This window comes from Vigna unguiculata, chromosome 6, assembly GCF_037176805.1.
Source record: "Vigna unguiculata cultivar grain cowpea cultivar isolate G323 ecotype 2 chromosome 6, ASM3717680v1, whole genome shotgun sequence".
NCBI classification, from domain to species: Eukaryota; Viridiplantae; Streptophyta; class Magnoliopsida; order Fabales; family Fabaceae; genus Vigna; species Vigna unguiculata.
Genome location: NC_140797.1, coordinates 2,521,019 through 2,593,107, shown reverse-complemented (window position 1 = coordinate 2,593,107; position 72,089 = coordinate 2,521,019). Strand labels below are relative to the sequence as shown.

General features: G+C 37.3%; 3 protein-coding genes and 1 long non-coding RNA gene across 12 annotated transcripts; 1 reads left to right on the top strand and 3 right to left on the bottom strand.

The window, feature by feature from the left end:
- The first annotated feature begins 27,672 nt into the window (after positions 1–27,672).
- LOC114187782 (uncharacterized) lies at positions 27,673–32,788 on the top strand. Its single transcript, XM_085675321.1, has 2 exons — positions 27,673–32,382; positions 32,491–32,788. Exon 1 carries the CDS (start codon positions 30,029–30,031, stop codon positions 30,593–30,595), a length of 567 nt encoding a protein of 188 aa, XP_085531447.1. The 5' UTR covers positions 27,673–30,028; the 3' UTR covers positions 30,596–32,382; positions 32,491–32,788.
- Positions 32,789–34,578: 1,790 nt separating this feature from the next.
- On the bottom strand, positions 34,579–35,543 carry LOC146885383 (uncharacterized). Its single transcript, XR_014995719.1, has 2 exons — positions 35,418–35,543; positions 34,579–35,230 (listed from the first exon to the last, which is right to left on the bottom strand). It is a non-coding gene; the product is annotated as an uncharacterized LOC146885383 (long non-coding RNA).
- Positions 35,544–35,723: 180 nt separating this feature from the next.
- LOC114188814 (early nodulin-like protein 8) lies at positions 35,724–36,653 on the bottom strand. The gene is made up of 2 exons (XM_028077458.2): positions 36,362–36,653; positions 35,724–36,279 (listed from the first exon to the last, which is right to left on the bottom strand). Exons 1-2 carry the CDS (start codon positions 36,558–36,560, stop codon positions 35,891–35,893), a joined length of 588 nt encoding a protein of 195 aa, XP_027933259.1. The 5' UTR covers positions 36,561–36,653; the 3' UTR covers positions 35,724–35,890.
- Positions 36,654–38,867: 2,214 nt separating this feature from the next.
- Positions 38,868–66,631, bottom strand: LOC114187757 (serine/threonine-protein kinase BLUS1-like). 9 transcript variants are annotated; one of them, XM_085674754.1, is made up of 21 exons: positions 66,152–66,631; positions 65,689–66,068; positions 65,562–65,606; positions 64,667–64,748; positions 64,480–64,548; positions 64,127–64,297; positions 63,981–64,046; positions 62,971–63,039; positions 62,812–62,889; positions 62,394–62,722; positions 56,311–56,447; positions 56,106–56,200; positions 55,997–56,035; positions 55,845–55,904; positions 55,530–55,631; positions 55,398–55,449; positions 55,256–55,311; positions 55,005–55,069; positions 54,863–54,914; positions 39,129–39,277; positions 38,869–39,025 (listed from the first exon to the last, which is right to left on the bottom strand). In XM_085674754.1, the coding sequence occupies exons 1-20, from the start codon at positions 66,323–66,325 to the stop codon at positions 39,170–39,172; spliced, it is 2,229 nt and encodes a 742-aa protein (XP_085530880.1). In that variant the 5' UTR covers positions 66,326–66,631; the 3' UTR covers positions 38,869–39,025; positions 39,129–39,169. The 9 variants fall into 9 exon arrangements, 7 of the variants coding, with proteins under 7 accessions (XP_085530881.1, XP_085530880.1, XP_085530883.1 ...); XM_085674755.1 differs by lacking the exon at positions 65,562–65,606 and having other exon boundaries at positions 38,868–39,025; XM_085674757.1 differs by lacking the exon at positions 38,869–39,025 and having other exon boundaries at positions 39,203–39,277; positions 55,005–55,114; positions 55,258–55,311.
- Positions 66,632–72,089: the final 5,458 nt, after the last annotated feature.

Here is a 72,089-nt window from a genome sequence, read left to right as displayed (position 1 = left end):
ATCATCCTCACTAAGCCAAGTGAGTTCCTTGTCATCAAAAGATAAAAATGACCATTATCAATTGTTGCATGACTTTGAAGAGTTGCATAGTGAGGTAACAAAATTATTATCATGAACAATCAGTTAAAAGGATTAAACAGCTAGTTGGAAAATAGAGTTAGTCAACTGGAATCAGAAACAACTGATTTAAAAATTGATTTCGAACATTTAGAAATGATTTACAGTAATTCAATAAATTGTTCTGAAAAGTAGTTGGCTACAAAATCTTGTGAAAACTGCACTGTTTTGAAAAATCAATTGAAATATCTTTAGAAAACCTATGCAAAGTTCACAAGAGGAAAAACAAACCTAGAAACTATTTTTGGCTCTTAAAATTGTATTAACTAGACTTGGTTATAATCCTATCTTTGAAAAGAAATCCAAGAAGTTCTCTAGTTTCTTTTATAAAAGTGACCCAAATGCTATGTCATTCATCTCTTGCAACTATTGTATCAAGAGGGGTCATGCTAATAAGAATTCTTATGCTAGGAAATATGATGTTCTAAGAGGTCTTATGAAATGGATCCCAAAAGGATCTAGAAAGGTATAACCATGTTGAACCCAAACTATCAAAGGGTACCTTGTAATACTATTTTGTTTTGCAGGTTATAAAACATGAAAAGAAAGACCTATGGTACCTAGATAGTGGCTACTCGAGCCATATGACGGGTTACAAGTCCAAGTTTGAAAAGTTGGAGCTAAAGGATAAAGGCTTTGTGACTTATGGTGACAACAACAAAGGAAGGATACGTGGAAGTGGAGTCATAAGCAATGAAGCCTCATTTAACATCCATAATGTGCTTCTAGTTGAAGGGTTAAAGCACAACTTGGTAAGTATAAGTCAACTTTGTGACAAGGGTTATAAAGTAGATACTTGGTTATGGTATAAACATAACAAAAAGAAGCTTACCCAACCTTTCCTCTCCCTGTTCCAATGTTTTTTTTTTTTACCCACATAACATGCCTTAATTTCCACTATATTTTCCTTTTGCTCTAGCCAGGGTTCAAATGCATAACCTCTAAGTTCCAGACCAACCCTCCAACCATATGAAATATCCCATTTTTCTTGTCTACCCAACAAAAAAAGTACAATAATATCATACATTCAATGTCTTCAAGAAACAAATAAGTGACGCCCATAAGCACACATAAGCACTCCCAAAAAATTATAGAACAATATTTAAAATATAATTGCTTTAAATGCACACCATAGGAATCAAACCCTTGACCACTAACCCATGACAAAGCTCTAACCAATTGTGCTACACTTCACTTCTGTTTTCGTCATTACATTTTAATTTAATTAATATTCCTCATGTCCAATTACCACCTCAAAAATATAATTGTTTTTCCTAGGTCTTTAAACATAAAAAGCCCGAACCCCTAAAACCCAAAAACCTTGAAACCCAGCAACCTTGAAATCTAGAAGCCTTGAAACTCAGACACATTCAATATTTAGCAACCAAACTACAGCAAAAGCTACTGGATAAGAAACCTAGAAAACCCAGAAACTCTCATGTGTAAATGAAGACCTAGATATCAATGCCTAACAGTTAAAGCACATTTACACTAAGAAATCCAGACAAACATTAAGACTCAACAATCTCGATGCAACCGAAACCACAAATCTCCATAGGCACACAATAAACAACCACGGCATATTTGGGTCATTTCAAGATGCCACAAGCACAAAGTAATAACATGCGACGAAGTTAAAGGAGTAATTTTTTAACCTATAATGAAGACAATAAGGGAGAACAGGAAGGGGGACCATAGAGTAGGCCTTCCACCAAACGTCACAAGGAAGCAACAACAATAGAAGATAAAGCCTTGTAGTATTGTATATTAAAAGGTTTTTAGAAAACTCAAACAACATGATCCCTGATAGGCCACCTACACCTACCACATCACTACAAGGCTTTCTTTTCTTGTGTTGTCAAATTAGTACGTAGTATATCACATATTGGCAGTTTTTTTTCAAACAAACTTCCTAAATGCCAACTTGGGCCTAGGGGGCAAGTGATGCGTATGTCTCTTTGAGAGCGATTTATACATTTATATCTCACCAAGGTTTGAGTCAAAGATGTCTGGCGAGGTTCTCTCCTAATAGGCGTGAAATTTGACATAAAAGCTATCTTAGGCCTATGGGGCTGGTGATCCATATGTCTCTTTGAGAGCGATTTATACATTTATATATCACTAAGGTTTGAGTCAAAGATGTCTAACATGGTTCTCTCATAATATGCTTGACCCTTGGCATAAATACCAACTTAGGCCTAGGGGGCTGGTGATCTATATGTATCCTAGGGGAAATCTATACATTTGTCTATCACCAAGGTTGATTAGATATCGGAAGAGTACCCATCCTTGAAAATACATGAGATTGGACTTCGGGAGGTCGAAGATTGGCCTATAAGTAATGTCATTGTAGGGGCCATGACGCGGGCTATACTTTTGTGAAACTACCATGTCATCTTATATTTGCGCTTCCACTTAAAAGACCGAGAATTGAGGGATGGTTTTTACCATTTAGTGAACCACGTTCCAAAGTGAGGTAATGTGGGTCAAGTGAGCCAACGTGGGACAGCTAGACTAGTCAGTGTATAAGAAACATGATCAACAGGAAAAGTGAAAAAATTTCCATTATGAAAAATCAGATACAATAAATTTTCTTGAACATACCCTCTCGAGAGCTTAAGAGGGAACAATTATCATTAATAAAAAAAAGAACACTAAGACTCCTTAAAATAAACTTTTAAAGGTAAAAGGCTAAATTATAAAAGGCTTCTGTTTAATAAAGTTTAACACACACACTTAGCTATCTTTCTAGGGTTATTTCCTTTGTATTTCTCTGTTATCTCTCTAGATTATCTCACTCATACCTCATATGTTCATCGATCAGTTTCTGTCGTTAGAATCACTACTAAAAAAATGATATTTAGTATGGGTTATTTTGCAGAGGTTATAACATTATGCCCCTCTTCCCTTCCTAAATTAACATGATTTAGGATAGTTTGGTTGGTTGTCTAAAATTATAATAACAGTAGGGGTTTTAACTTTTTTTTTCTTGAATATTTATGACCTACACAAATTCTAATATATTTTTTTTAAGAAACGTGAGTGGCAGGTTAAACTTTTCACTTTCCCACTTCTATTTCATTTTCAACTTTCCCTCTCGCCTTTCCCTCTAAGCATTTTCATCTCACTTTTTGGCTTTCATCTTCAAATTAGCGAGCTCCACAAAGTTTCTTTAACATTCTCATTTGATGTTTATATTTCCTTCTTAGTTCATACCTTTTGTAAACAATAATTAGCTTGTGATTAAACACTTGACTGACTACATGGCATGAGGTACATTTGAATTGTAATTCGAACAGATAAATGCAGCAAACAATCAATTATATCATGCTCGTTCATAGCATTCAAGTATAAAAGAGGGAACAAAGCAAATGAAACACAATAACATGATCACTCGAATCAAATATGTGTAGTGCTTACCTTAGAGCTTTAACTTTCTTCGTTTGTGCTGGTGCTTGGTGATCTTGATCCTTGTTGCTTTTTTGTTCTCCTTTTCCTTTTTCTCCTCGTCCCCTCGGTAATGAAATTTTTTTTCTTATGAATCTTCCTCTTTTTATTATGTAGTTCTATTTTTTTTGTTCTCTTTTCTCTGCCTCCTCGAGACGTGGGATAAGGCTAAGAGTAGATGTTGTTTCCTACTCCTTCAACCATCATGACCATGGCTAGCTAGTTACTACACGTAATTCTCAATATAAAAAAAATCATAGCATAACTTATGCACATCTGAACATCTTTCAACTAACCAATATTAAAATGATATAGGTCTATTGTAAAAATATATAGGTCTATTGATATCAGAGACCCTCTTGTTCTCCTATTCCTCTTTTTTCTTTTTTTCGTTTTTTTTTCGTTTGTTGTTGTTTTTTTCTTTTTTTTACTAAACAAGAATGAGAGAGTCAAACAAAATGAAGTTATAATAAAAGAAAGAATAATATAATAATAATAATAATAATAAAATAATAATAAAATGAAATGAAAAAGCAAAATAAAAAGAAAATAAATAAAGATAAAATAAAAATAAAAATAAGATAAAGTAAAAAAATAAAATAAATAATGATAATAATAATAATAATAATAATAATAAAATAACATAAATATAGATATTTATTCTTTCTCAAACTAAAACATATATATTATTTTTACCTTTTTATTTTTTTATTTATTTATTTTTCTCAATTGAACTTTAATTAATTTGTTTCTATTGTTATTTTTATCAATGTTATCGGACGAAATTGTGTATTGTCAGGCTCCAAAGCGAAAAGTTGATTCATGGCATATCCATGTTATCAATGGATATAAATTCCATACTATTCATTGGATTGAAGGAATGAATTCCTCTAACTATGATATTTATGTACAAGGAAGCAATGATCAATTAGAGTCAAATTTTTATGGAGTATTGTCTAATATTATTCAAATGGAGTTTACTGACTTACCAATCATGAATTTAGTTCTCTTTCAATGTGAATGGTTTATAATACTCCTAATATAGGAACCAAAGTAGATAATAAGTATGGAATCGTTCAAGTAAAACAATCATGGAGATATAATAAAGCATATGATCCATTTACATTTGCACAACAAGTACAACAAGTTTATTACACTAAATATCCTGAGGGACACCAAGGTTGGTTAGGAGTTATTAAGACAAAAGCTCGTAGTAGAATGATTGATAATATAGTAAGGCAAATTGAGCATGAGACTGTTGGCACAAGCAAGCTTGAAGCAAAGAATTGATAAAGCCATGTGCATGAAGATCTTAAGTGTTTGATGAAGATTGATGAAGATCCATTTGAAGATTATGTTTTAGTGTGTTAAATCTCTATATAACATGTTAAATGTAATGTGTTAGTGTTATATCTAGTTGGAAGGCTATATGACATATGTTAGATGTCTTGTGTGCCATAGTGTGTCTCTTTTAATCTGTTAAAAAGGGTTTTAACAGGTTAAAAGGCTTGTTGTATATAGTTTCTGGTATGAATGCATTCAGTCAGTTGAATTAATTTTCAATCAACTGATTTCACTTAAGTCAGGTGAAATCAACTAACTGTACGGAAAATTCAATCGACTATTTTCACTTAAACCAGACTATATAAGCTATGTTTTCGCGAGCAGAGGTGCAAATCTGAGTTTTTGAGCACAAAATTTTGCCATTCATCTCTAGGAAGCGTTCTCTCTCTATAATACACAACTGGAACTCGTGTTTTGAAGATCTTGGTTGATCTTGGTTGATCTTGGTTGATCTTGGAGGCATTTTGGCTTGTGAGTAGCTTGAAGAACACATGTATGGTTGGCTAGGGTCAGCCACCATCAGGTTTGGATGTTCTTGTGCCTCTGGTTGGTTTGCCTGATGTGATTTCAGGTCTGCAACTGTGATTCTTGTAGGGTGTGTGTCTAGATTTTTGTGTGAGTCAAAAATCTTGTGAGTTTTGTTGTTCAAAAGTGTAATCTTGGTGTATGATTTGTAAAACTTTTGAATATAGTAGAAACCGGGCTCAGGTTGTCCTGGTAAACTGGATGTAGCTTTGTGATTGAGTGAACCAGTATAAAAACAGTTGTGCATTCTTCTTTCCCTCATCTCACTCTCTTTGAAACTCTTTAAAAACTCAAGAAAACCAAGCAATTTGATCTTTGGTGTGATTTAATGCGTTCTTGTGTAATCTGAGGCTTTATACTTGTTATAAATACTGATTGGAACAAGTCTTGTATGTAAAAGATTATTGTTTGACTTGAATTCGCGAATTCTGCATTCTGCATAATTCTCCAGTATTTTAGCCGATTGATTTGTCTTTTTAATCGACTGTTTCATAGCATCAAGAACAATTTAGTCTGCTGTTTTATATTTTAATTAACTGAAAGTGTACTGGTCTGTTGCATTTACATCCAAACTTTCCAGTCCATTAGATTCAATTGAAAAGAGGTTTAAGCTTTCGAAAAAGTTTTATAAAGCCAATTCAACCCCCCTCCTTCTTGGCTAAACTCACTATTTCAAAACTAAAAGAGACTCCATACCAAGATGATGAGCTTCTACAACTTCAAGTAGTGCTACATGTTGATTCAAACTTCATTCATTATTCTTTTGTTGATGTTGATGGTGAGGGCGAAGAAATAACAATAAACTTACTAAATGAAACAAACATAGATGAAGAATATGAGGGGAAATACATTTCAAGTGAGAGTGTGGGTGACATTGATAGTGATTTTGATGACACAGATACCTCTTCAGTAATTGATGCATTAAAACTGATTGTATATCTTGTGTTAATAATGATTTACATCAATATGATCATGATTTCTAATAGTTGTAATGATGAAAGGCAAGAGAACCAACACATTTGGTTATAGAAAACACAATCAAGTTTGAGTCTTTTTATCTTAATTAACTCATTTTTTTTGTTGAAAATTGATTGTTCTAATTTCATACCTCTATCAAATGTTATATACGCAATAATTTCACTTCAAAATGACACGAGGGGGTGGAGGTGGTGAATTAAAAGCTAAGAATAAGACATTTGAAGAAAATATGGCACAACTGATGCAAGATAATAAGCAACAGAAAGAACGCATACGCCAACAAGAAGAGCATATGAAACTTGTTTTACAACACCTCTAGTTGAAGAATCTTATTTTAGACCCTTCTGATCCTTCTCACAATGGAGATGTTGTAATAGATCGTTCTAGTGATGGTAGTCCAGATGAGCATTAATTAGGTTTAATTTTATGATAACTTTAAAACTTACATATGTATTTAGAATTAATTTCATTTTGGTTTTATGTTGGATAATGTATTACACTATTTTTTATTATATTATATATTGCAGTTTATTGTTATTTAGTATAATTAAATATTCAACATTTATAAGCAGGTAGAAAATTGAATATAAGCAGGTTGATTTAGGCACTAATTTATTCACTAGTTTAGCCACCGATTTAGCCTTCAATTTAGCTACTGATTTAGCCTCCGATTTAGTCACCGATTTAGCCTCCGATTTAGCCACCGATGTAGTCACTGATGGAGCCACTGATTTAGCCACCGATACTATTTTAATTAAATTAGAAAACATATCTATTTGTATATTAGCGACCGAAAACCATTTCATTAAATTATAATACACTGCTATTAGCGACCTAATTAGCGACCAAAAGTCTAGTTGCTAAATTGGTCTCCAATACTTCACGGTAACAAAATTTATAGTAACCAATTAGCGACTACAATATCGGTGGCTAACTGTTTTGCGACTAGGGTTTTCACCACTATTTATTTTCGATGGCTAATTTTGTGGCTAAGGGTGTTAGCCACCGATTTTACCCATTTAGCCACTAATTTCATCGGTGGATCAAATGCTTTTTTTTCTAGTAGTGATGAGATCTGATACGATGAAGCAATCTTGGAATTTGTTGACGATTATGAGGAAGAACACTTTAAAGAGAAAATGTGGGAATTTGTTGAATTTGATGGAGGTAGAGGTGCAAGCTCATGCTATTTCCACCCTGTCTCAGTATTATGATCCTCCGTTAAGATGTTCATGTTCCAAAACTTTCAATTGGTGCCACCATAGAAGAGTTTGAATAGATTTTAGGTTTACCAATAGAGCGTAAAAGTCCCTACCAATATTTAAAGCATCATGCCTTGTTAGCCTTATGAAGCTACATCATGAAGATTTGGAGAATAGATTTATGACAAAGAACACAGTGAGAGGGCTTCTGCAGGTGTATTTGGAACAATACTTACATCATTTGGCTGGAAAGGAAGCACAAGAAACCTTCATAGATGTGGTAGCTCTCACCTCATATGTCATTATGCTTTTTTCCAGAGTTGAGGATTTTATGGACTATGTTGCAGTAGATGTCTTTGTATTAGTCAAAACAAGATTGGAAAATCACGTGACTATAATCTTGGTCGATGTATATGGGACAATGAGTTTTTGTCATAAGAGAACAGGAAAGAAAATATTTTGTTGTCTGTCGGCGTTATATGTATGGCTTGATACTTGTGTTTTTAAAAGAATGGACAATGTCAAATGTCCGATCGAAGAACTGATACGTCGGAAATCGGAGACGAGGGGAGGAAATGACTAGGATCAACTTTTTGCCACCTTATGTGAAAAGAAAATTAGTTGACGTCCGTCTTGGCAACATAACATAAGTTTCATCCATTATTGTGGTACTCGGGGTTGCATAAATTATAACCCAATTGTGGTTTAAAAACAATTTGGTCATCCAGTGAAAGAAACACCTATGCCTAGTTTTCTCTCCCATTTGCTTGTTTACAATGAAGATGGACATTACATTGAGATATTAAGGAAAGTCAGAAACACCTTGGAAAAGGTAGTATGACTAGAAAATGATCAAAAACCAAAAGTAGTGGATGAGAGAATTAGTTATTGTATTTGGGTTATAAAAAGGGTTAAGGAGGTTAGATTACCTTTAAAACCAATTGTTGATCAGTCGATAAATGAAGGGCCATCCCAAGATGTAGAGTCTGATGAGGTAAAATAGTTGAAGGTGAAATTGGATGAGACGAAGAATAGAAATGATAAATTGATGAAAGAGCTACAAAGAACACATAATGATTTTGCGGATATGAGAAAAGAAAAAGAAGAAAAGGAACAAGCATATGAAGAAGTCCATAGAAATCGAAGAGCCGAAAGAGGCCACACGTTTCAAGTAAAACAAGTTCTTGTAGGTGTGAGTAAGAAATTAGCCATGAGGAAAAGGAAAAGAATGCAACATTGGAAGTAGAAAAACATTGGAAGCAACTCTATGAGGAAGCCAAGAGACATAAACAAAAGGCTCTAAGAGACTAATGGAGGCATAGATTCAAGTTAAAGAAATGAGGCATGAAATGAAGGAAATGGCTACATCATTCAAGGCATAATTAAATTAGGAGCGTTAGAAGTTAACAGAAGTTGAAGAATAGCACCAAACTTTGATGAAGCAAATGAAGGATTATATAGTGGAACAAGAGGAGTGATGGAAATCAACAAAAATTGAAGGAAGGAGCCAAGCTAGGTTGAAGTAGATGGAAGATTGCATTGTGGAGCAGGAGGAGGTTGTGAAGTACTTGAAGAAGAGTTTCTCCCAATTGGCACCTCTAGCTAATGGAGCCATTGAAGATATTCCTAAAATGGTGTCCAACGCTAAAATGATACCACAATTTTGTGATCCGCCTCAAGAGATTAAAATTTTTATTAATCATTGCAAATAGTTAGTGGGTGAGATGAAAGCTTTCATTGCCCGTGCAAAGAGTTCATATAAACAGGATGTTTCTATTTTGTTCCCAAAACACTTAAGGAATGTTATGAACTATGTCTGTTATATATCTAAGAAAATGTTATGATAATGAAGTTACTAAAATAGATATTGCAATTCGTTGACATTTATCCAAAATTGAGGGCTTTTTCATCTTTTCTGTCTTCTTTGGACTTTCATGCTTCTTCTTCTCCTCTTTGGTAGGTGAGATGATTGATTGATGTATTAGACATTCTTCTTCTCCTTCTTCTTCTTCTTCTTCTTCTTCTTCTTCTTCTTCTTCTTCTTCTTCTTTTGTATCACACTTTCTCCTACTTCTTCTCTTCTTCTTCTCCCCTTCTCCCGCTTATGATTGGTTTCTCTCAACTTTGTATTCGAGTTCTCCTTCTCGGTCTTCGTTAAATAGTCTTCTGCTTTTTCTACTTCTTTTATGAACTTATCCTTCTTCATCTTGATGTAAAGGTTTTTTTCTGCTTCTTAACCGATTAACATCAGATTCATTGTTAGGTATTGTTCAAAATCAGTAGCTTGGATTCTCCTTCTTCATAAAAGGTTCTTCTTCTACTTCTTTGTTTAACCGAACTTTGTTTCTGTTTCGTTTATGTAGGTCTCCTTCATCAATGGGTATTCTTCTGCTTTTTATTCGGTGAAACATATCCAGACATCATTATCGTTCTTCAGATTTTGAGTTGTGTTTCTTTTGGGTTTGCGGAGGTAAGCATTAAAGGGTATATTTGTTTTTTTTTTTGGATTTATAATGTTAGTGTTAGGTTAATAGGGTATACTTTTACATTTTTATTATGCACTTAGGGGTTTGCTAAATTTTATTGTAAAAAGCTTTAATTTGTGCTTGTTATGGATTTCGTTGATGAATTATTTGGTTGCTTTGCATGACAACCCAAAAAAAGTATTAGCTTTCAATCCTATTAATTTGAAGTTTGAGTTGCGTTTCTTCTAGAATAGTGGAAATATAAGCTGAAGACCTTGTTATGAGACAAGTTTGCTTCCTTTATTTCTTAAATATTAGATATGGTGAAACAAGAATCATACATGCTTATCAAAGTTAGATTTGTACTGTCTATGCAGGTACAAAGAATGCACAAGAGCATAGCAAGAATCAGAACAAGATCCAAAGGGTGGTCAATGCTAGAATTGTCGAGACAAGGTAAATTTGTAGAAGAAAGGCAATACAATTGGATATGGTTCTCCAAACAAAGGTAATTCCTACTGTAAGGGACAACAAACTTACCATGCTTTTGTAGGTATATATTATTCTTGTCTTTCTAATTCAATGAAATTTAGATTCATGTTCAGTTATTCAAAAGTCTTATTGATGCAATACAAGTATTTCTTTCTACTTTTCCTATAGGGCTATTGCGAGTTTACAAAAGTGAGGAGGATCTTGGAATGGTGAAATCAATGGATTTGGGCATGGATGACCCATAACCCCTTGGCCGTGAAGTTAACATTGTTTGATAAGGTAGAATTTATTATTATGTTTTATGATTTTGTTAGTTGTTGGTTGTAGTTATTTTTACCCCTTTTCATAACTTTTTTCCTGGTTTATGTTTCCACCACCATAATACTAAAATGTGATGTTTTTTTTACCCTTTATCGATAATTTATGTAGGGTGGGGAATCCCACAGAAATGACTTGGTCAAACCAAGAGGGTCTGGAGTCGACAAAGTTGAAATGAAGAAGAAAACACACAAAATTTCATGATTTAAAAGATTAGTATAATATGAGTGATAGATACATTTAAGCCTTTTAGAAAGTTCTCAAACTTAGTTGGAATTGGGTTATCGCGTTAGTTCTCAAACTTTTACTATGTTTCTTAAGATGTAATTTTCTTACTATGTTATTCTTGACCAACCTCTAACTAATATGTTGATTTATGCCGTTTACATGTTGTGTTGAATGCATGAATAGGTTCGATGCAATATTGTTCTTTACTAAGTTGGTTTCAGATATATGTTTGAAAGAACATGTATATAGTTAGCATTGAATGTATCTCAACAGTTACATCATAGATAGGAGTGTAAGGATCACTAGCTCTTTGATGTGGCTAGCAGAGGACATGTCCATCTATTATGAAGTATTTGCAATTTGAAAGGGTTACAATGCACCTTAACAAGTAAGTTTTTCAAAGATAACAAAGCCTATTTTATTATCTATAACTTGATGTTAATTACTTAACACAACATTGATGAGATTCTAATTTAGACATGTGAAAAAGTTTCAAATTTTGAGGTTATGCCTTTTTTATTCAGTTATTAATTAATTCCACTACAAGTGTACATCACGTAAGGTGATTATGAGGGAAAAGTAGTGACCATCTCTTGGATGAACCCAGATGAACCAAGACCCATCTATGTGCAGTATGGAGGTGATTATGGAGCCTTAAACCCAAATTGCAACATGTCTTAGACTTATGGGCTTTTTCTTTATTGGAATCCCAACAAAGGATCTAGTTGGTTGGTATGGAAACTAAGGAGGCTTGCTGATATTTGTGAAGATATGTTTATTGTAGCCTTATAGGGCAAATCAATTTCAATTATTTTTGTTAGCCTTTGTTGTTTCTTTCTCTTTAAGACTAAAACAAAGGAGATTTCAGGTTTCCTTCTCCCAATCATTAATTCCCTTTTTTTAAAACAATAAATAAATGTACCATTTTTTATGTCTATTTTGTGACTTTGTTTCAGGACCCTCAAGCTCGTTACACTTATATCTAAGGTTGTGGTTTCCCCTTTTTTTTATCATATCTTGTTGGTGTTGTTTAATTTGTTGTTTGTTGAATAGATGGTCATATCTAGCTATATAGATTTTTGGTTCTTAGCCTACAACAACAGATGGATGGTAAAACATTGTTATTAAATGGTGGTACTATGACAAAATTACATGTCGAATTTTTGCTAACTTTTGAAAGGAGACATGTTATTGTAGTGGTATAGCCACACCGACGTGTTTATATTGTGTAATGTTGCTCTTCCATCATATTCCACACTCCACCATTGATAAAACAGCTGAAAAATTGTACTCATCTATTTAGGTTTAGAAAAAATATGTTAGAACCAATTGTTTTAATTTTATGAAGTTTAGCCGTGGAATTAAGTTTTAGTTTAATTAGTATACTAGCATCTAGTATATTAGTATACTAGAACATGTTATTACCATTCCATTTACTTCCTAGAGAAACTGTGTTGTATTATATTACAAAAAATATGTAATAAAAGAATGAAAATTTTATTATATTTCATTTCCTCAAGTTCCATCTCATTCCATTTATCACAGGTATTCAAATAGTAATTTACTTAAGTTAGTTATGTGACATCTAGGTACTATTTTATTGCATGACTATTACTTTATGAACTCTTGCTTACTGATCATACTAATTTGTTGAGGATAACAATGCTTGTTTTTTGTGATAGGAAGCAGGTGTACAATGCAATTTTTGCATACTTCAAATAATTTATCAAAATTGCACACAGCTCACTCGTGGCGGTAACTCCTAAAAATCTCAATTTTAATCCAGGGAAGAAGAAGGAAGTAGAAGTGAATGCAACATCACCAATGCTTAGGTGGGATTGGAGGCTCAATCACACGAACCTGGGGCAGCACCTGTGGTAATTCTTCGAGGCGGGGGCCCTTTTTAAGTTCAAAACCCTCATTCTCAATCACTACCTCTACCCTCCGTTCACCAGAGGCTTCGTCGACCATTAAATCCACCATAAACAACAACACAAACATCCTTACGGTAGTAACACGACCTTCATTCACAAGCTTGGCAACAAACATGCTCAAATCGACCTATGTCTTTTTGGTCGGGGAGCTCGCAACAACAGTTGGCACCCTTGATGTGACCTTCTATTTCTTCACTACAACAGGGGTCCACATTGAGGAAGCTCGCCATTCCAATAGTCAAAGTACTTAGACCAAAAGACAATAACACACAAAGCATCACAAAATCAACTACACGCCGATGTAGGATTATATTGTTCCTTTTTAAGATTTTGGAATATGGTGTGAGTGATTTAGAAAGCTAAGTGAAATCCCTATTACACATTAAGATATCATCCTATCTAGATGTGAAGGTTCCTTTCACAAAACTAAAAAGGAGGAAGAAGATGGATTGATTCAAAATAATAAAGAAGTGGTGCACTTAAGGTGATAAAACCCAAGAACAAAGTAATGCAAAAACCGAGACAATTTGTAACATGTAAGACCCGAAAAAAATTAAACTAAAGGGAAACATATGGATAAAAGTAATGGCTTGGTTAATATTGTTAATTTATTTAATTAGGTTATTAAATTATGAAATATGAAATAATTATTATTTGAGTGATTTAAGTTATTGTTGTATTTATAATAATTATTTAAGTGATTTAAGGAATTATGGTTTGTGAAGTATAAGTGTTTTAATACTTGTAATGCATGATATGTCTTGTGACGGCATGTAGCCTAATGGTGAAAGTTGTGTGCAAGGATGCAGGTTCAAACCCAGTTGGCTTAGTTTCGTTGGTCGTTTTGTAAAATCATATGTAATAAAAGAATATTATATTTATCTTCTAGAATATTAATAGAAAAATGTTACGGATAAAAATAAATAAAACACCTTAGGGTTTTTAAAATGTGCAAATAGAGGTGAGGAGAGAAGACGACGAGGGTTTAACGGTAGAAAGAACTTTTGAGGAACGGAAGAGACTGTGAGAGAAACTGTATCGGAGAAAGTAATCGAGGTAGGGAAGCCAACCTTGTTTTCTTCTCTTGTTTCTTGTTTGATTGATGTATGAAAATTTGAAGAGTGTGCATGGTACATTGAATCGTGATGAATGTTGTTACTGTCATTGTTTTCTTTTCTTTTCTCTTTGATTTTCCACTTAAGCATAGGTGAGCCTTCACGTAGATGCATGTATATGCCATCAATCTTCTTTTATTCATGGCCGTGTGATGTTTTTAGAAAGCATATGTTTTGCAGGTTATTTTTCTTGGTGCCGGTTTCGTTTTCGTTTTGTTTATGCATGGGATTGTTCACGTTGGAAGTGGTCAGTTTCAGGGTTCTTTATTTTATGGTACAGCCACACGTTTATTTTAGGGGCTAGTCTCCCTTGAATACATATAAGGTCTTCTCTCTTTTTTTCCTGGTGTTATATTTGGGTTCCAGTTTTGTGAAGCTTTGATAGTTGGGCTGTGTGCATGATTCATGGGTTCACGATACGTTATCTTTCTTCCTTTGCTTTTCTCTTTCACGTAAAAATGTGGTTAACTTGCTCTCATTAATGGTTTCTTTTTATACATTAGTTTAGGTGTGCATGATTCTTTCTCTTGCTTTTTGATTTGACTATAGCATTGTGGTGGGGCCACTTTTGTCAATTCTTGTGTTTTATAAATCAAGATTGGGTTGATTGGAGAGAAACATGGTGCAAACCCTTTTCTTCATTTTAATACGCAGTAGTTGGTGCATGGAGGGTGGTTTCCGTGAGTTTAATGCATGTGTTAAACATTGGTGCATGAGTTTAATGCATGTGTGAGAGGTGTCAAACATTGGTTGGAGGATGGGTGTATGTTTTTTCTTTGTTTCCGTTAGCCACACACATAGTTCTCTTTCTTCTATCTTCTGTTTTATTCACGTTGCAGGATGAGGATGGGTTCATGGTTTTTGCTTTTCTTTTTCTTCCTCTTTCTTTTCTCTTTCATGTCAACACATGCATGTTAGTTTCTCTTTCTTCTTTTTCTAATTAACTTTACGTAAATGCATTTCATAGCCTTGTGGGTAGTTTAATTTTTGTCTTTAGCATGTTTTGGTTGGTGCATGGATGGGGTCCACGTGCAAAGATTTATTGCTAAAAGTTTTTGGTGCATAATTTCTCTTTCTTAAAGCTTTTTGGTGTCTATCACACGTAACATTACATGGTTTGTTTATGATTGGTGCATGCTTTATTTTAGACGCGGGTTCCACTTCTTTTAAGTGGTAGTTTTGTTTTCATTGGACAAAACATATAAACTTATTTTTGTTTCTTCCCAAAAGGCACGCGGTTGTTTCCTTTTCATATGGATTCACGGTTTCCATTAGAAAGAATGTGTTTTTGTTCTTTTCTTTATCCATATAAAATGCATGCAAACATATCCTTGTTCACGGTTCTCTTCATGTATGTATAGTATTTTCAATGCTTGGATTCTTTACTTTTGGTTTTTAAAAACATACTCAACGCACATGAGTTGCATATCAAGGTATTTTAAATGATGGCCATGTTGACTTGCTTCATTCTAGTTAGGAACTTCTAGGTGTAGTTTCACATGCATTTTTCCATATGTTTTCATGGGTTGCATGGTTATGAAGTTTAAGAGGTGGTTTACGGATAGTTACTAGCATGTGATGTTATGTTAGTGTTTAATGAATGTCGCCTGTAGAGTTCGTTGTAAGAATGTATTGTTTGATAAGTTCTTGGGTTTATGTTATGGGACTTTATTTTTCAAGCATGATGTGATGGTGTGTATTTGGTTGGCAATATGAAATTCTCATGTGTTGAGTGTTGGGAGTGTTTTTCCTTGCTTGAAGAATCTTGGTGAAATTAAGTGTTGTTTGAGGTTTTCCGTACCTAAGAACCTAGTAAAGACTCTTTCGCCTGTGTGAAGCAGTGGAAATGGGTCCTCTTCGCCTGTGTGAAGTTGTTGTAGAGGATTGGTTCGAGTGCTGTACCCTTTCGCCTGTGTGAAGCAGTGGGGAGGGAAAAGATGTTTCACCTTATTTCGGCTCATTACAAGTATAGTGCCCGATGTGCGATGCATCGACGTTTTTACTCATAATTCCTTGAGGAATAAGGGAGACAGTCTAGCTGCGATAATGGGACACATCGAACCATCTGTTCTAGGAAACTAGATATTGTTGTGGGGTGAAAGGCCGTAGAAAACCAAAGATTTATTATGATCATTATGTTTGAAGATTTTAGATGAATGTGATGTTATGTTTGGTTTGGTATGATTCTTTGGATTTTGGGGTTTGCGTGTTCAAACCAAGGATTGATTGTGATCATAATGCTTAAGTGTTACTTGAATGCGACATTGAGTATTATTGGACATGTTTTATTTATGAATTTCTTTTATAAATATCATTATTTATGGTTAGCTTACCCCTCTTTGTTTGTTTGTGTGTTTGTTGTATGTGCGATTATCGTATAATGTGTGTGTTATATGGGAGCAGATGATATTCCAGATAATCTTTGTATGGAGTAGATTGATGAGAGGTTGGGGTGGACTCGGGAGTTTTTATAATATATATTTAGTTGTTTTAAATCAGATACTAAAAATTATGAAATTTTCTTTTATCCGCAAATGTTATTAGAAGTTTTTGACAAAATAACGTTTGGAATTATGTAATTTAATTAAATTAAAAGTTTTTTTATTAATATATTTTCAATGATAATCCTTTTTCATCAAATGCGTTCATTTTCTAACTATCTGTGACATCCCAAAATTGGGGTGTTACATAACATCCTAGTCGAATATTACTATTTTAAATAAAATAAATGAAGCTAAAATAAAACGTATTTAATAACCAAAGCTCTTTCTCAAAACACGGGAAAATTTCAAACTTTATTAAAGGGAAAAATATGTTTTTGGTCCCTCAAGTTTGACCCAATTGGAAATGGTCCCTGGTCGAAACTTGGTTACTGTTTGATCCCTGTACTTTCGAAATCATTGTTTTTAATCCCTATTTTTGGACAGCGTTAAAAATAACAAACGACGTGCCACGTGTTATTTAATTTTTTATATATATAAAAAAAAGCTAGTGTCGGCTAGGTTGACGCTTTTCACAAAAACTAGAAAAAAATATGTTTTTGATCCCTGAAGTTTGAACTTAATTTGGAAATGATCCTTGTTGAAACTTGGTCATTGTTTGGTCCCTGCATATACAAAATCATAGTTAAAATATAATAATACTGCTACTATTAATAATAATAATATTATATAATAATAATATAATATAATTGTTAATAATAATAATATTATCATATATTAATAATAATTAATTATATTAATATATCAATAATAATATTAAAAATACTATTAATAATTATACATCAGTATAATTATATTATTAATAATATTAATGTTATTATTATAAAATCTTATTAATTACTAATATTACTAATATTAAAAAAATATTAATAATAAATAATAATATTAATATAATAATAATTATTATTATTATATATTATTAATAATTATTATTATATATTATTAATAATAATATTAATAAATAATATTATTAATTATTATTAATATTATCACTGATATATTAATATTATTAATTATTATTTATATTATTACTGATATATTATTATTGTTATATAATTAGTATTAATATTAATAATAGTTATAATATTATTATTTATTTTAATATTAATTATTATTATTATTATATAATAATACTATTAATAATTATATATTATTATTAGTATAGTATTTTATTATTATTATATAATTATTATTCAATGTGTAGGGACTAAACATTGACCAAGTTTCAACCAGGGACTATTTTCAAACTAAGTCCAAATTTCAGGGACCAACGCTAGGTTTTTTTATATATAAAAGATTAAATAACACGTGACACGTCGTTTGTATTTTAACGCCGTCCAAAAATAGGGACTAAAAACAATGATTTCGAAAATACAGGGACCAAACAGTGGCCAAGTTTCAACCAGGTATCATTTTCAAATTTGGGTCAAACTTGAGGGACCAAAAACATACTTTTCCCTTTATTAAAAGCACTAAAATACAATATCCATAAATGCGTTCAACGCCTACAAATATAAAATAATTTATAGTAACTGATTACAAAAATAATCCATAAAATCCATAAAACAATTCCATGTTGACCTCACTCAAGCTCTAAGTATCCATGTGCTCACCTGTACCAACATATGCTCCCATGTAACAAGTTACATGATCATCGCCAAACAAACACAGATAGGGTGAGGTCAAAATAAAAACGCATTACAAGATACATTATAATAACAATTAAAAACCCCTAACACTTCTACTACACTCAAATCTCATACCCAAACTTTCATATCTTCCTCTGGACTCCTCTTGATTTTACACCCTTTGATGAGTACATTAATCGATCTTTGCTGCAAGAGTGTCTACTCTCCCCTCCGACTACAGGCCACCACCTAATAGTCCACATGTGGGAATAAATTGTCACGACCACAATCTGTGACACTAAGTGAAGTTCCCCAAAACGAACCGCAGTCTGTAGTTGTCCCCAGACTACCAAACTCAATCAGTTACACTAAAGAGGGCAATCTTCTGGAACCCCACCATACGAGTCACGATCTCATACACCCCACTAGACTTCTAAAACCATCAGGCTACAACCTTGAGTGGCCACATGTTACTCCAATACAAGTTACACTCGTAACTGGGCCCCCAGCAAAGCATTGCATCAAGACCTCCATCCAAGTCGTGTAGAATTATCCTCACAGTCCAATTCAGCACCCCAAACCGCATGGCGCATCACACACGTTGCCGGGCGGAATCACCCTTTCTGCTAGCGCCACGTGTTGTAGGCTGTTTCTGGTTTTCCTTTATCGCCTGGTGGCACACCCCACACCGCTAGGCATCACACTAGTAGCATCACTGCTACTGGGTTTTTTTTGAAACTTTGGAGCAAGTTCCAAAGAACCCCAAGCACTCAACATACAATCAATAACATCAAATATGTTACTCCAATACAAGTTACACTCGTAACTGGGCCCCCAGCAAAGCATTGCATCAAGACCTCCATCCAAGTCGTGTAGAATTATCCTCACAGTCTAATTCAGCACCCCAAACCGCATGGCGCATCACACACGTTGTCGGGCGGAATCACCCTTTCTGCTAGCGCCACGTGTTGTAGGCTGTTTCTGGTTTTCCTTTATCGCCTGGTGGCACACCCCACACCGCTAGGCATCACACTAGTAGCATCACTGCTACTAGGTTTTTTTTGAAACTTTGGAGCAAGTTCCAAAGAACCCCAAGCACTCAACATACAATCAATAACATCAAATATGCTTATTCAGTCATAATCACATGATTGGATCACAATCCAACATAATCACATACATCATGAATTCATTACACCATCACTTAAGGTTTCACAATAATCCCTTACACATTTTATTTTATAATCACGCCATATTGAATTTAACTCCAAAACAGTTTCTACAACATTCTATTCATTCCAAATGCATTATGCCAAGCCCACAATTTATCATCACTATGCACTTTAAAGACTTCCAATCCAACAACCATGCGTATCATATATCTCCAACTACAAATATCCAAACTAAGATCACACCGCTCAAACTAAAGAGCAACATGTTATAAACCCTCTGTCAAAAATTCAGCTAAATCGACGGTTAACGAACCGAAAAACGCAGTTTTATGAAAACTACACAAACCAGAAAAATTGTAACACCTAGTGACTTAATCTTGCCGCCTAGCGAAAAAAGATCAATGACCTAGCGCCTAGAAACAGGAAACCACTGCCCGGTGATCCCTGCTACGCGAAAAATCCAAGAATTAGCGTAATTGCACCTACTTTGGTCATTTTAAAGGCACTCAATTGCACAACCACATAATCAAGCACCAATTATTCATCCAAAGTTATTCATATATATATATATGATCGTATTTATATATAAATTATCATCACTAATACATAAACTATTTTCATATAGAACGAACTGCACCACGCTTCCACTCTATGCGCTGCACCTAGCCAACATTTGATCTCAACGAAATTAATTGCAGACCCCATGAACCAGCTTCCGAGAATCAAAAAGAAAGGGCAGAGTATTCGTCAATCCCGAATCCAAACCCCATAGAACAAGCACGATTCAGATTTATTCATCAATCATCAAAAGATAAAGAAAAGTAAATATATCTAGCTTCCAAAAATAGTCACATGAACGACACTCATAGATTTAAACACACCCTTCAAAGTCGCATCCACCCAATATAAGAGATAAGAGAAGAAAATAATGTCAACTTCAGCATCGTGGTATACACATACGTCAGAGAAGAACAATAAGAATCATGCATCAAAACACAAAAGAGAAAAGAAATACACATGTTCAACTTTCCCTAACCTGGAATTTTCGCTACAATGATTTCCCTTAGCGTTCCTCTTTGCTCCTAATTCGTCCCACCTTTGAACTCCCAACCAAAGACCTTCTCCCAACCCTCTAACACTTTCCCAACTCAACTTTTAGGGTCTTAAACTTCCTTGGTTGGCAGCCACGCGAAAATTAAGTGAATTTTCCTCACTTTTCAACTCTAAAAATTAATTTAAAACGAATTAAATTAAGTTTTGCCATTTAATTGGGTCCTTAAAGCCTAATTAAGTCCAATTAACCTCTTTGTATGTGTCCAGATTCGTGGAACCTATCTCCAGCTCTTCATCTCCTAAATTCATTCCCGAGGCATAAAAAATGATATGATTTTACTCTAACCAAGATTTGAACCCACAACCTCCCAATTACCAAGTACAAGCACAACCATTAAAATAATTCATGTTTCTTGGTAATTCCTACTTCTCTATGATTTTATATTCTTACTCTAGTCTCAAGCATACACCAAAAAAAAACAATAACACAATTAAATTAACAAACAATTGGCATACTTAGGACTCGAATCCAAGTCCACTTAACATAATCAAGTACTCTTGATACGATCCTATTCAGGAAAGAGTATGATCGTTTCTGAATTCAAATCCTCAAGAGGCACGACACAAATAATTCAGAGAAGAACGCGGAATAAGACAGAGATGAAGGACGCCACAATCTAGCAGATTCATAAGTCAAGTGAAGATTCGCCACAAAGATGTTAATCTTTAATAAGAACCGGAGGCCTAAGCCAAGAACAAAGTGAATACTCTCTTTAATGAAATCAAATTCAATATATGACTAAAAGTGTCTACATTGTTTTTGGTACCTCTATATATAGGCACATAAGTTTAAGAAAACCTGAGAACCCTACAAGAAGGCCCAAGCCCAAAACATAAAAACATAAACTAATTTATAAAAGAAAGCACAAAAACATAGAACATAACTAATTTCTAAGAGGAAACCCAAAGTCTAAAAACATAAACTAATTTTCCTAAAAACTATCCTTCAAATGTGCTTCAAGCCATGATCTTCATATTCTTTGAATTTCATATTGCTTGTAGCATCATGAGCCTTGAATAGTTTTGATCTTTCAATCTCTTAGTCCTTTCCCTTATCATAGGTCCTTTAAATTGTAAAGGTTCATCTTCAAGTTCTTCTTGTATGGAATCTTAGGATAGTCCTCTATTATTCCCTCATTCTTTAAGAGAATTTGTCCTCAAATTTGTATCACTCGAAGTTTAGGAGATAGTCCTCTATCATACCCTCCTTCTTAAAATGAATTTGTCTTCAAATTCGTCTCACTTTAAGATTCCTTATCAACTCTCAACCATTTGAGCTATTACTTTTCCATGTCATAAACGCCCGCATTAAATGTCATAAAGGTTCCCACTACCTGCATTTATTAAATACTTATTTATTTAATGATTTAAATTTCTCGGGTCTTACACAATCAAAGGAGAAAGAAAGCATAAAAATGGAAAAGAATAGAAAGGGATTGATGTGAGAAGCACACCACTTTAAAGGAGAGGCAAAGCCATGAACTCCTCTAAAGATAAGTGATGGTGCTGCCACTTGAGTCTAGGCTCAAGATAAGGCTTAAAAGAATTCACTCCCGAGAGAGGAACACTATCACAAAAGCTTGATACACAAAGGTGTTTAATTATGTAAAATATTCAACCCTTTTTACAAGTGTTAGAGAACCCCTTATATAGAAGTGTTTAGGGGTCTATAAGAAAAAGCACAAAGTTTTAAACAGGATTACAATGCAAATAACACAACCTAGAGTCTAGAAAGTAGGCCAACAAAAAGGCAAGGTAGATGCTCCTTCTAGATGTTTATAGACTTCTTGGTGGCACCAAGGCATGTGGTCATCCTTTCTAGATGTTTCTAGAAAGTTTTGCTCTTTCTCTCTCCTCCACATGTGCTCTCCAAAAGCCTTCTAAATGTGCCACTTGTGCTTCCTTGTCCCACCTCTTAATGAACTTATAAAACAAGTTAAAATTGAATTAACATGTTGACTTAGGTTAAGTTAATCTTTGAGTCAATTAGTTAACCTAAGGTCAAGGTCAACAAGTCAACTTAAAAATAGTTAATGAATCCAACTTCATGGAATTTAAACTAGAGAAAATAAAGGCAATGTAAAGTGATTAAGGAATGCCCTTTCTTCTAACCATATGCCATGGACCATTATCCTTGGTAGAGATCAAGCCTTCATCACATGCCTTACCCTCAAAGTATGTGACATGGTCCTTTGTAAGGAAGTTGTCTGAGAAGCAATACACCCTTATTCTCCTAAGCGCTTAATAGGTTCTTCCCTATAAACTTGAACCTAATTGGCTAACTCCAAAATAGAGGAAACCTTGGTGTCTAAGTGTAACACCTGAGAAAATTAAATAAATAAATAAAGATTTATCTAATAAATGTGAGGGCGGGAATCCCTAAGTTCATTAATATGGATAGAGAAGACAAGGAACAATGGTAGCTCAAGTGGTTAAGAGTACTTGACTATTATAAGAGGACTTAGGTGTATGATTAGCATATTAATTTAATTTTTTTATTATTTTAATAATATGCTTGATCATGGTGTGTGATAATATAATCCTAGAGGTGTATGATTTATCATGAAACATGAATTGGTTGAATTGTTGTGCAATTGTTTGGTAATTGAGTTAAGGTAGGTTCAAACCTTGCTAGCACAATTTAGCCTTGACTTATTTGCATTTTATTATTATTTTTTTTTTTGGTTCTGCAATGTTAGGGAAAACCTAGAAACCCTAGTAGCCGACAGAGAAACCAAAGAGGCATGGAATAATTTGTTACACTGCAATGAACTCGCATGTTAATGGTGTTAATTGTTATTTTCGTTTTGGTTAATTAAGGGAGAATTAATAAGGCAATGGATGAAAGGGAGAAGAGTGCTGCTCTTGGGAAGGCATTTTCGTGTGGCTACCAAAAGGGAGTTTTAGAACCCAAAAAGTAGAACTTAGGAGAGTTGAGAAGGCTGGAAGGAGTGCCTAAGGGTGGAGATCAAATGGGAGATCAATTATGGTGTAAGGAAGGATTCTAAGAGTACTTTTGGAGCCAGAATTCCAGGTTAGGGGAGTTGTCATTTCTTGTTTTAAAGATATTATATGCAACTGCGTTATATATTGATGCATGGAAGCTTTCTCCTGAATCAAATTCTTGTATTGTTTAACTTCTTGATGTTTGTCGTATGTGGTTTTAAAGAGACTATGTGTGTGCTTGTGGTTTCCGTTGTATTGAGTTCTCTTTGTGACCCAATCATTGCTATGATTATCATGATTCTTCTTTTTGGCTTTTGTGACCCAATCATTGCCATGATTACCATGATTCTTCTTTTTGACATTGACGAGATGTTTAGAGTTTTTATTCTAAATACGACACACTTAATATTATTCTTATTATTCTTATTATTAATTTTATTTTATTTTACCATTATTATTATTATTATCCTTATTATTTATTATTATTATTATTCTTATTCTTATTCTTATTATTTTATTTTACTATTATTATTATTATTATTATTTTATTTTATTTTGTTCATGCGGAGAACAAATAAGATACGTCAGACACAAGCGTTACCTTATCCCAATCCGCAATCTCCTCAGTAGGCTTCCTCCTGGTTGGTGCATGTCATTTGTGAGTATCTCGGTTTGGACCGGTTTGGACCCAAGAGGGGTTACCTGCGGAAGAGACTCTGACGCTCAAGTCAGCCAAAACTCTCAAAAGTCAAATCTCGTAATTAAGGGAGTAATGAATGCGTACCTTTAATTGTTGGGGTCCATACATATTTATAGATTATTAATTATGTTTAGCCACGTCACGGGCTGGGCCCCTGTTTGGGCCGTAGGTGGGCCTAGATCTTAGGTCAGGCCCCTTAGTTCGATTATCATGGGCCCTTAGGGGCTTTGCTGGTATCACTCTGAATTTGTCGAGTTCTTGCTTAATTATCCTAAGTTAGCGGCTTAGGCCGGTTACCCTCTAGCAGCTTAGGTCGGGTACTGTTACTTGTTCATACATGGTGATTATTTGCGTCTTTGGGGGCTATGTAGGCGGCTATAATCAGGTGAAGCCGGCTAGGTGTGGTACACTAGTCCCCCAGTCTTTGCCGGTATAGCTATAGTGGCAAAGGATGAGAAGTATGTTTGGCTAGGCCGGCTAAGTGTGGTACACTAGTCCCCATCCTTTAAGTGTGATGAACAATATTAAGGCTTGGAATCTAAATAGGTTTGTGGTAGGTGAAGGGGTGGCAGATGCCAGAGGTCTAATCGAAAGGACTTTGCATCGTTATTTTAAGGTTGGTGACTCTTGGTGTGCGTTGTGACACTTCATGCGACTTAATACTTTTGGCGGGAAGAAGTTATAGCGTTTGGAATTCATGTTTATAAATGAAGAAGTTGTTAGGAATGTGTTCATGTTGCTTCATTTGTTAGAAATCTTAGATCAGTTGTTTGTGTGCATTAGAGTTGTCCGATATCTTCCTTATTTCCACCGTCATCCTAAAAAGAACATGTATGTCTAGTAGTAGTGATAGGGTTTCCTTATCAGGTTCGAGTAGTGAGCGGTTAGGGGGGAGTGGAACTAGTCGGTCGGGTAGTAGTGATAGGGAGGAACCGGAAAATGTGGAAAGGATCCCAATGGAGAGAATAGTGGAAGTTAGGGAGGATCCACCTGAGGAGCTGGCGGAGAGCAGTTGGCTGGCGAAGGCGGGATATGAGTGGGCTGCAGCGGATGTGCAAACGCAACACTCGATATTCCGATGGTCGCGATTGCTGAAGTCGTGGCTGAACTGTACTCCTATCTTTGAGAAAGGTGCTCGAAGGGATATAGTGTTGCTAGAGAGGGTAACTGTAGTAGAATGTGTCTGCCACAGCCGAGATGGAGCTGTCGAAGAGTTCTTTTACATGTACATGTGTCATTTTTCACAACTGCACATCCGGTTGCCGTTTGACGAGTTCACCATGGGAGTGCTGCATTTGTTGAACGTTGCTCTGACTCAACTGCATCCAAACAGTTAGGCATACTTGCAGGCGTTTCGGTTGTTGTGTATGGCTTTGTACTTGCAACCTACTCTACGGGCGTTTCTCTACTTTTTTGATACGAGGCCGAGAAGTCCGACCACGTGGTTGTCGCTTATAAGTCGGCCCAGAATTAACAGACTTGATGCTTTTACTCAGTCTTTCAAACACTTTAAAGATGGGTTCTTTAAAGTGGTGGTAAAGCAAGTCGGACGCTCACATTTTTACACCAACGATGGGAGTACTAAATTTCCCTTTTTCTGGACTGGCAACCCTTGGAGATATAAGGGGATGGCGAGGGAGGAGTTGTCGGTAGCTGACCGGGAGGTGGTGGATGCGGTGATGCTTTTTAGCAATAAGATTCCTACTAAGGGCTTAGTTAGGGTTTATAATTCGGTTCATCCGATTATTGATATTGAAGGTATCTTTTTGTATATTTGAGTATTATATTGTGTTTGAGTGGTCTGATGGATGTGTGTTGTTGTTTATAAGTCACATGGTGTAGATGGGAAAAAGGAACTTGACTCTCTTCTAGACATTACGAAAGGAGAAAGCGACTAGAGCTAAAGCTGCTAGGAACACTGAGGTTCCTAACTTGCAAGAGTCATTGGTGGATGTTCACGTACATGGTGGGACGAAAAGAAAGGCCGAGCTGTCGGCTAGGCCTGGTAGGCGCAAAGATGTGAAGAAAGTCTGGGCCGCTCTATTAGGGACAAGGTTATCTAGCGGCACAACAGGGCCGGAGGCTGGACTGATTAAGCTGCTAGAGACGGTTGTGCGGCGAGATATTGAAATTAATGTGCCGGAGACGTTGATTAATTCAATTGATAACATGGATCCTAACCATCTGGTGAGGACTATGGTGGAATTTTGTAGCAAGGCACTACTATTGGGGCCCCGGGTTGGGTCCTTGTACCAGAGGGAGTTGAAGGAAGGGAATCAGGAGAAGCTGGAAGAGTTGCAAGAGAAGGTTGACAAACATGCCGAGGAGAAGGAGGCCTGGAAGAAGGAAAAGGAAGAATGGCTAGAAGAGAGGAAAAGGCTGACAACGTGGAGAGTGCGCTGCTTGGACTTGGAGGAGAAATTGAAGGGCCGCATTGCTGATTTGGAGGCAAATTATGATGAGATGAAGGAGAAACATGATGGTCTGGAGGTGGAGCTTGATGATTTGAAGAGTTATGTTATCCAGGAACATATAAATGGACTCCAGAAGGGGTTGCAGCAAGCGGCTTTCTTTTACAAAGATGTGGATGTTGGTGATGTTAGATTTGATGTGAATAAAGACGTGGTTGACGGTGTGCTCGTGGATGAGGTGGAATCTAGTCCCGGGGAGGATGCAGGGAAGGTGGCGGAGGTTGAGAAGGTAGATGCAAATCCTGATGATGCGGTGGAAGCGAAAGATGTCGAATAGGGGGTGGCTTAGGATTGGTGTTTGAATGCTGTCAATTTGATTTGATTCTAAGTCTCTATTAATTCGTACATTGTCTAATTTTCCATTAATTCGTACATTATCTACTTTACTGTTAATGTGATGGTTATTCTTTGTATGTTTGTTGTTGTGCGTTGCCGATATGATGTGTTATAGTAGTGTGTGGAATGATGTTATTGTAAATGAGTTGTGATGTAGGCCGTATTTGGTTAGAGTCCGTGTTAATTTAGAAGGGTGTTCGACCCAGGCCGTTTACTTGTAGTAAGGGTGGGAAACTTAAACGATTTAAAATTAAGGGTGTTCGACCTAGGTCACTTATTTGTGGTAAGGGTGGGGAATTGGAAAACGAGTTTAATCAATAAGTTAAGGGTGTTCGACCTAGGCCGCTTATTTGTGGTAAGGGGTGGGGAACTGGAAAACGAGTTTAATCATTAAGTTAAGGATGTTCGACCCAGGCCGGTTACTTATGGTAAGGGTGGGGAATTGGAAAACGAGTTTAATCATTAAGTTAAGGGTGTTCGACCTAGGCCGCTTGTAAGACCCGTGGATTTTAATTAATTAAATAATTAATTAATTAATAAATGCAGGTGGGAAAATCATTTATGACATTAAATTATGATTGGTATGACATGGAATAGTACTAGCTCAAGTGGTTGAGAGTACTTTGATTGTGTGAGAAGGCTTAGGTTCGAGTCTTATGTATGCCAATTTTGTGTTATTATTCGTTATTATTTTAAAATATATGTTAATCATGCTGTGAAATAATATGATAGTTGGATTATAATTGTTAGCATGAAACATGAGTTGGTAGGATGGTTTGACATTGATTTGGCAATAGAATGATGATGGGTTCAAACCTTGGTGAACTCAAATTTTTTTTGGTATTTTTAGCTTTGGTTTGAATAGGAAAGGTTGAAGGAAAACCCTAGTAGTATGGCAGCTGAGGGGTGGCTGGAAAATAGCCATAATGAGTTAGTAAATGGCATTAACCACTACTTAATACCAATTTTCGTTTTAGGAAATTCACCTAGTTTTTAGGCACACTTTAAAAGGAAAAAGTGGGTTAATAGAGAGAGTTTTGCAAGCTGGAAAATATACCCAAAAAGAGAGCACGAAAATCTGAGGCCTTGTGAGGTTTGAGTGAGACTTTTGGGGGTGAATTGAGAGAAGGCTAAGGAGGCAATTCGTGTAGGGAGAACTCTTAATCGTCAAAGCTTTAAGCGAAGGAAAACCAAGTTAGGGGAGTTGTAATCATTAATTTATTTTTTCTTTCGATAATATACCATGAAATGTATGAACTGGATGCACATTCCCGGCCGCCAAGCGACGCATGTGTTTTACACCATTCTGGGTTTTTCTGTATGAAGCGCCTGGCGGGATTGGTTGGGACCGACAGGCGACGCGGGTTTGAGACTCGATTTGGGTTTTTCTGTCTATTTTGGCGTGAGTTATTTGGAGGGAAAGCAAGGGGAGGGCCTTGGGAGATGATCTGGTGTGGTAACGTTTGATCTCGAGTGTAATTGATAGAGAAATTCAACAGTGACAAAGTCTTTTAGGGTTGAACACTTGGGGTTTGATGTCGGGAGTATTGCTGGTGATTGAAATGCTTTGATAATGTGCTAATGAGTGTGTGTGAAATTTGAATAGTGGATATTGGAAATTGTTTGGGGTTGATAGGGTACGGTTGTGGGAATGAAGAATGGATGAGGGATTGTGTGTAAGCGAGGGTAACTGGTATAACATTAGAAGAGTATAATCATATGAGATGGGCATTTCGACTATTAGGGTAATGCAGGGCACAATCTGGCGGAAAGAAGTTCGAGTGCTGAAAGGATGAGTTTCACATGGAATGTAATGATTAATAAGTACACTGTTTGGTGTTTGAGATTTAAGACTTAGCCACACTAATGTATCAGGAATGAGAACAAATATGAGAGTGAATCTAACGTTGAGGCAATGGTGTTAGTAAGCATTAGGTACTGAATAACATACTATATTATGGAGTGAAGGATGAGGTTTTATTAAGACAACCAATTAGGTGCACTTGGATGGTTTACCTTAGTACAACTACAAAATGGATAGCAATTTAGACAATGGGAGAACAATCCAAAAGGGATTGATGAAAGGCCAAGGGAGGTTTGTATGCTGGGTTGAGGAACCAAAACTGCATAGGTTGTAAAGACATCAGTACTGGTTGGGTCCAGTATGGATGGGTCCAGATAGATTGCCCTCCTCAGTAAATCGCTGACGAGTTCGGTAGTCTTGGGACATTACGGACTATGTTCGTATTTGGAAACTTCACCTGGCGTTATGGTGTATGATTCGTGGCATTGGTTCCCGCACGTGTTCTGTCGGTTGTGACCGATAGGTTTGGCAGCAAATTACCTTGGGGTAATCACTAGAAGAGGTAGAACACGAACGGTCTGGTTGTGGCCAGATGATAGAGAATAGAGAAAGAAATTGTATTTTGGTTCTCTGCAGAAAATATAGTTTTATGGCTGGTTGTATATTTATTACTATGATGTATGTTGATTTCATAATCTCATCCTATTTGCTTGTGTTTGGCGATGATCGTGTACGCGGTACACGTGAGCAGAGGATGTTGATGCAAGTGGTGCCGGTGATGCTTAGATACGGAGTGGGGATAGCTTGGGAGACTTTTTATGACTTTATGTTATTTTTATTTTGAAATAAAATGTAAAATTCTATGAGACTGTTCTGGATTTGGATTTAAATATTGAAATTATAAAATTTTAAATTTCTCGCGCTTTTGGGAAATGAAGTTTATTCATAAATGCGACATCTTTATGATTTTATTTGTTTCATTTATTTAAATCAGTAATATCCTGACGGGAGGTTACATTTAGCTTTGTTTTCAAAATGATTTTCTTGGGGTCTAAGGGGAGTGAGCTCGTCGTGTTGCGATTGCGTGACTAATTGATTGTGTTGTTTTACTATTGATTTACTAGTTTAGATGTGAAATTCTGATTTAAGCTGTGTAATTTAACCAGCTGTAAAAATGTGACGTGCTCAGGCCATGGCTAACAGGAGAAGGAGAAACACTGCTGGAGTTGACGAGATCGCTCAGGCAATTCATCGCATGGTGGATGCGATGCAGCCTATTGCCGCTCAGCCTAGGGTCGTGGTGGCACTAGTTCGCCCTGTGACGATGGAGGATTTCATGAGGCATAAGCCCTCAAAATTCTTTGGTAGATCCACCCTTGATGAGGTAGACGCATGGCTGAGAGAGTGTGAGAAGATCTGCAGGGTGATAGACTGCACAGATGCACAGAGATTGTCATTTGTCACTTTCTTCCTAGTGGCAGATGCGAAGTATTGGTGGGTGGGCATGCAGCAGTTGATACAGACATGTGCCGAGGAGATCACTTGGACTTCCTTCAGGACCAGGTTCCTGGAGAAGTACTTTCCGGATTCGGTGAAACACAAGAGGGAAGCTGAATTCCTCACCTTTCAGCAGGGGAACCTGACTGTGCAGGCATACACAGACAAGTTTGAGTATCTGGCTAGATTTTATTCACCTACAGTCACTGAGGAGTGGAGGTGCAAGAAGTATGAGGGTGGGTTGAAACATGAGTTGCGCTGATTTATAGTATCACTCCACATCAGGGAGTTTCCGATCTTGGTGGAGCAGGCCAATGCGGTGGAGCAGCTAGAGACGGGACCTAACAGTGGGACTCGACCACAGCGGACCACGACAGACCCCCGTTAGCAGAAGAAGCCATATATCAGACCACCACATTCTTCCAAAAAACTATAGTGTTTCAACTATGGAGGTGAGCACTTGAGGACGGATTGTCCAAAACCCTCTGGTAGCATTGGAGGCAGCAATAGCACTGGCAAGTGCTACGTGTGTGATCAGACGGGACACTACGCCAAACATTGTCCTAACAAGAAACCAGCTGGAGGTGCACTAGCCAAGAAACCCATAGGAGATAGGCCCAGAGCACCAGGGCATGTATTTGCATTGACGACCACAGAGGCGACTCAGTCAGGTAACCTGGTACAGGATACTTGTTTGTTGTTTGGTAACCGTGTGGTTGTGTTATATGAGAAATCAAGGTTATGTAGTTCTTTAAAAAGCTTGTTTTTTAAAAATGTTGATATTTTGTATTTTAAAATTTTTGTATTTTTTTGGTGTTTTTGAGATTATTTGGAAAATAGTCACACAACGTGAGCGGTCAGACAGACACCAAAAGAAAAAAAGAAAATATTTTTCGATATTTTTTAAAAAAATGAGTGTCACACGGTGCGAATGACCGGACATACACAACAAAGAGAAAGAAAATTATTTTTGGTATTTTTTATTTTTTCTATTTTTGTGAATTTTTATGATTTTCAAATATTTTTGGGTTTTTAGGAAAATAACGTGTATAAAATGAATGTTAGATTAAATAAATAAAAACTAGGTGAAAAAAAAAACAAGATGCATGGGAGGGTGCAGGCTGTAAACAGTGGGGTGTAATGAATAAAAATCTAAAAATAAAGTAAAAAATACAAAAAGGTGTAAACTGTGAAAATTGGGGTGCAGCCAGAAAAAACAATCAGACCCAAAACAAGACCAACAAAAACATAGGGTGCGAAATTAGCAATGATGGATGTGCGCGAGGAAGTAAATAATGTAGCGAAATCTCAACAAACAAAATCAAGGCAGGGGTGCAAGATTGTCATAAATGGAAGTGGAGGAAGTGAATAACCATCCAACCTTAGGAAACTCGTGGGTGTGTAGAAAATTAACATTGCGGGTGCACGAAATAACCGAACAGGGTCATACCCAATTTTTCTCTAACCCTAATTAAGCTAAAACCTCTCTTCCACCAAGGGCAGCCCCTTTTCCATTGCCTGGAGCCACCAAGTCTCCGTCACTCGTCACTATCCACTAGAACGCCCCTCATCTTTGCTTCACCACACCACCACGGGGTTGGCTTGCCAGCGATGCCAATGGATGCTGGAGACGTCGATCTCCTTCGCGAGACTCAACAACTTTTTTCTCGCGCACGCATTGAAACCTAACCCCAAGAGGTCGTGACCCTGCTGCAACCAGCCAAAGACGTTGTTAGTGACAGTGACGTCCACCACGGACCTCGACGACGAGAGCCTAGGATATGCGACCTTCACTCTCCCTCCTCTCAGACCCGACTCGAACGACCTCCGCTCCAGCATCCCAAGGCCACTGCCGACAACGCTCAGATCACTGCGATCAAGACCGCCATCATAGGGCCGTCTCCGTGAACTAGGAACACCACTGGAGATTCTAGTTCAGTTCCTTTTTTTAAAAAAAAATCAACGTGATTTAAACATAAACCCAATTCGTGTGCAGGTTCCCTTTCCTTTGTTTCAGTGTTCCGCATTGGGTGTAAACGATTGTCGAAGGTGAAACGTGAGAGCTTTGTGCTGGAATGGGGTTCTGGTCCGGTGAGATGTTGTATTGCAGGGATGGAGTTGTGATTCTGGTTTTTTGCTTTTGGGTTTTGTTTGCAGGTTGAAATGGTGTTGTGATGTTGAGGTGGTGGTTCTACAAATGGGAATGTTGCAAGAGTTCAAATGGGATGTTGCGGGATTGAAATGGAGAATGAGTTTTTTGTGTATTGTTGATGCCAACTATATTAGAATGAACAAACAAAGAAGGATTGGTGGTTGATTCTGGCTAGCTATGTGGTGATGAATGATGGCGAAGGGTTCAGTCGAGGGTGATAATGGAGGATTCAAACAACAATAATGTAGTAATGTACACAACAAATTCAATGAGTCAAATAAATGACACGTAAATTTTAATATATGACTACATTGTATTCATTCTCAAGCACAACACAACAACATCAGGTTCACCTCAAACATTCAAGTATTCAGATGAAGTACTTACCTCTTGCGGTCTCTATCAGTTGGTGGCTTCACGTCTCAAACAATTCTTTCCTTCGTTGGCTCGCTTGTTTCTCCTCTTTTGTTTTTCAAGTATTCTCCCATGTTCTGTTCCCCTTCTGTGATGAAATTGTGTTTGAGGTCTCCTAGAAAGCATTTGAATCTCCCCTCCAAAATGTGGCTCAACCTCCTAATGTAACGTTGTTTTTCTCTCTGTCTGGCCAATTGCTAGCCAAGCCAATAATTGCATCGTAACGACGTCCTAACATGGTTGCTGCGGCAATGACACACACATACCAAAAATTTCCTTTTCCATGCCAAGAAGCACTGTAGTGACAAAATATGACCACTTACTATTTTTCCTTGCACGAAGGAGGAAGAGATACCAAAAGCAGCCATTGCATCCTCGTTGACTTTCATTTCTCTTTTTTAGTGTTATCATTTTTTTTATATATTTTTTGGAAAAAGAATAAACGAAATAAAATAAGAAGAAAAAAATTAAAATCAAAATTACAAATTAAAATTAAAATTAAATAAAAAGAATAAAATAAAAAAAGATAAAATAAAAAAAGATAAAATTAAATAAAATAAGAAACAAGATAAAATTAAATAAGATAAAATTAAATAAAAAATTAAAATAGGACGAAAGTAAAAGTAGTAATATATCCATATTTAAATCATTGTTCACTTTTTTCCTATTTTTCCCTTCTCCCAATTATTATCAAAGTCAAAATTTTATTTCTTACCGGACGAAATTGAATGTTGACAGGTATGTTTCATTAAGAATTATATGAAATTCATACAAGATAAATGTCAAAATCATATGTAATATTGAGTAAACTAGACGACAATTGCCAAAGAGTTAGTTACTGCAAAACAAATTCAATCTACCCAATAAATACACTAAGGAGCGCACCCGAACGAAGCCCATTCAACATTATTGGCCTAAAGAGGCTAAATATTTAACATAATATTTTTTTGGTGATGTTGCGTATATTAATAGAATATATGGTCAAATGTTGATAGTTTGATTACATGATGTATTGATATCATAATTCCTCTTATACCATATATCAATGGTATATATGGTTAACTTGGTTTTATAATACATTATTATTATTATTATTATTTTACTAATTTATCTTATATGTGGTATGTTTTTATTATTATTATTATTGATACTTCAGATTTTGTAACAAATTTCATAAAAATAAGAAATCCTATAAATACATGTAATATTTTTCTTTGGAGTACACACTTTCTCATACTGACTCATACATTCAAATAGATCTTAAAATCTTTTTATTAACTTGAGCATCAAAAAGTCTTTTTCAAGTGGATATTCCCCTTTGATTCAACCATCAGAAACACTCAAGTCATCAAGGTCATATCCACCGTTTGGATCTTGCCACTCGTCCAAAGTTCCATGCTTGAGATTCTAATAAGAACAATCTTCATTTGTTAGGTGTTTTGAAATTTATTTGATATGTTATTGTTCTTGAATTCTTACTTTAGAATCTGTGACTGAAATTCAAATTTCATTTAACTAGTACGTGCTGAATGATAATTAGGGTTTATGAATAATATATTGATTGAAGAATTAATTGTGAAAAGTTTCACAGAAGATATGGATAATGTATTTTTTTGAATTTTTAGTAAAAGTTTTTGATATTGTTCCTCTAAAAAAGAAGCAAAGGCACATGGTTTGAATTTATGTCAATCCACAACATAAGAATTAGGGTTGAGCATAAAAATGATACCCGCCCGAATCCGACCCATCCGAAAAGAAAAATGGGTAAATGGACAGTTTACGTCGATTCGAGTTAAATTGGATAGAATAAATCGGGTTAAAATGGACCGATTCAGTGATATATGAAATTTGAATACTAAATCTACCAATACTCCACCCGATCCATATTTTAAATATAAAACTAAAGTTTTTATCCCCAACCCTAAACATTCCTTGTGTACCTTCGTTTAAATTGCAACCTCTTATTCCTAATAGTGTTGTCCACTAGGTTTGGCGACCCTCCTCTTCCCATTGTCTTGTTCACTGAGCCCGTTGTGCGCGATCACCCTCCTCCTCCTATCATCTTGTCCACTAAACCTCTTGTGCGTGGTTACCCTACACTTGTCTCTACGACAGTCTTCAAAGTTATTGTAGGACCTCTGTCAGAGCAACACGTCGGAGCTATTGCAAGGCCTTTACTAGAGCTGTTGTGGGGCCTCTGTCATAGCGGTTGCGGTGCCTCCGTCGTCTCCCCCAACCCTTACCTTGTGAGCACAATTTTTTTTCTAAATTATACTATTTTATAAACCGAAAACCTACCCATATCCATAATCTAAATTACCCGAACCCGATCTGCGTAATAAAATAAACGGACGGATAAGGATTTCAGATATTAAATCAAACCGGATTGAACTGGATTAATGATATTGGACAATGGACTCGTATCCAAGACAAACCGTCCTATGCTCAGCCCTAATAAGAATCATTCAAAAAATACTTCAATGCCGACAGCATCGGAAGGAATGCAAGAGCGTCATACCTGAGATCAAGGCTAAGGTTGAGATTTGTTGGAGCTTTGTGGATGATTGTGACGACTTGAACACAGGCTAAACCTATATTTTCCTTATTTTCTTTAATATACTATATATTCTTTATCATTTTCTTATTTTCCTCGTTGTCGCAAAACCCATGATTTGGTTATGAACAAAATCAAAATCGAACATCTAAATTTTTATGATTGGCATGCCATCCAAATCCATGTTAGGGGATCCACTACTAATCATAACCATAACATTATAATAATAAGATATTAAAAATGAATAAACCCTGAATTTAGCTTTTAAAATTGTGAAATCTAATAAATTGTATAGGAATTTATTAATTTTAAGGAACCATTTGATCCACTTTTACAATAGCAAAGAGTAGTAAATTAAAACAAAAAAAAATTATACATATCAATGGTTGCATGACATTAGGAAATATAAAAAGAAGCCAAAATCAGTATATTTGCAATTATCTTAATAGGGTCGGGAAGAGTGCGCAGAGGAAGAATCCAATAAGTATGAATGAAAATCTTGAATTTGGGTGAGGTGAAGAAGAAGTACTAGAGGCCGACATGGGAATGTCGCCAAAAGCAGTTGGGTAAGAAGGTGCGGATTGAGGCAGTGAAGATGGAGAAAGTGTGTCGGTGTTTCCTCCAACTCCCACAGTTATGTGAAGCTTTTGATGCTTTTGGCAATGACCAGACTCTGCACTGGTGAAGTAAAACTCCCCTTCTGATGTAATGTTGAACAAGGAGTTCCCATTGTTCATGTACAAGATTGGATCTTTAAGGTTGCAGCTCTTGTAGGATTCCTCTGTCACTTGAATCAATGAATCTTGGCTTGGTGGGTACAGAAACACTACACATATTCGACATGTTAGTGTTGAATTGGCAAACCTTTTGAAAAGATGGGGAGTACTGAATATGAAGGAAGAACTTACAGAGGGAATCACCGATCTTGAGGTTCTGATATTTGGACCATTTGTCATAGACTTTTGAATTTGATGAAGTGGGGATCCCCCAGGAATCTAGATCTCCAACTTTGTATTGGTAACTTTCCACCTTGGTTTGGATTCGAACCCAAGTAGCAAAGAGAGACACCAAAAAGAGGTTAAATCTAAAACCTCTAAGAAAGGGCATTTTGATTCTGACGAGGAACTGGAATTTTCCTAGATTTAAGAAGCGAGTGAGCAGAGAGGGGAGAGAGACATGCAATTGAGCAGTGTGCCCACTGCAAGCTTTTGAAAATGATATCAGAATGATTCCTTAGTGTGTCAATTTACCTTAAAGCCCCTCTTCCTCCTAACCCTGGGTTAAGAACCATTTCATCCTTCTCGAGTTACAAACTATTGAAGTATATGACCAAAAATTGATGGTGTGTCCAAAATAACCAATTACTATTGTTGGAAAAAGATGACACGAGTAACAGTAGATGTTTATTGATTTTAGAGGGTTGGGAGTGGAAAAGTTACAAATTATATTACAAGGGTTATAATTGGCATGTGACAGCTGGCAGTGTGATTGTGCTTGAAAGGTTTTGCAGTTTCATAATTGTATTGTGTAGTTCTCGTGAGAGACAGTGTGACATGATCATGTGGTGCATAGATACGGCAGCAAGCAAGCTCTGGAGTCACATCGCACGGTTTAGGAAATGCATACAAAAACAATTCTGCTCCTGTAAATTCTATTTAAAATTAACTAAAAAATGTAATTACCAATATTTTTGCTTTAAGATAATGCAATTATTTTTACAAAATAAAAAATAAAAACTAATGTATTATTAAATATATTTTATTAAATTATTTAATTAACGTAATTATGTAAAAAAATAGGCTTAAATACTTTTTTGATCCTCATTTTCGTAGTGTTTGTTGCGGATAGTCCTCATTTTGACAGAATGTTTAAAATGGTCCTCATTTTTACCGAATGTTTAAAATGGTCCTCATTTTCGCAATTCGTGTTTTATTTAGTCCTTTTCTGTAACGCCGTTTAAATCATTAACGGAGCATTGTATAGGTGGCACAGTTTGTATTAGGGTGTGTTACGTGTACTGTACATATAGCTATTAACGTTAATTTTTCAATTTAGGGGAAATTTTGCAATTAGGGAAATTTCTTCATCTTCGTCTTTCTTGAGCTCGGATTTGCAGAGGAAGCAGCTAGTACTTACCATTTCATCATTGGATTGCAGTTGCGCTCTTCATTTCAATTTTCCACTTAATCATCATCAACGAGGGTAAGTGGGGTTAGGGTTTTCTGGTTGTGTTTGCTCGTGGGTTAGGGTTTTCGTAATTCTATTTTGGGGTTTGTTTGTCTTTCGATTGTTGTAATGTTCTGCATGATTTCTAAATTACTTCTATGATTTTGTGTAGTTTGTGTCTGTAGGTGGGGTTCAATGGGGTATTATTTTAGTTTGTTTGTTTGTCGGTGTAATGGTCCCAAAATTATTTTATTTGTAATTGATTATAGCAGTGGTCCCCATTGCGTTAAAGTAGGCTTAATAATACATATTTTTTATCTGTTTAATTTACTTTAGGGCAATGAGTGATGATAGGTTCGATGTTGTTGTCCACCACGGTGGTGACGTAAAGGCCCATGAAGAGGCTGCTGAAGTAGAGATTGGGGATTCCAGTGGTCTGAATAGTGATGTTGAAGTGGAAGGTGAAATTGAAGTGGAAGGTGAAAAGCTATTTGAAGTGAGGCACATATCCATGGTTGGAGATAAGTACACAGTGAATGTGGATGCTCAACATTGCAGTTGTAGGAAATGGCTTCTGACTATTATCCCTTACTGTCATGCTATTGCAGCAATGAATTTCATCAATGTCAATGTTGAGGACTTCATACCAATCTGCTTCAAGAGATCCATCTACGAAGAAATATATTAATCCATCATCTTTCCGGTCAATGGTGAAGTCTTATGGGAAAAAACTCCCTACCCTGACGTCCATCCACCACATAAGAGGATCTTACCAGGAAGACCCAAGAAAAAAAAAGGTTGGAAGAGTGAGAGTTGAGAAAGGATAACACACAAATCAACAAAGGAGGTCATAGAAAAAAATGTAGAATTTCTAAAACGTCTTAGCAGCTACAAACGTCTTAGTTATTTTTTGGAATTTCTGATGTAGAATTCATTATTGATGTACTGCATCTTGACTTTCTTAAACTTCGTTCAATTTCACTTTTGCCAAAAATTGATGTAGTGCATTTTGATGAGGATGAATTAATGTTATGAATTTAACTTCTTCCAGACTTAGATCAATTTAGTTTTTTCCAAGCTTAGATCAATATCACTTACTTCAATGCTCAGATTAAAATGTCATTTTGAACATGTTGGGACTAATATCAACATAATCAAACTAATTCATTTTTTCATTTAACAATAGTACAAAACAGATTGGACTTTAAAAGATTACACACAATAACAGTACGAATAATACAATAACAACACAAGTGAACCCTATTACTAATTGCAGCATCTTCTCAGCCACCTTCAATGACTTCTCCAAATCATTAATCTGCCTCATTTGTGTCATGATGATGACATCCTTTTCATCAACACCACCATTTGAAAAAGTTGTAGTCCACATTATTGGAACCACCACTCTGTAAATCAATAAACCAAAAATTAAAACCAATTTATTATTAACACAAAATTAAAAACAGATTGTACCCAAAATTTTCTACTAATATTCTTTGGAGTTCTTACCATCCTCAAAGTTGTCATCTCTCCGCAACTACAAATCAGGGTTAATCCATTTCTCGTTGAACCACCAACAATGCACGAAGTGATACAACACGGTTGCCTCCAACGATTACAACCAGAGGTAAAGGAAGAAGATTGGGACCGTAACATACCTATATAATGGGATTGCAGGAAGAAGAAGATTGCAACAACACCAATTGGTAATGGAGGAACAAGATTGTCAAAACTCACCCACTGCCCAAACATTCCTTACCAAAACCCTAACTCACTTATTTATCCCCAAATATCTAATTACCACACATGTACAATACACGTAACATACCCTAATACAAACTGTGGCACATGTACAATGCTTCATTAATGATTTAAACGACATTACAAAAAATGACCAAATAAAACACGAATTGCGAAAATGAGGACCATTTTAAACATTCGGTAAAAATGATGACCATTCTAAACATTCTGTCAAAATGAAGACCATCCGCAACAAACACTACGAAAATGAGGACCAAAAAGGTATTTAAACCAAAAAAATAATATCTCCAATTAATAATGAGATTGCCAACCTGTTTAATTAATTAATTAATATTTTAATCAAAATATATAATATAATATCAATGTATAAAAATATTATTTATTCATTACAACTTAAATTAGATATATAAAATAACATGAACATTTAGATTGCGACATGCACAGGCTAAATACTTGTTTCACGATATAATAAATGTTTAGAATTAACTATTAACCATGGATTTTTTTTTCTTCACATTTGATCAGTCCTTTCGTTTTAATCTCTACTTAATCAAAGATGCGCTTTTCGATTGGTACAACACATTAATAATATACAAGCTAAAATATAAGATATATTAGATCCCGTATATATTTCTTTACAAAAATCCGTAATGGATCGGCAAACTAAGCAAGGTTGCAGAAGATACAACAGAGAAAGCTTGAATGCATAGGAATATTGAATGAAATAAATAATCTTGTATTACATCTGTAACTCTGTAACTTCATACAAACATTTTGCTTGGCAAGTCAAATTGGATCGGGAAGATACACAACTCTAGTTTCAATATCCAAAACGCAGTGGAATTAATCAGCTTTCACGCAACGTACTCTCCCTTCTCCCTATTTTGTTCCTTAGTTTGGAGAGTCGTTAGCTGTTGTTGCAACTGTTCCATTACAAAATGGTTAGTTTGATTTTAATTTTAAAGCTTCAAGACATATTCCAAGCAAAGGCTATGTAGGCTAATGATTATTTGTTTTCGTAGACAAACTTCTCCCACACAAACATTTTTAGGAGAAGATAATGAAATAAATTTCTCCACAAGTTAGTTCATTCATAAACTAATTTTAATGCCTGAAGATGTTTTTTTTTCGCCTACAAGTACCTATAGAAAAGTTTGTTGAAATAAAATGTATGTAATTCAAACATAGTAAAAACTACAAACTGCATAAGTTTTTTTCCTCTTTAGATTGAAATGCTTTCCAAAAATTTGGTATTGTTCCGTGAAGGTAGAAAGCATGTTGGTAGAAGGCTTTTAACATCCCCAAGGATATGGTGTAACAGCAAACCAGGAGAGGAAGACTCTCGAAGAATGAATACCAACGTAGAGAATCCAATGAAAGAATGGATACCGAACAAAATATATTGAAACATTGCAGAATGGTTTTCTCTACACAAATTGATTACACATCCTCTGTTTTTACACCAGCTATATAATCCCCTCACTCCCATCTATAACCGTCTAACAAACTATTGTTTTTTTTTTCTTTTTAATTCTTTGTAGTTACAATTAAGTCCTGCATCATCCCACCCACTCAAGCCAACCCTTGTCCTCAAGGATTAAAAGCTGGAAACTCTTTTTTAAGATCAAAAAAGAATTCCCAGGTGGCATCCTCTGGCAGTTGGTGCTTCCACTTGACCAGCACCTTTGTTACCGCTTGATTTCCCTTTTTCACCGTCATTCTGTCCAATATGGCTTCAGGCTCTTTAATTGCTGCTTCTTCATCAGTGATGGGACAATGGTCAGAAGTGGTGGCTGCCCCCACCAATTTCTTGAGTGAATGAGGGAATTAGCAGAGAGCTTAACCTTATAGGTTACTGCTCCAATCTTCTCCACCACGGAATAGGGCCATAATACTTAGGAGCTAGTTTGGCATTGTTGCGAAAAGCCACTGAGACTTGCCTATAGGGGATGTAGTTTGACAAAAACCAAATCACCAATGTCAAATGACCTCTCTGATCTGTGTTTATCAGCTAACTGTTTCATACGCTCTTGAGCCCGTTTCATGTGGCTTTGATAATACTATGATAGGTAGTATTGTACCACCACTCCGCCAAGGGCAACCATTTGGACCACTGCTTCGGATCATCTGAACACATACATCTCAAATATGTTTCAATGCATCTATTCACCACTTCCGTCTGACCATCCGCTTGAGGTACAAAGTTGTACCTGAACCCCTTGGTACTCCATGAATTCTTTCCAAAATCTGCTAAAAATTGGGATCTCTATCCAATGTGATGGAGGCTGGAAACCCATGTAATTTGAAGATGTTATCCATGAAACATTGAACCACATCTGTAGCAGTGTAGGGATGTTGCAATGCCATAAAATGAGCAGCTTTGCTCAATTGATCCACTACCACAAATATAACTCATTTACCATAAGAACTAGGAAGACCTTCTATGAAGTCCATGGTAATGTGTTGCCAAACTAGGTCTGGAACAGGTAGCGATTGGAGTAAACCAAGAGAAGCAGCATTATCATATTTGCATTTTTCTGACATGTAATGCACTGATGAACAAATCTTTTGACATTCTTGGTCATTCCCTTCCAATATACTACAGCCTTTACTTGTTGGAGAGTAGCGTTTCTCCCTAAATGACCTACACAAGCAGTAAAGTGCAGCCAGGTGAAGATCAATTTTCTCAACTCCTGATCCTTGCCAATCACCAACCTCCCTTTCCTTCTAAGTTCCCCTCTCACCCAAGTATAGTGCCTATGAGATAGAGGGTCTTGTAGTAATTCGCTAATGATCTTCTATAAGTCTACATCAACTAGCCACGAGCCTTCATCCTGTCTAGGAGATCTGAAGCAGGTTGGTGAACCACAAGAGCATCACATTGCACCCTAGAAAGTGCATCAGCAACAACATTCTCTGTACCTTGTTTATACTCAATTGTAAAGTCAAATTCCATTAACTTCACCAACCATTTTTGTTGGAAAGCTGTTGAAGTGTGTTCCAATATGTACTTAAGACTTCAATGATCAATCTTAATTACAAACTTTTTGGGTAGCAAGTAATGTCGCCATTTCTGGACCCCAAACACCACTGCAAGTAATTCTTTTTCATAGGCAGACAGAGCTTGTTGCTGACTTAAACTTCTGCTGATAGAGGCTATTGGATGATGATGATCCTACATTAGCACTGCTCCCGCTCCCAAGCTGGAAGCATCAACCTCTACCACAAAAACTTTAGAGAAGTCTGGTAAAGCCAAAACTAGTGCTTGACTCAATTTATCCTTGAGGAGTTGGAAAGCAAGCTTGGCTTCCTGAGACCAATAGAAATTGTCTTTCTTCAACATATCCGTGAGAGGTTTAGCTATGGTGCCATATCTGCACACAAATCTTCGGTAGTACCCTGCTAAGCCAAGAAAACCCCTTAACTGCCATAAGGATTGAGGTAATGGCCATTGCCTCACTACTGCAACTTTTGCAGGATATGTGGAAATGCCTTCATTAGTGATAAAGTGTCCCAAGTATTCCACTCTACTAACCCCAAAGTAACATTTAGACTTCTTAGCATATAGAGCATTAGCCCTCATAACTAGTAATACGTTGTGCAGATGAGTCAAGTGATCTTCGAAGCTCTTACTATAGATTAGGATATCATAAAAATATACCAAAAGAAATTTTTGCAAAAAATCGTGAAACACAGTGTTCATTAATGCTTGGAATGTTGATGGGGCATTAGTAAAGCCAAATGGCATGACTAGATACTCATAATGTCCAGCATGTGTTTTGAAAGTAGTTTTGTAGATATCCTCCTCTGCCATTCTTACCTGGTTATATCCAGATCTCAAATCGATTTTAGAGAAGATAGTGGAACCACATAATTCATCTAACAAATCTTATACCTATGGAATAGGGAATCGATTCTTAACAATAGTTTTGTTCAAGTCTTGGTAATCAACGCAAAGCCTCCAACTGCCATCTTTTTTGCCAACAAACACCACTGAGCTTGAGTATGGACTGTTGCTGTTTTGAATGATACCAAATTTGAGGAATTCCAAGATTAACCCATCTATAATGTCTTTCTGTTGTTTGGCATATCTGTAAGGTCTTTTGTTGACTGGGTTAGCTCCTTGCAGTAAAGGAATCTTATGATCATGGCTTTCTCTTCGTGGAGGTAATCCTGCAGGTTCTTGGAAAAGGATCAGGAAAGGACGCCAATAACTCTTCAATGCTACTATGAAGCTGGGTTTGTTCTGTATGAGGAGACAATGAGTGAAGCAGCACAACATTCTCGGTAGGACATAATTGCAACATTGAGAAATGAACCCCTGACAATAATGTTTTGTGGAACTATTGTTTTTTAATGGTCTTAAGGCCACTGCAGGAAGCCCCTCGAAGCACCTGTCTCTTACCATTCACAGAAAACTCCATTGTCAGTTTGTCAAAATTCCATGTGATATCACCGAGAGTCACCAACCATTCAATACCAAGCACCATGTCACAACAACCAAGTGGTAACAACATCAGATCTGGAAAGGAGTATTCTGTAAATACCACTTAAAGGTCCTAACAATATAAGAAGTTTGAACTTTAGTTCCATCCACTACAGTCACATTCAAAGGATTCATCGTCTCAATTTTGCATCCTAACTTCCTAGATAAAGACACATCTGGAAGTTGAGTGCTGCTACTATCAATCAATATGTGGAGAGGGTGCTTCTTGAATCAGCCAGTTACACGCATTGTTCTGAAATTCGTGAGACCAGTCAAAGCATTCACAGAAATCAAAGGATCCACTATCTCATTCGTGCCGCTGTGCTGTCCAGCACTTTTCTTTGCTTCAGAATCCACTTCTTCCTCCAACTCCATTACATGAATTTGCAATTTCTTATGTGTCAAACTATGTGCTGGAGTGAAAGGTTCATCACAAAAATAACACAAACCCTTGCTCCTCCGCTCACTCATATAGGTCGGGGTTAAAGTTTTTTTGACTTGTGCAGAAGGTTTGGCTTTGTCAACCTGGTCGGATGGGGTGGATAATAGTGGGGTTTTTATTGTTGGATTGAATTTGAGTGGTTTGGAAAATGATTTATGGGGAGAAGATTGAGTGCTGGCAGACTCATACATTTTGGCTAACGAAAATACCTTAATGATAGTGGTTGGTTGAAACATCCTCACCATCATTTGCATATCCTGTTTCATACCACCAAGAAAACAACTAAGCTGATGTGAAGAAGATAAGTCTACTCTAGATACAATTGCATCAAATTCTTCATGATATTTTGTGATAGAGCCTTTCTGCCAAAGTTGCATCAACTTAGCCATGGGATCATCACAAATTTCCCCAAAACGGCCCAACAGAATACAAGTGTATTCGTCCCACAAAGGTAAGTTGTTCAACCCAATAGTTTTGACATAGACATTATGCCACTAAAGTGCCTTTCCCTCAAAATGCACCACCGCAAGCCTAACCTTGTAATCGTTAGGGGTTTGATCAATGGAAAAAAATGTCTCACACTAAATGATCCAATTCTTGACACCATCACCATTAAATCGAGGAAAATCCAAACGAGCCATTCGCGTATTACAAGCATAGGGTTGCGTATTGTTACCAGAATTTGAACCTCTTTTGTTTTCATATTGCTGAAATAATTCTTGGAGCTGTTGCTTTGAGAGAAGCACCGATGGACATGAAGTGTTCTTCCATTTTCAAATTGAGACGTTCCTCCATTTCGCGAAGGAGAGCTTGATTGCGAGTGTTATCAGCCATGGCGGAAACGTGGTTAGAAGGGTACATCTGATACCAATGTAACAACAAACTAGGACAGGAAGACTCTCGAAGACTGAATACCAACGTAGGGAATCCAATGAAAGAATGGATATCGAACAAAATATATATTGAAACGTTGCAGAATGGCTTTCTCCACACAAATTGATTACCCATCCTCTGCTTTTACACCAGCTATATAGTCCCCTCACTCCCATCTATAACCGTCTAACAAACTATTGTTTTCTTTTTCTTTTTCTTTTTGTAATTCTTTGTAATTACAATTTAGTACCACAATTTCTTTTATTTTAGGTCCTGCAACAAATGGATTTTGAAGTTTATCATATCTTTCGTGAGGGTAATAAATGTACTAAGTTTTGTTAACATTGCTCTTGTTAAGATTGGTTTGATTCTTTACCTTCTACTTTTAATTTTGGTTTCTTTAGAAAATGTTTAAGCCTTCAGATGTTTAGGTTTTGTTAGTTTATAGTGTTTTCATTGTCACACTCTTTGTATTTTTTTTTTCTTGTTTTATAGTGTTTTTATGTGATGACAAGTAATTGATGAAACTTTAAGATGCAACTTAGTCAGGATGTTAAAGTTTTTCACTAATACCTAACATGATATTTGTTAGATATTGTTTAGATATTATTAAGATATTGTTATATATTGTTAATCACAATATCAAACAATATCTTCTATTTACTCTATTTATTTTCAGTTACTCCTTTTTCATCGTACCTCTCTCTACTATAAACAGATTACCCTATGTTTGGTTTATACACAAGGGAGATTAATTCTAAACCTTATTTTCTTTATTCTCAACATGGTAACAAGAGCTTAAGGTATTTTTTGGCATTATTTTTTCCGTCGCCCTTGTCGCTGCAACCGCTACCTCCGCCATCGCCGCTATCACTGCTACCTCCACCGTCATCGCTATCATCGCCGCCGGCACCGGAGTGTCAGTTCTGACTGGCGACCACACGGTTCTAATTGCCCCGGCCAGGCGACCTCAACGCTGCCAGAATCGTCGCCATCGAAGCAGCGACGCTCCTTCATGCGTTGTTCGAAGCCGCGCCTCTTTCTGTTTCGCTGTCGTGCGTGGCGACACGTCACTAACGTCTCCGACAGCGATCACCTGCGCTGGAATGTCTCGTCCTACTCTTTCTGGATCTGGTCTTGTTGATTCCATCATAACTCTTTGGTATTTTAGGGTTTTTTTTTCCTCTCTCTTCTCTTTCTCCACGGTATTGGCACTGTTAAACTCTTCTCTTCTTTAACCATTGATAATGTTCTTTATGTCCCTGAGTCTCCTTTTAACTTGTTGTCCATCAGTCGTCTAACTTGTTCTCTTGATTGTGTTTTTCTTTTACCAATAATTTTGTGTGTTTACAGGACCGGAGTTCAAAACAGGTGATTGGCACAGTCCAATGATGGTATTTTCTTTCACGTATATCCCTGAGTCTCATGGTCTTTATCGTCTTCGTCCCACTTCTTCATGCTCAGTTAGGTCATCTAAGCCTTGCCAAGTTACAGCAGCTTGTCCCTGCCTTGTCCTAGTTGTCTCGTTTGGTGTGTGAGTCATGTCAATTAGGCAAGCATAGTCGTAATTCCTTTCCTTGTAGTGTCATACGTGATGTTTCGTCCCCTTTTGCCTTGGTTCACTCTGACATTTGGGGTCTTAGCTTTGTTAAGTCTACTTTAGGTTTTCAATACTTTGTTACTTTCATCGATGATTATTCCAGATGTACTTGGTTATTTTTAGTGAAAAATCGTTAGGAATTATTTCATACCTTTCAATTTTTTTTAATGAAATTAAAATTGAGTTTGATGTTTCTACTAGAGTTTTGCGCAGTGATAATGGTTGTGAATATCTTTCTCATTCTTTTAAACAATTTATGGTTTCTCACGGTATTCTGCATCAAACTTCTTGTGCTTATACCTCTCAACAAAATGGTGTAGCTGAACGTAAAAATAGACATATTGAAACAACTCGCACTCTTTTAATTCATGGAGAGGTTCCTGAACATTTTTGGGGTGATGCTATTCTTACTGCCTGTTATCTCATTAATCGCATGCCTTCTTCAGTTTTAAAGAATAACATATCTCATTCCATTTTATTCCCTCATGAACCTCTTCATCCCTTACCTCTAAGAGTTTTCGGGTCTACATGTTTTGTTCATAATTTCAGTCCTAATCTTGACAAGCTTTCTCTTAGACCACATAAGTGTGTTTTCTTAGGGTTTACAAGAGCACAAAAAAGATAGAAATGTTTTCTCCTTTTCTTAATCGTTATTTTGTGTATGCAGATGTCACCTTTGATGAGTTCTCCATTTATTTTAAAAGTCAATCTTCACATCTGTCTCCATTCAATCCTATCAACACTCCTAGAACCTTTAATGTTCCTTTTGCTTGTGACCCTCTTACTGTGTCTCCTCCACCATCGATTCCTGTTCCACAGTCAGCTTCTCCTCCACCACCATGTGACTCCACTCAAGTGCCAACAACTCTGTCTCCTCCGGCTTTGACACCTAAGTCTGACCTTCCCATTGCCCTCCAAAAAGGTATGTGTTCTACGGTAATTCCTCTTCCCATTATATTCCTTTGAGTTATCATCAATTGTCATTACCTTTTTAAACATGTCTTTCTTTCGTGACCATTCCAAAAACTGTCCGTGAAGCTTTAGCCCATCCTAGTTGGCGTCAGGCCATAATAGATGAACTAAGTGCTCTTCATAATAGCGCAACTTGGGAACTAGTCCCGTTACTGTATGAGAAATCTGTTGTTGGTTGTAGGTGGGTGTTTGCTATCAAAGTTGGACCTGATGGTACTATTGATCGCCTCAAAGCTCGTCTGGTGGCCAAAGGTTATACTTAAATTTTTGGGTTGGATTATGGAGATATCTTTTCTCCCGTGCCAAAATGGCTTCTGTTCATTTATTTATCGCCATGGCTACTCTACAACAATGGCCTCTTTATCAACCGGATGTTAAAAATGTTTTCCTCAATGATGATTTGCAAGAAGAAATCTATATGGAGCAACCTCCTGGGTTTGTTGCTCAGGGGGAGTCTTCTAAGATGGTATGTCGTCTTTGCAAATCCCTATACGGCCTAAAATAATCTCCTAGGGCCTGGTTTGGAAAGTTTAGCAATGTTGTTCAGCAATTTGGTATGACTTGGTGTGAAGCAGATCATTTTGTGTTTTATCAACACTCGAGTGCTGGATGTGTTTACTTGATAGTATATGTTGATGACATCATTCTTACAAGGAGTAACAACCATGGCATCTCTTAGTTGAAACAACATCTCTGTCACCATTATCAGACCAAAGATCTTGGCAAACTCAGATATTTCTTGGGTATTGAGGTGGCACAGTCCAATGATGGTATTGTTATATATCAGAAGAAGTATGCCATGGATATTGGAGGAAACTAGGTTGGTGAGTTCAAAGTCTGTTGATACACCCATGGATCCCAATACTAAACTTCTACCAAATTAGGGGGAGCCTATATCTGATCCTGAGCAGTATAGAAGATTGGTTGGGTAATGATAGAATATTAAAGGTGTATGTGAGAAGAAATAAGAACTGAGTTAGTTAGTTAGTTAGTCTGTTAGTAGGTTGTTTGGGAATGAAAGTTTGTTTTAGGAAAAGTATAAATAAGAAGGGGGGTAGTGTTGTAAAAGGGGGTATTCGTTTTGTTTTTGTAAGTGTAAACAGGAGTCATAACAGATCCTGTGAGGGGGGAATTGTTGTCTTTCCCTGGACGCATTCTTTGAGAGAATAATAAAAGTCTATTTCTGTTTCTTTCTGTGTTGGTGTGAGTGAGTTCTGCCCGAGTAGCTTGGGTTTCTAGCTCTAAGAAACCTAACAATTGGTCCGACCTGCCGGATCCAAGGGCCTGTTATCATGGAGGGAAGAGTTGCTGCGTTGGAAAGGTGGACCAGCGAGAATGGGAAGATTATCTTGGAAATTCAAGAAAATCTTCACGAAATCAGAAATATGATTAAGAATAGCAAGAAATCAGAAGAAGGGTCTGAGAAGAGTTCTGAAAATGGGGAGAATTCTGTTAACAACAAGAAAGGAGTTGTAAAGATGATCAGAAAGGAGGAGTCTGATTCTGACAGTGAAGAAGAGGTCCAGAAGCAGTGGATGAAAAGGGTAGAGTTACCAACTTTTGAAGGCAGTGATCCTATGGGCTGGATTGCTAGAGCAGAAAAGTTCTTTGAGATTCAAAATATTTCTCCAAAAGAGAAATTACGATTAGCATTCATAAGTATGGAAGGAAACGCTAGTCATTGGTTTAGCTTCTGGAAAAAGAAATCCAAGAACCCATCTTGGGAGAGTTTTGTCGAAGCTTTGAATAAAAGATTTGGAGGCAAGGATAGGAGTACAGTCTTTGAGAAATTAGCATCCATAAGGCAGAATGAGGGAGTAGAAGAATACGTACAAGAATTTGAAAGATTGGTGGCTCAAATTCCAGATTTATCAGAAGAACAACTACTGGGGTATTTTTTTGCAGGATTACAAAGCCGGATCAGAAGCCAAGTAAAGCCACATGATCCAAGGGATTTAATGAGGGCAATGGAGATCTCTAGGGATGTGGAGGAGTCTCTTAATGAATCATGGGCAGGAAGAACAAACACCTATCGGACAACATCAGCAGCAGACACCAGATTTCAGAGAGGAATGGGTGTGGTATCAAGAACTGAGACTTTTAAAGGGGCTGGAAACTCTCAGTCTTCTCCCAGCAATATGAGTACAGCAAGGAAAGAAGGAGGGGGAACCTCATCTATGGGCTCTAGGACAAGTGGAAATCCAACAACAGGAGGGAGTAAAAACAGGGCAGTCAGAAACTTGCCTTACCCAGAGTACCTAAAGAGAAGGGAAGAAGGAAGATGTTTTCATTGTGGAGGAGCTTTTGGGCCAGGCCACCGCTGCCCAGAAAAAAGCTTGAGAGTGGTAATTCTAGCAGAAGATGAGGAGAATAGTGAGGGCAGAGAGGAGGATGGAGGAGAGGAGAGAATTGGAGTGTTGGAAAACAAAAGAATGGAGCTATCTCTGTTCTCAGCAGGAGGCTTAACGCAAAATAATACCATGAAATTGCAGGGAGATATCAATGGGCGAAAGGTATTAATTTTAATTGATAGTGGGGCGAGTCATAATTTTGTTTCAGCACAATTGGTGACAGAATTGGGATTAATGGTGGAAGATACCCCTCCTTACTGTGTCAGATTAGGGGATGGACACAAGAAGCAAACACAAGGGTGTTGCAAAGATGTAGAAGTTAATTTGGAGAATCATGTTGTTAAAGAGACATTTTTCCTGTTTGAATTAGGAGGAGTTGATGTGATTTTAGGAGTGGAATGGCTAGCATCTTTAGGAGAAGTTAAGGTAAATTGGAACACCTTAACCATGAGTTTTAATGTGGCTGGAAAAGTGGTGAACATTCAAGGGGATCCCACTCTGACAAAAAGAATTGTGACACCACAAGCCCTGTTGAAGGAAACTGAAATTGAAGCAATCTCCTTAGTGTGGGAGTTGGGATTAACCAGTCACGAAGAGGAAGAAGGGGGGAAAGGATTGTCAGCCAAGCAGCAGGAGGAATTGGAGGAGGTTTTGCAGGAACATAAGATCATTTTCCAAGAAAAACTGGAGCTGCCACCAAGGAGGGGGATTGATCATAAAATACCTATCAAAGTAGGTGAAAACCCTGTCAATGTGAGACCATATAGGTACCCTCATCTGCTGAAATCTGAGATAGAAAAACAGGTGGAGGAAATGCTGAAATCTGGAATCATCAGGCCCAGCAATAGCCCATATTCCAGTCCAGTCATCCTAGTAAAGAAAAAAGATGGGAGTTGGAGGTTTTGCATAGACTATAGGGCCTTGAATAAGGTCACTGTGGCTGATAAATTTCCAATACCCGTGATAGAAGAGTTATTGGATGAACTACATGGTGCTACCTATTTTTCCAAAGTTGATTTGAAGGCAGGTTATCACCAAATCAGGATGTATGAAGGGGATATACAGAAAACAGCTTTCCGCACACATCAGGGCCACTATGAGTTCTTGGTCATGCCCTTTGGGCTAACCAACGCGCCAGCAACCTTCCAATGTGCCATGAACACAGTTTTGCAGCCATACTTAAGGAAGTTCGTATTGGTGTTCTTTGACGACATCTTAATCTACAGCCAATCATGGGAGGATCACATGGGTCACTTAAAACAGGTGTTGCATACACTGCAGCAGCAACAGTTCTTTGCAAATAAAAAGAAGTGTGAGTTTGGGAGACAAGAGGTGAAATATTTGGGCCACGTAATATCTAAAAAAGGGGTAGAGATGGATCAAGACAAGCTGGCAGCAATTCATCAGTGGCCTTTGCCAAAAAATCTTAAAGCCTTGAGGGGTTTTCTTGGGTTGACTGGGTATTATAGAAGATTCATCCGAGACTATGGAAAAGTAGCAAAACCATTAACACGTCTATTAAAGAAGGGATGTTTCTGCTGGAATGAAGAAAGCACTAAGGCTATGGAGGCTCTAAAGAAAGCTATAACAACAGCCCCTGTTCTAAAACTACCAGACTTCAGCCAACCTTTTTCCATTGAGTGTGATGCATCAGGCAGTGGGCTGGGTGCTGTGCTAACACAGGACAAACGTCCTATTGCTTTCTTCAGCAAAGGCCTATCGGACACTTCCTTAACTAAGTCCATTTATGAAAAGGAGTTGATGGCTTTAGTTTTAGCCATACAGCATTGGAGACCTTATTTATTGGGGCAAAAATTTACAGTATATACAGATCAGAGGAGTCTAAGGTATTTGTTAGAGCAGCGTATCACCACACAAAACCAGCAGAATTGGTTGGCCAAATTGATGGGATATGAATTTAATATTGTTTATAAAATTGGAGCATCCAACAAAGTAGCTGATGCCCTTTCTCGAAGGGGGGAGAATGAGGAGGATGACAAAGAATTGACTATAATGTCCATACCATTCTGGCAGGACTTCCAGAAGATATTGGCAGAAGTGGAAGAAGATGCAGAATTACAGAAGATCATAAAAGGGCTGAAAGAGAATCCTGGGAAGCAGGGGCAGTATACTTTAGAACATGGAAGACTTCATCATAAAGGCAGGCTCGTGCTATCAGCCAACTCTGCTTGGATTCCAAGACTGCTGGCTGAATACCATACCACATCTACAGGAGGTCACTCAGGGGTGTTCAGAACTTACAGGAGGATAAGCCAATCACTATACTGGATTGGAATGAAGAAGATGGTAACAGATTTTGTGGCTGCTTGTTTGGTGTGTCAACAACACAAGTACCTAGCATCTTCACCACAAGGGTTGCTACAACCTTTACCCATACCCAATGCAGTATGGGAGGACATTAGTTTGGACTTCATTGTCAGGCTACCAAAATCCAATGGGTATGATTCAGTCTTGGTGGTGGTGGATAGACTAAGTAAATATGGGCATTTCATACCAATTAAACATCCTTATTCAGCCAAGAGCATAGCAGAGGTGTTTGCCAAAGAAATAGTGAGACTACATGGGATTCCTGCATCTATTGTTAGTGACAGAGACCCTACATTTTTAAGTCTCTTCTGGAAGGAGTTATTCAGAATGCAGGGAACACAGTTAAACATGAGCACTGCGTACCATCCTGAGTCAGATGGCCAAACTGAAGTCTTAAATAGAACCTTAGAAACATACTTGAGATGCTTTAGCTCAGAACAACCCAAATCTTGGTCTCACTTTCTCTCATGGGCAGAATACTGGTATAACACCAGTTTTCACGGGGCAGCCCAAAAATCCCCTTTTGAAATAGTTTATGGCAGACCACCTCCTTCCATCAGCAGATTTATTCCAGGAGAAACCATTGTGGAAGCAGTAGCACAAGATCTCATGACCAGAGATGAAGCTTTGAGCCAACTCAAGTTCCACCTCGCAAGAGCCCAAGAGCATATGACGAAATATGCGAATAAACACAGGAAACAATCCTCCATCCAAGTAGGGGACTGGGTTTTTCTGAAAATTCGCCCCCATAGACAGGTCTCAATGCCCACCAGACTGCACCCAAAGCTATCTGCTAGATATTATGGTCCTTTTCTAGTGCTGAAACAGGTAGGTCCAGTAGCCTTTGGATTACAACTTCCAGAAACTGCCAGGATCCACCCAGTATTTCATGTTTCACAATTAAAAAAAGCAGTAGGCACTCATCAAGTTGAGAAAGACCTGCCAGAAGGTTTGCAAGGCAGGACCTCTAATTGGTTCCCAGAGAAGATATTGGATAACAGATGGGGACCTATACCAGGGAAGGAAGATGCAAGACCGCAAGTCTTAATTCAGTGGAAGGATAAAGGGGTAGAAACAGCTACTTGGGAAGACGTCACAACTATCCAACAGCAGTTCCCTGACTTCAACCTTGAGGACAAGGTTGCTCAGCCAGAGGGGAGTAATGATAGAATATTAAAGGTGTATGTGAGAAGAAATAAGAACTGAGTTAGTTAGTTAGTTAGTCTGTTAGTAGGTTGTTTGGGAATGAAAGTTTGTTTTAGGAAAAGTATAAATAAGAAGGGGGGTAGTGTTGTAAAAGGGGGTATTCGTTTTGTTTTTGTAAGTGTAAACAGGAGTCATAACAGATCCTGTGAGGGGGGAATTGTTGTCTTTCCCTGGACGCATTCTTTGAGAGAATAATAAAAGTCTATTTCTGTTTCTTTCTGTGTTGGTGTGAGTGAGTTCTGCCCGAGTAGCTTGGGTTTCTAGCTCTAAGAAACCTAACAGGTAATTGAATTATCTTATCGTTACTCGTCCTGACATTTCCTTTGCAGTCAGTGTGGTAAGCCAATTTCTTAATTCCCCATGTGAAGATCATTGGAATGGAGTCATTCGTATCTTGAAGTATATTAAAAGATCTCCCGGAAAAGGATTGTTATATGGTTCTAATAACCATACAAGAGTTGTTTGCTATTTAGATGCTAATTGAGCAGGATCTCCTTCTGATAGAAAATCTACATTTGGGTATTGTGTCTCCATTGGTGGTAACTTGATCTCGTGAAAAAGTAAGAAACAAAGTGTTGTAGCAAGATCCAGTGTAGAAGCAGAATATAGAGTTATGGCCTTAGCTACCTGTGAACTTGTTTGGCTCAAGCAATTGCTTAGAGAGTTACAATTTGGAGATGTTACTTAAGTGACACTTGTGTGTGACAATCAGGTTGCTCTTCATATTTGCTATAATCCAGTCTTTCATGAGAGGACCAAACACATTGAGATTGATTGTCATTTCATTCGGGAAAAGATCATGTCTGGAGACATCAAAACTAAGTTTGTTAACTCAAATGATCAGTTAGCAGATACAATTTACGGGGCCTATAATTGATTATATTTGTAACAAGCTTGACACATACGATTTGTATGCTCCGGCTTGGGGGGAGTGTTAGATATTGTTTAGATATTGTTTGATATTATTAAGATATTGTTAGATATTGTTAATCACAATATCAAACAATATATTCTATTTACTCTATTTATTTTCAGTTACTTTTTTTAGTTGTACGTCTCTCTACTATAAATAGATTACCCTATGTGTGATTTATACACAAGGGAGATTAATCTCAAATCTTATTTTCTTTAATCTCAAAAATATTAATTAAAATACATTAATGATATTTTTTTTCTTAAGAATGAAACAAAGAATGCAACCTAACAGTTTCTACAGAAAATTACCTGCATGTATTTTAACTTCTCAGCAGTCAATTCATCAGTCAAAGTGACCATACTGTAATATGGGGGAAAGAGTTAGATAAGCTATTTGAAGTAAAAGTTAAAGTGAATAGTGAGAAACAATATTTAGATTGATATAACTAACCGAGTCTGAAGCTCCATTATTTTGAGCAGCAGATAACGTTCCCTCCCTGCAGCTGCTGTGTCGACCTGTCAATGACAAACGTCTAAGGAGAACATCAAGCTGATGAATAACTGTTACATTATAGGATTTAGTAGAGGTTTATGTAATGAGAGAAAGAGTGAACAATTTTTCCAAGAAAATCGAACCATACACAAGTTGAAAATTAATTAAGCACACTAGTTTAAAGGATAAATTGAGCAAAAATTACTCACACCCCTATTTATTTGTGAACTGCAAGGTATTAGTGGCAACTTTCCATTCTGTGAAACTGACAATATTGATTGGATCATTATATCATTCAAAATCGTCAACAATTGCTTCAAGTATAATCAAAGGAAAATCCTTCACTCTCACCTTCAATACCTTCAGCAGATTGCAAGCTACTCAACAGATTCACTATAAGATCCTGGTATAAAATAGAACTTTCAATGAGATCATATATGGGCAAAGTGAGTTTCGTGATTAACTTTCCGAAATTTTCCTCACCTGTTGCATTAATGTTTGCTGGAGAAGATTTTGAAGGTGAGTCATAAGAAGTGATGCAGAGATGTTATTGGTGGCAGAATCTTGGGAGGCCTGACTAATTGGCTGAAGAGAAACAGATTCAATAGAAGATTAATGAGCCTTATATATCAAAAAAATAATAAATTATACATCATATATGCTCTGCAAACAACTCAAGAAGAAAAGGTTTTCCAAATTTGAAAATGAGCTCTATCCATTTAACTTTATAAATTGTTGAGAGCATAAACCAAATAAGTAACATGCTGGTATAGATATGAATATGGCTTATGCACAAACCATTTGTTCGGAATCCAACATCCCATCACTAACACTGGCAGATTTCCGCAGTGATGAGCCCTATATCAAATGTTATGGGAACATAAACATCAGTTCAGGGCATCTATATGATACAAATACATAAATAGTAATTAATTAGAACAATAACCAACCTGTGAAGATCTAAGTGAAACTGAACTTCCAGGAATATCCTATTTTGCAATGTGATGTCAGTTAAAGGTAAATGATTATAGACAATTCAGTTGTAAAAATAGAGCACACCTTTACAAGATCTAAATTTTCTGATGTCACAGAAAACCTCCCTTTAATTTGTACTAGATTAGCCCTAGACTTGTCATCCAAGGAATCCCTGAACCCTACCAGGAGTGATGGTAACCAAATTAAACTCAGAATTAAGATGGTTTGGTTCACAAGCTAGTTGAAATTCTGCACATAGCTTGCTGGTGCATACGTATAGTTTAAGTACCTCCCGAAGACTTTATTGGAGCTGATAAACTATTTGCTGAGGCTCGTGCAGAAAGCATCAACGGTCCACTAAAATTTGGAGGTCGTCGCACTTCACGATTATTTTTCTCACCCGGTAACTGATTTCCATTCTCAAGCCTAAAGAGTAACAAAGCATTAAATGTCTTAAAAAAGCAAACAACGATGTTATGGAGACAGAGCAATAGCAGTGGACTATCCATAAGAAATGGAAAGAGCCACCTGTGAGACGATGGATCCATTAATACAAACTTAAAATTACACACAAGTAACAAGATTGTATAATCATATTGGACAAATCTAATGGTAAAAACTTTCTTGCCTACATATTCTTTATTGTTGACTTTTATTAAGAACCAAGAGCTAGGAATGGGAAACAGAAAACAGATTTTGTTGAATTAGATGAAAAGAACAAACAATAGGACAACACTCTTCCATCGTAAAGTTTCCCCTTTTACAACAGCTACTGCTCCATACCCAGAAACGTTTAAAATTAAATGTCTCTTCTTTAACCCAAGATTTTTGCTTCTTGCACCCCAATAATTTTTAACTACACCCTCATAATTTTTAAAATTACCCTTTTATCCTTCGTAATAGTGACTTCAAGGTCACCTGCTCTGGAATTCCAGAACAAACTTTCATGAACTTCTAGAACAAGATTTCCAAAACAATTTCTAACATATGAGATGCATTAAAAAACACACTTTCTTGAACAAGCTTTCCACAACATGAGATGTTTTTTGGAATGAGCTATCTGAAACAAAAATTTTGGAACAAACTTCCCATAACACATTAAATGTGTTATGGAACAAGATTTCGATAACAAGATTTCAGATAGAAGCTTTTTGGAACTGTACCATTGAACTGGCCGCTATGTCATAGTATTCAGAATTTACCACCATCTTGGAAGGTCGCCAACCCCAAAGGCCACTAACTTATAAATAGCCACTAGGCTTAAAGGAATACCACACGATCCATAGTTGAACCCACATGACGGCCAAGTTGATTAACTACACTGCCTCCTCGAACACCTATCACAACCAGTAATGCTGCATACTCTAACTTAGAATGAATCAGTTAAACCATTACGAAAAAGTATTCAACCTGAAACCTGGGTCCAACTGAGCCCATATAAGCTCAATAAAGTACTGGACCACTAAAAAGATAATCAAGGCCCAGCCCATAATCTAAACCAAGCAAAATAGGATTAGTCTTCTATAAATAAGAGTGGACCCCAACAATTAAAGGTACAATATTTCATTAGTGCATAATCTAGGATTTTACTTTGAAAGCTTTTCTGACTTTATCATTCGAGTCCTTTCTATAAGTAACTTCCCCATGTTCTACCAAGTGTCAAGTAACGAAGACATGACGAATAGGACCGAAGGAGTGTCCATCCGAGAAGCTCAAAGATTGTGGTAAGATAAAGTTTGAATCCCATAATGAGCTAATATTGTCTCTGCAAGAACAGGAACATATCAAATACATTCTAGAATAAGCTTTACAGAACAAGCTTTCCACCAAATCCAAGAATTTACTCTCTCTCTCTATTCTGTCAAAGAGTGTAGTGGATAACGAAGCTGTCGTTGGAGGTGCAGCGGAGAAGACACATGCAGCAATGACTGTAGTGCTAGTGGCAGCGACATAGTGCAGCGAGCGAGGGTATTTCTTTTGATAGGGTGTAGGAAGCAATAGCCTATGATGAATTAGTAATTTCCAGTATGTGTGTCTCATTGTTATTAGAGTTCTTTTGGTTTGTAAAAGTGCGGACAACCAATGATTTGGGCTTATGTAGTTGGTATATAACCTCGTGATTGAATGAAATGAGGGGTTAGGGGGAGTCTTCTGGGATGATAATCCCTATATGGCCTAAAACAATCTCCTAGGGCCTGGTTTGGAAAGTTTAGCAATGTTGTTAAGCAATTTGGTATGACTCGGTGTGAAGCAGATCATTCTGTTTTTTATCAACACTCAAGTGCTGGATGTGTTTACTTAATAGTATATGTTGATGACATCGTTCTTACAGGGAGTAACAACCATGGCATCTCTCAGTTGAAACAGCATCTCTGTCACCATTTTCAGACCAAAGATCTTGGCAAACTCTGATATTTCTTGGGTATTGAGGTGGCACAGTCCAATGATGGTATTGTTATATCTTAGAGAAAGTATGCCATGGATATTCTGGAGGAAACTGGGTTGATGAGTTCAAAGTCTGTTGATACACCCATGGATCCCAATACTAAACTTCTATCAAATCAGGGGGAGCCTATATCTGATCATGAGCAGTATAGAAGATTGGTTGAGAAATTGAATTATCTTACCGTTACTCGTCCTGACATTTTCTTTGCAGTCAGTGTGGTAAGCCAATTTCTTAATTCCCCATGTGAAGATCATTGGAATGCAATCATTCGCATCTTGAAGTATATTAAAAAATCCCCTAGAAAAGGATTGTTATATGGTTCTAATAACCATACAAGAGTTGTTTGCTATTCAGATGTTGATTGGGCAAGATCTCCTTCTGATAGAAGATCTACATCTAGGTATTGTGTCTCCATTGGTGGTAACTTGATCTCGTGGAAAAGTAAGAAACATAGTGTTGTAGCAAGATCCAGTGCAGAAGCAGAATATAGAGTTATGGTCTCAACTGTTTGTGAACTTGTTTGGCTCAAGCAATTGATGAGAGAGTTACAATTTGGAGATGTTACCCAAATGACACTTGTGTGTGACAATCAGGTTGCTCTTCATATTAGCTTTAATCCTGTCTTTCATGAGAGAACCAAACACATTGAGATTGATTGTCATTTCATTCGGGAAAAGATCATGTCTGGAGACATCAAGACTGAGTTTGTTAACTCAAGTGATCAGTTAGCAGATACAATTTATGGGGCCTATAATTGATTATATTTGTAACAAGCTTGGCACATACGATTTGTATGCTCCAGCTTGAGGGGAAGTGTTAAATATTCTTTAGATATTGTTTGATATTATTAAGATATTGTTAGATATTGTTAATCACAATATCAAACAATATCTTCTATTTACTCTATTTATGTTTTAGTTACTCTTTTTAGTTGTACCTCTCTCTATTATAAATAGATTACCCTATGTGCGGTTTATACACAAGGGAGATTAATCTCAAACCCTATTTTCTCTACAGTAGTTCCTCTTTCCTAAACCTTTAGCCCTAAGTCCTAAGTCTCTTTCGCAAATTTTATGTTTGAGAAGGGATTCGTACAGTAGTTCTTCTTTCCTAAGCCCCAAGCCTCTTTCGCAATTTTGCAATTGTTTTATGCTTTGAGGCATTTCTGGAGGTTCTGCACCATGTTCTTTATGCCATTTTAAGGAATTTGCAATCATCTAATATTGGGATCTGTTTTGTTCGTTGTTTCCGCTGTGATTCGCATTTTTGTTTTGTATTTGATTTATTATGGCATCCCATCGTGATAATCGGACTTGCCCTCAGGGAAAACGGCGTCCTAAGTATGAACATTGTGGCAAGCTAGGTCACAAGATTGACAAGTGTTATGCATTATATGGTCATCCTCCTCAATCTATTGTAGCTATTCAGACCGATCTTTCCCCACCATCGTTTGTTGAGGATCCTCCTTCTTTTGTTTCATCTGATACACTTGCTATATTCAACAAATTTCTCAAATGGTATAAGGATCAACAATCTTCTAGTTCCAGCGATTCCACGTCCGAGTCCACCGATTCTGCTTGAAAACCAAGTTGCTTGCGAGTTAACTCGCAAGGTATTATCAGGCATGTAAACTCGGGAGTTTTATAACCATGGTCTCAAGAGAATAATACATAGAAAAACTATATCGTTGGAAAGAGCTAGTTTACAATTTCGTTTAGGTGTACTAAGTTTTGCGAGAGCTAAACCTTTGTATTCCTCACTCTCTAAGAGTTTTCTTGTTACAATCTCTTGAGTTTTTAATCTTAGAGAAGATTAAGACAAGTTAACTAGGAGATGTTTGTGTACCCAATATAACCAAGAGTAGTTGCATACTCATTTCGTACTCTTTGATCAAAAGTGGAACGTCATAAGAAGTTGTCTTAAGGAAAAATTGGACTAGTCCATGTGTTTGGTTGAACCAATATAAAACTATTGTGTTGCTTTGTTTAATTGTTAGATTGTTTACAGCGAAATAAAGTCTAAGACTTTATTCAACTCCTCCTCCTTCTGGAAGCGTTCTTACTACAACAACTTTGGCCCTCAAAGTTATGGTGGGAAATGCCTCAATGTTTGAGTGCCACCACCTTTTCTTGCAAATTACGTTTTAAATTTAAGGTTACCTTTTTCCAATGGACCCTATGTCCTTACAATCAGCAACGACTCCATGGATGATGGGGCTATGAAGTTAACTTTCACTCATTTGGGTCGTGCCCTTTCAAATGACCTCAATCCAACAAGGTCACCCAATTACTCTTGTTAGCAAACTCAATTGTCCACAGTTGCAAGAAGCCTGTACCTAGGTCCATGAGATTAGCTTCATGCTATATAGCCATTGCCCAAAATGGTCTTACAAGTTACTAGGTTAAATTACTCAACTAAATAAAAAAACTAGTCCTAGCAATGTTTACAACATCAACACTTCAAGTCCAACAGAAACTTCATGGAGAAAAAGAATCATCCATGGAGACTGTTAGAATATAATCAGCTGTTATAGATTTCTAGGAAATCAACCGTTACAAAATATCGAAAATTAGTATAATTGATTCCTAATTATTAGGTCTTTATTGTAATTGATTCTATTCAATAGTATAAATACATATTGTGTGGTCTGCATTAGACACACAACACATTCATAACATATACAATTCTATAGATACAATTAAATTTCATTAAAAACTGTCTAAAAAGACTTGTATACAAAGTAACTATAGAGAGAAGAAACTTATTGTAGAAGCTTTCCTAAATTATACCTAGTTAAGACAACCTAGGCTTATCAGTTATGGTTGGAGAAACTTCCCTCACAAGCCAAGAAGAAGCTTCTCTTACAAGCTTTTGTAACCAACCAACTAACTAACTAACTCCTAACTATGTCATGATTGATGCCATCTACTAAGAGAAAAGCTTCTCTTGCAAGTTTTGAGTAATTATCTCTTGCAAGTTTTAAGTAATTATTGTTTTAACTACCTTTGACTAACAACTAACTACCTCCTAAACCATTTAACAAAATCAGTCCATCCACAGAAAGTTCTCTCACGAGTTTCCTTTATTAGTTAACTACCATAAGGTGATTAACTAACACATTAACTACCTTGTTTGACTCCAAAACCATGTTAAAAAAAGAGAACTAAAGGCTCAAGGTGAATTTTGTTTACCAAATATTTAGTGCAGAGCCTCTTATTTATGACTATGAAAACAATGAATAGTAATTTTCATTGTTTACATAAATACATACAACTCACTACATCTCATAATATCTCTAATTACAAGATTTACGTAAAACTCTAACGATTGATATTTGAAAATCTCTAACAACACTTCCCCTCCCCTTTCATGGATAAATCTTTTTGGGTTGGGCTATCCTTTTGTGCTTAAGGCCCAACAATTGGATTTTTTGTTTAGAGTAGGTCTATGAAAAGGGATACCTATAATATCAAGGTGCAAGTGAATGAAGCCATAAAAGAGAAAATGGCTACTATAGGGCCAGTTGAGTGAAAGTCGTTGTGGAAGTCAGTCACAATGGGGGGACAATGTAAGGAGTCCCATACTAAGTAGAATAATATTATTCAGAAAAGAGAAATCTCATCCAGAAGTTTCCCCTTACAACAGAGCCACTGAATATTTTATTTATCAATGCTACAACTCTAAATTTCACTCTTGTTTCTACGTTTCCTCCTACTTAAGCTGAACTCATGTCCTTCCAACCTCTGTAGCTATGAACCTAATTGTTTTAACTAGCTACAGATCCTCTGTTGTCACTGACTTGTAACTAACTGTCAATATTTAGGAAACTATAAGAGTAACTAACTTCATTTCATCATACAATTTGTTAAAATCTAATCATAATCTAAAATACAACAAGATATAACCCAAAAAAGAGAATAAGGTACCTTTCTGATGTTTGTTCCCTTTCTGATTTGAAATGATTGAGAACTGTGACTGGCAACAGTGGTCCACTTTGAGTTTGACGGGTTTTTACTGTTTGGCCTCTAATTTTGCTCATAATTATATCTTTCTGTATATTAGATGTCATTGCCTCTGATGTTGACCCATTTCTCTTACAAATAATATTTTTGGGCAGTGCAGGTTCCTGGATTTTGCTTTCTGGAATCTTCTTGTTTTTGTTGAAGCATTCATTTTGCTGTGTCTGTTTTATGTCTATAGCCCCTACCTGTGATGTGATTTTATTCAGTGGTGATTTCTCTGAATCAATTGCACCCTGTCATGACAACAACAAAAGAAAATAATTTTTTTTTTTACAGTATAACAACTGAACAACATCAAAATTCAGTGGCAAGGTATTCTCACAGCCTTGTAATTAGTGAAAAAATTGTTTTTGTTTTGATCTTCTTCCCTCATCTCAACAATATCATCATCATCCCTCACCTAGAAAAATTGAAGACATTAGTTCAGATCCAATAAGGGACAAACTAGTCAAGCAAATAAATCTAAAATGAAAATACATACCAATGAAGCTTGAGCTTTCAAATCATCAATATGAAAGTTCCACGTGCTAACTCCTCGTTGGTATTGACTCTAAAGCAAAATATATAATTCTGTTATCTATGGAGCCCGTAAAGGTGATAATCTTTTGTTTTCTACAAGAAACATATATATGTTGCATTTGATGTTAAGTGAAGCTTTAAATGTACAGTTGCCAAAAGCAGTCGTTTGGTTAGTCATACATAAAAAACTTTTATAGGGATTAGGGACAAAGTTCCCCAAAACCCTTCCATCTCTTCAATAAGGGTAAGTCTTTGGAATGTGTAAATCATGGTTACTGTTTGAATACGAGAAAATCTTAGCCCATAGCTTGATAGCATGCTTTTCAGTGATAAGGAGGAGGGCGGCACCGAAACAGATGTTGAAGTGGTCAATAGAGATCTCAAGCTAATTAATATTTTTGAAGCTTTGTTTTTTAGTTGTGATGAATGGCATTGTGTAATTCATGTAATCAACCTCATCAAGTAGAAAAAGGCTTTGTTATTGTTGTTATATGATCCTCTAGGATTAGTCTCCCTATTTCTTATAATCTTTTGGGATGGCTTTTCATATTTCTTTATCATGATTTAATTCTTTAAATAGTTAGAATTAGATTAGTATAAATAATGTTAAGTTTTCTGCTTTTATGACTATACCAAATACTTCCATACATTGTGATACAACTCAGTTAATACCAAATAGTGTTTCATTTTCTTTTGTCTCCCTTCCTCTATCTGCTCCAAAATTTTCATCATAGTATTAGAGTGGTTCCATCTTCCATGACCTATCCCCACACTATTCTTTTATCATGTTCTCTCCACTCCCTAACTCACTCTCATTTTCACATGTACCATAACCATGACTTGAAACAGTCAGGTTTCTCATTTTTTATCAAGTGGCTAACTTGGTTATGTCCTTCCTTCAAATAATGCTCCGAAGAATCACTAAACTAATCACAGTATGTGAGAAATAAAGATTTGAACATCAGCTTTAACCTGAGATATTGCCTCTTCTTCTGCAGAAGGCATTTTCTTCATTGCAAGTTGAGCTGCATCTTTGAGCTGCAAGAATTCGTGAAGTCAAGTAAAGGTAGCTGGAAGAAAAAATTTAAAACCTGCACCAAGGCCTCATGAAAACCAACCTGGAGTGCTTTTACACGATTCCAAAGAGGGGGTAAGTCAGCAAACAGTTTTTTTACAGAGAGCTCGGGAGGCTTAACATGTTTGAAGAAGGAATGTTTCAGTAACTTCTCTGCTGATGGCCTTTTTGTTTGGTCTTTCACTAGGCACATAGCAACCATTTCCTTAAAAGACTGATCACAACTGGAAATACTTTAATTAGACAACGGTTGAACAAGAAACACATTATGAATAAGAACCATATCAGAACCAAAATTCAATTTTATGTGCCATGAGTAATGAACTAAATAAAACTACATGTATCATATAATGACAAATCGTGTAACAAAAATCCATCCAGAAAGAACAGCAATACCTTAGAGAACTTCTTATCACGGTCATAATCAAGTCCGGGAGGGGCATTCTGTATGGTCATTAGAAGAACCTATACATGAAAAAAAAAAAAAAAAAAAGCGAAGTCATCTTATATTACAAATTATATCACACAGTCAAATGCCAACATCCTTTTAGACACTGTCTCTTCGAAACCACTGAATGTATACCTTCATTGGAGGGTATTTTGAAAATGGGGCATGACCATGAGCCAACTCAAGTGCCGTAATCCCAAAAGACCAAATATCAGCCCTGTTCAACATTTATGAACTTTAGCAATAACAATAACCTTTGGCCATTATTCAATCCCAATATAAACAAAAAGAGTCCATTGAACAAAGAAACAAACAAACCAGAAAGAATTGTAGTCAATTGAAACTACAACCTTTCATAAGCAATTCTGCATGATCAAGAGGGCTATTGAAAGAGCTCATACAAAGCTAATTTAGGCTTTTGAAAATAGCTTATGAACATTTTATAAGCTCTTCTCCTCAACCTATTCAATAAACTTCATGGAAAAGCCTATAAGAATACGCTTTTTTCAGCTTTTGTCAACCAGCTTCAAAGTTCACAGTCAAGAATTTGAGAAGCTCGCTCCCAAAGTCATACTAAATCATGCTTAATTAAACTATTTACCAAAAAACATTAAACCATTGCAGTACACTAGTCATGCCTTTAATAACACCCTTTAAGAAAATTAGTTATAAACAATAGGTTTGTATTGTTGTTCCAAAATTGTCGTCGTATATTTAAAGTTAAAGTAGTTGAGAGAGAGAAACTTAGGTGCCGTGAGCCCATGTTCTATCAAACCAGATCAAGTAAGAAAAACTTTTAGTAATTTGTTTCAAATATTTGATTAGGGTATTTTAGGGGAAAAAAATCAATTCATCATTCGATTACAAAGGAGTCTTATACTGAAAAAGGGGATAAAACAATTTTCTATAAAGGGCCTTATTAAACACGTTGGCAAAATCAAATGTTTTGAGTTAGCAGTGACAGAATGTACAATGTTAAGGTAATCGGCAGAGACAGCCAATAAGAAGATTAATTGGATGAATGACTGACTTAGAATTATAGCCACTTGAAGGTTGCAGAACCTCAGGAGCCATCCTGCGGGAGAAAGATGACAAGAACATATAATGTTACGCTGTACAGAGAGAGTGAATGAGAAACAAATGCTGTTATGAGATACCAGCAAGGGGTCCCCACAAAAGTGTTTCTGTAGCGCTGCCTGTCGCCGGCGTCGAACAAACAAGCGGCAACACCGAAGTCGGCGAGCTTGACGGCGCCGCTGCTGCCAAGTAAAATGTTGCCGGCTTTGACGTCCCGATGAATGTGGCCGTGGTGGTGGAGGTACTGCAGGGCCTTCAGAGTTTCTTTGAGGATGGATCCGATTGCCTCCTCCTCGAACCCCTCCGTGTACGCAATCTTCATGAGATGCAAACAGGAGCCCTCGTCCATGAACTGCATCACAACCCACAAACTCCGCTCCACAGCGAAGGAGCAGTATGCCTTCAGTACGTTCGGATGATCGACCAGGCTCATCATCTGCGCTTCCCTTCGCAAATCATCCTGTTGCAATATCAAACATCGATTAATTAACTGATTGATCAAATGCGTTATCAAAGAGCAGTGAGGAGGAAGAAGATAGGAACCAGATTGATGTCACAGCGATCGAGATCCATGCATTTGACGGCAACCACCTGGTTGAAGGGAAGATAGATGGCTCGGTAGACGGTGGCGGTGGCGCCATAACCAACTTCTTCTAGAAGCTTGTAGTCGGAAGGGTTGGTGGAGAAGTTTTGGCTCTGGTCATGACTCCCTCCCATTTGGTTCTACTCAACGAATTTGGTGATCTTGATAATTGATGCTGACAATGATGATGATGTTGTTCCAACAGAATCCATCACTGCTTCACCGCAATCAGAAGCCATTTTCATTTTCAGCGCACTGCTGCACACTTCTGGCTCACAAACCCATCATTGTTAATAAATTAATTAATCTCTTGGGCGATCGCTGGGTACTTCTTGTCACCAAACGCGAGTAGGAATCACTTTCAAACTACAACATAACAAAAAGTGCAGTCGAAAGGGTGTCACCAAACAGTCCCTAGACTAAAAAGGTTTATTCAAGAGTGCTATTCCTAAATTTATATCACATTTTAAACTTAGTATCTGAGTTCAAGAAAGAAAGTGGAAAATAAAAATTACCATTAAGTCTAATAATTATATCCTATTATGATTATGATTAAATTAACAGTAGGTGAGGTATCCGTGTTACGGGGTTTAACGTATTTGACTGAGGAATTACCCCTTTATAAATTAAAATATTTGTTGCGGCATTGTCTTGGGGTTCAGTTACAGTGGGCTTCTTCATCAACTAATTAAGCTTATGTTCCGTTCTGGTAGACAAAGATGGCACTAAGGAGGCAACACAGTTTGACTATAGATGAGAAGAACGTTGAACCCCAAGGTGACCTAAAGTTGCTTTTGGACCAGGAATTGGTGTACGTTTCCGGACATAGGGACATAACCCATATGCATCGTTAGTTAGACAATAAAGGAAGCTATTAACTTCCTGTTACAAACGTGGATGGCATAGCCTATATTACAATTATGGAAGAGTTGCATAACTGAAATTACACTTGTCAAAAGCTACAAATTAAGTCAATTTTAAGCAGATTGCTCACCTGCACAGTGCATAATTGCAATTTGCGTTGTGCAATTATGATCGCATTGATAACATTTTTTAATCCAGTTTTTTACAACAATATCCCGTAAGAAATTTATAGACTGTGATACATAGCTAAGAAAACTTCGTACACGGGATGAAGACTATTTCTTTCTACACGTCCATACTTTCTTTCTACACCTCCATAAGCAAGATGAAAAGACAAATTTACCCTCATCTTCTTGCCTCTTCCTTCACCATCACGCCTCTATACTTTCCTCCATCTCCACCCCATCTTCTTTCTCCACCTCCACCCTATGGTCTTCTTCTTTCTACAGCCCCTTCATTGCATAGAGTATGGTCGTAATTAATTCAAGTAAGGTGTGCCCCTTCATTCTTTCTACAATTCCACACAAAGTTCATTTTATCTTTAAAAGATCCATTCCAAACAATGTAGTCCGGATTGCACTCTTTATTTTGCACTTCGGATTGTACAATTCAGAATATAAAAGTTCAAATGAATTTATTGTCTTAGAATTTTGGATTAGAGGTGATGAACACATAAATTTTAAAAACTTTGATGAACACATAAATTTATTGTCTTAGGATTTTGGATTAGAGGTGATGTCAATCCTATATATATGGATTGGACTCATATTTCATTGGTAATGTATCTCCCCGGTGATCCCCAAGTGTCTCCTTAGGGTCATCTCCTCTAGGCCCAAAACCCTACATTACAACCCTAGGCCTAAATACCGCCCAAAAGAAACTTACTATATTTATTATAACCTAGATAGGCCTAATAGATTTGGGCTTGGGCCCACCTTTCACTGATGACATTCATCCTCTTGTAAGCTCTTGGCCATGGTTAGGGAGGTTCCCATCAAACCGTCTACGAACGAACGTTGTTGGGTGTTAATACCTTTCTCACACACAACTGATTCCCAGACTTGATCTAGTTTCATATACCATTCTTATTCTAGGTTTTTCTGTATTTTTCTTTAATAAACTATAGTGTCCATGAGAAGTAGCCACCACTATGACAAAACATTAAGATTTAATAAAGCTTTTTGTTTGTACTTTATGTAGTACTCATATAACTCTACCGATCATTATATCATGTGTTCAACTAGATTGAGTTTTTTTATCACGTTATGCAAAGGGAGATTATGATAAATGAGAATATCTAATTGCATGTAATATCCCATTTGAACTTGGTGGTTATTTTCACTAGAGGTGTCAATTTGGCCCAACTCACATAGCTTGGCCCTGGCCTATGTGGGCTGGGGCCAAAAAAGCCCACATGGAAAAAAGCCCCCATCAAAGAAGCCCATAGGGCCAAAAACCCTACAAAAGCATTGTGGGTCAGGGCTAACCCATGGGCTTTCATCTTCATAATATATGGGATATGCCTAACGACCCGGACAAGCACGACGACCCGAATAGGCCGACGACCTCGAGAAGCACGATGACCCATACGGGCTCGATGACCCAGACGGGTCCAACGAACCAAATGGGCCTAACGACTCGATCATGCCTGACGATCCAAACAGGCTAGAGGATCCAATTGGGTCGACTATCCGGCTAGGCCTGACGATCCGAACGAGTCAAACGAATCGGATAGGCTCGATAACCCAGATGGGCCCGACGACTAGGACGGGCTCGACGACATGATGACCAGGACAAGCCCAACGACCCAAATAGGCTTGACGATCTAGATGGGCTCAATGACACGGACGGGCCCGACGACCGAGACGGGCGTGACAACCCATACGACTAGGACAGGTCTGATGAATAGGCGGGTCCAACGACCTAGACGAGCGTAACGACCCATACGACTCGGATGGGCCCGACGACACGGACGAACCAGACGACCCAAACAAGCCTGATGACCTGAACATGCCAGACGACCCGGATGGGCCCGACAACCCGGACGTGCCAAACAACTCTGACGAGAAAGACTATCCAGACAGGCCCGATGATTCGGATGAGACCGATAATCCAAATGAGACTAACGACCATAATGGGCACGACAATCAAGATAAACCTGATGACTTGGCCATGCCCAACGACCCGGACATGCCTGACGACCCATGCGGGCCCATCGATATGAACCCTTCGGACCTGTCCGAGTCGTTGCGCCCTTCCAGGTCATTAGGCTCGTCCGAGTCGTTGTTCCCTTCCAAGTCGTTGGGCCCATCTGGGTTGTCTGGCTCGACCGTGTCGTCAAGCCCATTTGGATCGTATCCGGGTCATCAGGCCCTTCTAGGTCATTGGGCCCATTCGGGTCATCGGATCCGTCCGGGTCGTTCGGATAGTCGTGCTCATCCAAGTCGTCGGATCCGGCCCGGTCGTCAGGCCCGTCTATGTCAACGAGGTTGTTTGGATCGTCGAGCTTGTCTGAGTTGTCGGGCCTGTTCAGGTCCTTAGACCCGTCCATGTCGTCGGGCCCTTTCGGGTAGTTGGGCTTGTTTGGCTCGTCGAACTTGTCTAGATTGTCGAGCCCGTTAGGGTCATTAGGTCCGTTCGGATCGTCTAGCCTGTCCGTGTCGTCTAGCCCGTCTGGGTCGTCGGGCCCGTCCGAGTCATCGGGCATATTCGCGTCGTCGGGCCCGTTCGCGTCGTCCAGCCCCTCCGCTCGTTCTGGTTATCGTACCCGTTTGGATTGTTGGGATCGTCTCGATCATTAGGCCTATTCAAATTGTCGGGCCCGTCAGGGTCGTCGGTCTCGTCCTTTTCATCAGGGTTGTTCCGCCCGTTCAGATCGTCGTGCTTGTTCGGGTCGTTGGGTTCGCTTAGATCGTCAGGCCTGTCCTGGTCGTTGTGCCCGTCCGGATCATCGAGTCCGTTCGGTTTTTAGGGCAATTCCGTTTCGTTGGGCCTATTCGGATCGTCGGGCCCGTCCAGGTCAGCGTGCTTGTCTGGGTCGTCAGGCCTGTCAAGCCTCTCGGTGTCATCAAGCACGTCTAGGTCTTCAGACCCATCCAGTTTCTCGATTTGGGTCTTCTAGCTTAATATAGTATTATTTGGTGGGCCTAACCCACCTTAGCCCTAGCCCTAACCCACTAGAGAGGGGGCTTTGGGGGCTGGGGCTTTTTTTTGCCCCCTCATTTAGGGCCCCCCTAAAAAGGGGCTTTTTGAAAAGTGGGTCAGGACTGGCCCATGGGCTAAGGGCCAAATTGACACCTCTAATTTTCACAAGGTAGAGATTATGAGTTTAGTCTTCTCAAATTTTGACATAAAGTACAATAGTGAAATGAGTCTTTCAAGGAGTAATTGTATTTCCTTTATGTTTTGTGGGCTTCCTATTTCGACAAATGCCTAACCTTTATCATGGATTGCACAATTGTCCAGTTTGTCAACATGAAGCATAATAATTTTCCTTTCCCACCCTGAACACCACTTCCAGGGATTCAACCTCATATTGTATGTTCTCAACGTAGTGAATACTTCTATCAAGACAATTACATGTTGTTAGCATGAATATGATTACCATGTCATTGCCATGCACCTCCATACTTTGACCTATCAGGTACTTAAACACCTTACCCACGAGTCTCTAGCAAGTAGCACTTGCATTAAATTTCACTAACCTAAAATGGTTAGAAAATATTCTAAGATACATCTACTGGATTAAATATTCACATATTAAAGGTATTTATAGCCAATCTCATGTTACTAGTTTTATCACTTGAATCATAGGGCTAAAAAATCCTATAAATACACATAATATTTCATTGGAAATACTCACTCACTCATACTCGTTCTCTCTTATTCAAAAAATCCAAACTCTCTTATTGACTTGATCATTAGGGAGTCTTTTGCAAGTGGATCTTCCCTTGTGTTCCAACCCTCCAAAGCATCCAATCATGACATGTTAAAGCTTCCAAAATGTTACACCTGTCTGAAGCTTCATGCTCAGGATCCGGGTAAGAAAATTTGGCACCCATCATTAGGCCCAATAAAACATTACTAGACACATGAGATGGAGTTCAAACCTAGTGACGACCCTTTAGAATTAAATGCAAATGGTAATCCAAAAAAACAAGGAGCAACACAAACACTATAACTCTGAGGTTGAAGCCATGTGCGCTTAACATAGGCATACCTCCAAGTGTTAAACCAAAAGTTGATCAGCTTGGAGAATAGGAATCCCTTCAATGGGGTCATGGACCTTTGCATGCCAGAAAACCTTTACGAGAAAGGCCAACGCAATTCTCAGACAAAGTGTAGTCCGCCATTTCCACAAGACTCCCGTGAGAGTCATGACCGATCAACTTGACGCAGATCCCTCATGGATGGTTCCCACCACTCAAAACGAGATCATGGCAAGTGAAGACACTGTAGCCCCTACTAGGATAGAGAGTCATCAGAATCTCAAAATTCTACTTGACATCTTTATAGGTGAGTAAATTTTGTAGAACGTCGAGCTTCCCGAGTACACCCTCAAAATTTTCGAGAGAGGACAAATTTATCATGCCCACCTAAAGTCGAAAATTTTCATCCTTTCACAACAAAGGTAGCCCGAATCAACATTCCAAAGGGGATTCTCTCCAACATTCGCAAGTACGATGAAACGACTGATTTAGCTACCCATCTGAAAGATATTTGATCTAGGTTAGTATTCATACTTAGGATAAAAGTGTTTTTAACAGGTTGTTTCCTAGCACATTAGATGAATTGACTTTGGACTGGTACTATACGATGCCCACGTACTCGATGGACTATTTTAAAGTGTTAAGCGCTATGTCCAGTCAGTTCGCGGCTCGCAAAATGGTGCCTACCTCATTGGCCGCCTTGAAGTACATAGAGTATAGGGAAAATAAGACCCTCAGGCAGTTCATGGAGAGGTTCACTGCCACAACAACCACGATCCCATAACTCACTCCATCCATTATCATGCATTTGATCAGTGGTCTCCAA

What these genes read in the sequence shown, in the direction of transcription:
- LOC114187782 (XM_085675321.1), top strand. Translation starts at nt 30,029, where the DNA reads ATGGCTAACAGGAGAAGGAGAAACACTGCTGGAGTTGACGAGATCGCT.
- LOC114187757 (XM_085674754.1), bottom strand. Translation starts at nt 66,325, where the DNA reads ATGGGAGGGAGTCATGACCAGAGCCAAAACTTCTCCACCAACCCTTCC. An exon ending in ATCGCTGTGACATCAATCTG is followed by an intron (nt 66,069 to 66,151) that starts GTTCCTATCTTC and finishes ATATTGCAACAG; the next exon opens with GATGATTTGCGAAGGGAAGC. An exon ending in AGCAAACATTAATGCAACAG is followed by an intron (nt 55,450 to 55,529) that starts GTGAGGAAAATT and finishes ATTTTATACCAG; the next exon opens with GATCTTATAGTGAATCTGTT.
- LOC114188814 (XM_028077458.2), bottom strand. Translation starts at nt 36,560, where the DNA reads ATGCCCTTTCTTAGAGGTTTTAGATTTAACCTCTTTTTGGTGTCTCTC. An exon ending in CAAGATCGGTGATTCCCTCT is followed by an intron (nt 36,280 to 36,361) that starts GTAAGTTCTTCC and finishes GAATATGTGTAG; the next exon opens with TGTTTCTGTACCCACCAAGC.